The sequence below is a fragment of the Peromyscus eremicus genome, chromosome 8a (genome assembly GCF_949786415.1).
Source record: "Peromyscus eremicus chromosome 8a, PerEre_H2_v1, whole genome shotgun sequence".
Lineage (NCBI taxonomy): Eukaryota > Metazoa > Chordata > Mammalia > Rodentia > Cricetidae > Peromyscus > Peromyscus eremicus.
The window spans coordinates 81,122,580-81,194,391 of record NC_081423.1 but is presented as its reverse complement, the minus strand read 5'-3'; the positions used below and the strand labels follow the sequence as shown (position 1 = coordinate 81,194,391).

Genomic DNA, 71,812 nt, shown 5'->3' with positions numbered 1-71,812 from the left:
AGTGTTCACAACTTGAAAGTGGGCATTAAAAACGTTTGCTGCGTTTTCGCCTTAACGGGTTAAAAAAGGAAGAAATTAAACCCAGAGTCAGTAGAAGAGAGGAGTAATGACGAGCACAGAATCAGAAGAGAAAATTAACCAAGTCAAAAGTTGACTATTGGAGGTCCGTCTCCCCAACAAGGGAAAGAGACTGTAGATCATCAAAACGGAGAGGGAGAAAAGACAGGGATGACGGGAGATAGCAGGAATCTCATCCTGAGAAGTTTGACAACTAGAAAGATTAGGCAAAATCTTTGAAAAGTAAAACTGTTCGAAACAAATGGTATAAAAATCTGAGGGGTTGGGGATTTAGTTCAGTGGTAGAGTGCTTGCCTAGCAAGCGCAAGGCCCTGGGTTCGGTCCTCAGCTCTGAAAAAAACAAAACAAAACAAAACAAAACGAATTGGTCCATATCTGTTTAAAAGATGAGGCTGGTAAGTTCAGATCTAGAGTGTTACTTTAGATGTTACTATAAACATTAAAGAGGAAATACAGGGTAACATGACTCTTTTTAAAAAAATAAGAGGGAATGCTACAAAATAGCAATAAAATCTAATGAAGAAATTAAAGAAAAAAGCTATAGGCCTGAGCCATACACAAGCATAAACTCATGAATGCTTTTTTTAAAAAATAACTTATTTAACTTAATTTTATGTGCATTGGTGTAAAGGTGTTAGATCCCCTGGAACTGGAGTTACAGACAGTTGTGAGCTGCCATGTGGGTGCTGGGAATTGAACCCAGGTCCTCTGGAAGAGCAGCCAGTGCTCCTAAGCCCTGAGCCATCTCTCCAGCCCCATGAACTATTTAGTGCGGGTCCTCGAGCCACACCACAGCAGTTACATCATAACCAGGCAGGGTTTTGTCCCAGGAATTCAAGGAATGTAATCTTAGGAATTTATCTCACTATGAAATCAATGTAGTTCATCCAAATTGATGGATCAGATACAGAAAAATCATAAATTTTCAAAAGGTGCCTTAAAAATATGACAAATATATACCTGCATCCCAGCATTTGGTAGTGAGCTGGACACAGAAGTATCACAAGTTCAAGGCTATTCTGGGCTACATAGTGAGTGCCAGGCCAGCTTCAGCCCTGTAGTGAGACCCAATCTCAAAACAAAGAGAGAAAAAGAGAAGAAAGTCTATCTCTCAGCAAACCAGGAATGGAAGGGAGGTTCTTGGGCTCACTGGAAAACCAGTGGTTAAAATAATTTATGGAACAGGACATAGACACCTTTGTCATCGCTTCTGTTCAGTTGTTCTAGCAATTCTAGCCCATGCAATACAGCAGAGAAGAAACTGAAGACCTAAAGGTTAGAAAGGGGGCTGGAGAGATGGCTCGGCGGTTAAGAGCTATGGCTGTTCTTCCAGAGGACCCAAGTTCAGTTCCCAGCACCTACATGACAGCTCACGAGTGTCTGTAACTCCAGTTCCAGAGGATCCTCTGGGATCCTCACACAGACATACATTCAGATGAGATGCCCATGAACATAAAATAAAAATAAATCTTAAAAAATTAAATAAAATAAATTTAAAAAATAAATATAAAGGTTTGAAAGGAAGACATAAAATGCTTCCAATTTGCCAATGATGATTAGTTATGTTGAAAACCCTAAGGAATATGCTGAACCACTAAAGTTAAGTTACTGTAGTAAGATTTCAATAAACAGTCATTATGAAAACTGGATATGTATTTTAAGATTCTTTTACATTTTACAATTTATTTGTGTGCATGTGCATGTGTGTGTGTGTGTATGTGTGTGTCACAGCCTACATATGGAGGTCAGAAGAAGAATTTCAGAAGCAGATTTTCTCCTTCCAGCATGTGGACTCCAGAGATCAACTTCAGGGACTGACAGCATACCTACTGAGCCACCTTGTCAATCCCTAATTATATCACTTAAAATAAATGCAGAGAGAGCACACAGGACTTGACCAGATACTTTATACAGGAAAATGTGTAGGTAAATACATGAGAAGAGATACTATTGTTAGCTTTTCAGGGAAATATAAAATCAGATCAGAAATACTAATATGCATCTCTCAAGATGGCTCTCATTTAAAATTCTGATGATGGGGCTGGAGAGATGGCTCAGCAGTTAGAGCACTTGTTGTTCTTGTCGGGGAAGAAGCCAGTTTCGATTCTCAGTCCTCACATCTGTTCCAGGGGATCTGAAGCCCTCTTCTGATCCATCCTGGCACCAAGCATGCACGTAGTGCACATGCAGGGAAAACACTAACATGAACAAATCTAACAAAAGAATTTTAAATGGTAACTTGTGGGTTGTCTCAGCTAAAAAACAATCCTGATGATATGCTCGATGTGATGCTGCAAGCATGTAATCCAACCCTGAGGAAACTGAGGCAGGAAACTCCAGTTTGAAACCAGCTTGGACTACATTGTGAGACCCTGTCTCAAAAAGCAAAACCAACCAAAATTCCAACGATATCAAATATGGGCGAGGAGGCAGGGCCGCAGGAAGAATGCATATTTTGCTGGTGGCACAACCACTTTTGAACAAGTTCTGGCAGTTTCTATTAAAGCTAAACATATACCTACTCCATGACCCAGTAATTCAACACCTGGATATTTACTCAAGAGATATGAAAGCATATGGCCACTGAAAGGCTTTTTACAAGGATCATCATACCACAGTCTACTCCTGAGAAAAGCAAACACATCCCAGCTGAGGGACAGTCTCTAAAATACCTGCCTGTCTCTCAAAACCGTCAAGGTCATCCAAACAAATAAAGTCTGAGACACTAACCAACCAGGAAGAGCCTAAGGGGACATGGTAACTAAAGTAATGCAGGCGTTGGATGGAGAGGCAGGAAATCTGAATACTTACTATAATGACTAGATGTCTGTACATGGCTTAAAACAGATGTCCCACACTGACAATAAGATGTTAATTAAGAGAAGAGGCTCAGTATGAAGTGTCTGGCAGGCTTCTGTACTCACCTTCACGATTTTCCTATAAATGTAAAACTATCTTAAAATTTAAGTTTATTATTTAAAATGTTTAAAGATCGATTTTATACTATCTTACGTGTATGAGTGTTTTGCCTGCATACATGTATTTACACCACACATGTGCCTATTGCCCTCAGAGTTCAGAAGAGGGCATCATATTCCCTGGAACTGCAGTTACAGGCAGTTGTCAGCTGCCATGTGGGTGCTGGGATCTGAACCCAGGTCCTCTGCAAGAGCAGCCAGTGCTCTTAACTGCTGAGCAATCTCTCCAGCCTCAAGTTCACTCTTTACAAAAACTAGGGTAGTAGTTTTGTTTAAAATAATCAATACTAGAAATATCTGGGTATGATGGTACACACCTTTAATCCCAGGAGGCAGAAGCAGATGGCTCTCTATGAGTTCAAGGTTAGCCTGGTCTATGTAGTGAGTTCCAAGCCAGCCAAGACTACATAATAAGGCTCAAAAAACAAAAACAAAAGCCCAACAACTACAAAACAGTTTAAATGTTTCTCAAGGGAGGAGCAGATGAGTGGTGGACTCATAGAGTGGGATACTACCTCATTTCAATAATGAACTATTGAGAGGTGCCACTGAATGCATGGGTCCCAAAACATTATGTTAAAAGAAGCCATAGACAAAAGCATTTGTATCATATGTCTGTAAGATTTCATTTTCACACAGTTCTACAATAAGCTAAGCCAGCGACAGTGGAAATGGAGTCTGGAGAGTGAGTGAGGACTGACTAGGAAGAGTCTCCCGGAGAAACCCTTCTGGGATGATGGAAACACTGTCTTTGATTCCTCTTTGTCACCCTCCTCCCCTCCCCTCTCCTCCTCTCCCTCTTCCCTTCTCCCTTCCTATACCTTCCCCATAGAGTCTCATATGTAGCCCAGGCTGGCCTCTAACCATAGACCTCAGATTCCTGAGTCCTGGGATTTATAGACATGAACACCTACATCTGGAATATTGATGGGAATTTGCATTACACAGGGCTATGCATTTTTGAAAAGTCATTAAATGACATTTAAAATATAGGCAATTCCCTGCATATAAATTTTACCTTAGAATCTTACAAAAACGTAGAATTTTAGTGTTGTTTATGATGTTATAGGGATGAGATACACTGATACCTCTAACTTTTTTTGGAGATTTATCTGAACTGATGAATGAATAGAGGAACAAATGGGGAATGGTGTGTGATGAAACAAAAACAGTATCTAGTAGCAAGGAGTCTTTCTCTGTCCCGCCAGCTCCCAAATAATGACATGGAGGCATCTTATTAATTATGAAAGCTCGGCCTTAGCTTAGGCTGGTTTCTACCTAACTCTTATAACTTAAATTAACCCATGTCTATTAATCTATGTGCTGTCACGTGGTTTGTGGCTTTTACTTCTCCTCCTGCGTGTCCTGCTTCCTCTCCACCTCCTCTAGCATCCTCTTCCTCTCTCTCTGCCTGGAAGTCCCGCCTAACCTCTTCCTGTCTAGCTATTTGCCATTCAACTCTTTATTAAACCAACTAGAAGGCGCTTTGGCAAAGACATATCTTCACAGTGTACAAAAAAATTATCCCACAACATCTAGTATCACAAAATTGTAGAATCCAGTCGGTGATTAATGAGCGCTCACTGCATGAGCTCATTGTGGTGTCTGCCTACTGTCCCTTCCTTCTCCCTTCCCTCTCTATCCCCCCATTTTCTTTTATAAACTTTTTATTTTTAGCCATGTATATGTGTGTGTCTATGTGTGGGAATATACAAGTGAGCTCTGATGCCCTCAGAGGCCAGAAGAGGGTGTTGAATGCCCTGGAGTTGGAATCACAGGTAGTCCTGAGCCACCTGATGTGGGTCCTGGGAACTGAACTCAGATCCTCGGCAAGAGGAGTGTGTGCCCTTAACCACTGAGCCATTTCTCTAGTCCCATTGTTAGTTCTGTAGCCCTTTCCAGACTAGAACTCACTATATAAGCCATGCTGGGCTCAAACTCCCAGCATTCCGCTGCATCAGCCTCCTAAATGCTGAGGTTACCGCAGTGCACCGCAGCCCAGGCTGGCCTCGAACTCACAGAGATCTGCCTGGCTCTGCCTCTCGAGTGCTGGGATTAAAGGCGTGTGCCACCGCCGCCTGGTTCTGGGTTCATTTTATATTTGAAAATATTCTGAATAAAATGTTTGGAGGAAATTGGCCATGAGGGCATAGATTTATAATCTAGCTACTTAGGACTCTGAGGCAAGAGAATATTGACTTTGGGGCCAGCCTGAGCAACATAACTCTCCCCCTCCACCTCCCTCTCCCTCCAGATCCCCACCTGTCTCTTTCAGAGAGGTCATACAGATCGCATAGATTCTAGTGTGGATCACTGGGGTTTGGTTAACTTTTTTCAACTGACTGGTTTTGATAAAAACAAATCATGAGTAATATAGCTTGGGTTTGAAGAATATTGCTTCATTCTATAGCAGCAATCCCCAAAATTATGGAAAATGCATGGAAAACAGTACAGGATATCTAAAATTCTTTCTGTGATAACCTACTTTTAAATTTTATTTAACTTAACTTTTTGAATAGGGTCTCATCATATAGCTGTGGCTGCTCTGTAGCCCAGGCTGGCCTCAAACTCACCAAGATCCACTTGCCTCTGCCCTGAGTGCTGGGATTAAAGGCGTGTGCCATCATGCCCCCCATGACCCACTTTTTCTCATTCTTCTTAGTATAAGTGGGTCTCCGACGAACGTGCTTAGATGCTGCCTGGATAATTCCTTCCATTCTCCTTACTGCACCGTTAGGGGGAGCATGGAGAAAGCTCTGCCCTGAAAGAGGAATTCTGCTGCTAGGCTTTACAGAGTGGTGTCCTCACTCAATTCAGAACACTCAGTCCCGTCGAAAGGTGTCCTGTGTAGCTAATGCCTATACCCCTTTCTTTTTAGATATACAACCAAATACGGAGCTGAAAGGCGCCGAGGAGCAGCCTCTGCCCACAGGTAATGCCAGGTCTTTGCCGTAGAAGCACGCTTTTAACCAAAAGCGCCAAAGAAAGAGCAGTGCTCTTATTCTGGTTACAGTAAAAATGCAATGGGAAATGAATACAGTTCCTTTTGCTGATAAAATACCTTCTCCACTAACACCATAAAACAGTTCCTTTTGCTGATAAAATACCTCCTCCACTAACATCATAAAAATGTGCTGGGGGTAGGAGACAGCTCTGTGAGATAGCTCACAAGGGCCTAAATTTGGACTCCCAACACTGTATGAAAGCCAGGTGTGGCAGCATGTACCTGTAATGCCAGCACTGAGGGACAGAGACAGGTAGATCTCAGCGAGCTCTAGGCTCAATGAGAGGTCCTGTCTCAAAAAGTAAAGTGGAGATAATAAAGGAAGGCCTCCGTACACTTAGGCATACACCACACACACACACACACACACACACACACACACACACACACACGCTGTAGCACTAGAGTCAAACTATATTCCAACTAATACTGATCATTGAACTTTTGTTCACTTAATTGATTTTTTTTTAACTAGGTAATTCTGGTAAAGACAATAGCTTGAATTTGAATGGTTTAAGCTTTACTTTAGACCAGTGGCCAGCAACCATTTCAGGAAAGGACCAGAAATTCATCATACAATCTCTTCCCTGCATCCTTTGTTGTTGTTGTTTTTAAAAACCCTTGAAAATGTTGAAACCATCCTTCCCCTGGACCTGTACAAAGCAGGTATGATCAGGCCATAGTTTGCTGACCCCTGCTCGAGCTTAGTCAGGAGGGTCTTGATTGAATTCAGGTCAGCATAGACTATATAGTGAGCTTGAAGCTAGCCTGGGCTACACAGGGAGATCCTGTTTTTAAAGCACCAAGAAATGAAATGAATGAATGAAGGAACTTGAGTTCCATCATGTTTTGCATAGAATTACACTTATGGTATAAACAGAAAGAGAAAATAGATTTGGCATACAGAAGTTTCTAGGTTTCCTTTCAGGAAAGCATTTCTCTCAAATTGGGTTACATCCATGTGTTCAGACTCAGTATCTCTTAATACTACACATTAATACTTGTTGGGCACAAACAGCAATAGCATCCTATCAAATATTGTGAGATACACCAATGAAGAAAGAATTGCTGTCTAGATGGAGCGTGAGTTCGTTATAGCACAGGTGAAGGCAATATTCACAAGAATTGTTAACAGCAGAAGGATGCATGAACCTCATTCACAGTTCTAAATTTGAGAGCTTCCATGTTTCCTCCCTTGGGATAAGCCAAGTGGGTACTGATTATCGGTACTGGAAGCTGAGCCTGAGCATTAGTGGGGGATGCTGGCTATCACTAATGGTGACTTGAACGTCCACCTTAAGGCATAGTTATATAAATCTCTTCAAGTGGACTGCATCCTTAAAACTCCCTTTGTCTTTCAGAAAGCCCAGAGGCCTTGAGTGACTACAATTTAAGCAAACCTCATGAAATAGAAAATGTGGACAGTACCGAAGCCCCAACCAATGAAGATGAAGATGCAGGAGGTAAACCACGTGATGCGGTTAAAACTTCATGGTTACAGATAGAGTTAAGGTTGAGGGTGAAGAAATCGGCTTGCCAGTGGAAACTTCTATTTGTGGGTTCGGATTCACTCATTTAATATATATTTAATAGTTTGTTGCCAGATGAAACCAATTTTGGGGTGGGAAGGTGAATCAGCAGGTAAGAAGTCCTGCTGCCCTTCCAGAGAGTCCTAGGTTGGGTCCCCCCAACCCATGTTGGGTAACTCACTATTACCAGTAACTCCAAGTGACCTTCTGGTCACCATGGGCACTTGCACACACATGGCATATACACATACAGTCACACACACACATGTGCATGTGTGTGCATATTGCACCAATATTTTGAAAATTTAAGATACTCATTCATTGTTTACACTATATTAACTTTGCTTTAAGGCTATTTATTTGCCAGGTTTGGTGAAACATTTCTGTAATTGTAGCTCTTCTGTAACTAAAGCAGGAGGATCATGAATTTAGGGTCATTCTGGGCTGTATAGCCAAAGCAATGTATTGAGACCCTGTCTCAAACAATGCAAAAATGATACATGTTCATTTTTACCATTTTCCATTATAAAAATAACACACGTCCATAGTTTGGAGTATTTTCCAACAGCCAGTTCTCAAGAAAATAACTGGGTGGCCCACAATTCAATTCTTTTAAAATTTTTATTTGTTGTTATTGGGGGTAGAGGTGTATCTGAAGGTCAGAAGACAGCCTGTAGGAGTCGTTTTTCTCTCTATCAAACTCGGGATGTCAGGCTTAGTCTCAGACACCTTTGTCTTTTGAGCCAGCTTGCTGGCCTCTATTTCTATTCTTTCCTCTTTCTTTCTTTTTTCTCTTTGAGACAGGGTCTCTCTACATAGCCCTGGCTGTCCTGGAACTCTCTCTGCAGAGCAGGCCGGCCTCCAACGCGGAGATCCACCTGCTTCTGCCGGGATTAAAGGCATGCCACACCAGGCTGGGCCCCCTACTTTTGCTTCACAATGTGCTCCAAAGTGGCCTTGACCTTGTGATCCTCCTGCCTCAGCCTCCCAAGCATTGGTAGTGTACACATGCTCTCGATACTGAAGTTTATCCCATTTCTTGTTAACTCCAGGGAATGAGTCTCTTGACTCTCAAGCCCCTTTTTCGAAAACTCTTTGCTTTTAATATGTTCGAATTTGTTTCATGTGTTTGTGCTTGAGTGATGTGCCTCACACGTGTTCAGGTGCCTGCAGAGGCCTGCAGAGGGCTTTGGATCCTTTGGAACTAGAGTTACAGGCAGTTGTGAGTCTTCCTGGCGTCGGTGCTAGGAACCGAACCCAGGTCCCCTACAAGCGCAGTAAACACTCTTAACGGCAGAGCCTCCTCTTCAACCCCGGCCGTTTGTTTATTTATTATTGTTATTTATCTTTTTTGTTTTTTGAGGCAGGGTTTCTGTGTAGCCCTGGTTGTTCTGGAACTCTCTCTGTAGACCAGGCTGGTCTTAAACTCACAGAGATCCACCTGCCTCTGCCTCCTGCATGCTGGGATTAAAGGCCAGTTTATTTAATAGTTATTAAAAACTTTAGTGACTAAAAATTATTGAATAGTCATTAAAAACTGTCTACCTGGATGAGATGAATCATTTGACTCTCTCTTCTGTTTTTCCTCGTTTTCTTGTTAATTAATGTAACATTTTTGTTAGCAACTGTGAGACCTGTAGGGGAAAGCTGAAGCAGCGAATCCAATGGATCTTCTTGGACAGCTGCTCAGTTTCACAGCAGTGAAGATACATGAGTGTCCCTGCAAAAGGGTTCTCTGTAGCAGATGCCTTTTCCTAGCCTCTGTGTCTGTCTACTTGATACCCATTCATTACAGGGCCAATTATAGTGCCTGTGCTTTTCTTTCTTTCTTTCTTTCTTTCTCTCTCTCTCTTTTTTTTTTTTTTTTGGTTTTTTGAGACAGGGTTTCTCTGTGTAGTTTTGCGCCTTTCCTGGAACTCACTCTGTAGACCAGGCTGGCCTCGAACTCACAGAGATCCACCTGCCTCTGCCTCCCGAGTGCTGGGATTAAAGGCATGCGCCAACACCGCCCGGCACTTCCTGCATTCTTGATACTCCGGCATTAGGGGTCTTACAGACCCAGGGGGAGACTGCCCCCCTCACAGGTAGGCAATTCTGAGAGATTATAATGGTCTTGACTAGGAAGTATATCAGCTGTTTTATCTGGAATGTTCCCCTTGGCATTTATAAACAGAGTTACGTAGACCACTTCAAGTTAAACAGGCCTTATGGTGGCTCTTAGTCAATGATCCAGGATGGTAGTTCCCTCAAGAATAATCTGTTATTGTTCCATAGTGAGCCATGGGTCCTGCATCAGCCCATATGTGTCTGACCACTATGCATCATCCGGAAAGTAAGATTCATTGCTAGAGGATTTTGCTCAGGGTGGAGTGTGTGCTTATCACATGCAAGGTCCTGGGTTCGATCTCAAGCCCTAGAAAGAAAAAGAAAAGAGATGAGTCAAAATACTCCCCCTAAATATGCCTGTAATCTGCTCTTGTAAGGGTTCTTCAGGAATCTGATGACACTGACTTACAGAATAAGGTCACTCCGTCCACACTCTACCCCTGGTTTCGTTTCTTGGTCTTGTCCTCCCATCCCTGGACTGCCTTCTTGATAGCCCAAGTGTGCAAGTGTTTGCATTTGTGTGGGAATACCGTGTGTGCAGAAGAAGCACACGGGTGAATGGAGGCAGAGGTGCAGCGTGAGCATCATGATCGGTTGCTCTCCCCCATGCGTGTTGGGGCAGGTTCTCCCCCTGAACTCGGAGCTTGCACGTGTGCTAGTCCGGCTGGTCAGTTTGCTGGAGAGATCCCCGTCTCTGCCTCCTGATGCGGGGACTGCAGCTGGGCTACCACACCTGCCTGGCATTTACAGGCGTGCTGGGGATTTGAACTGGGGTCCTTTGCTTGTGCAGCAGATGTTTTAGCCACTGATCATGTCCAGCTGTGTCATAGGCGACATTTTGTTCCCATGTAATTGTTTTCCCTTTAAGGACACTTTTAGGCTTTGTGTGTGTGCACTGAATTTTAGCAGTATGCTTGTTTAAAATGCTCACATATTATGGTGATATTTGTGATGACAAATCTCATCCACTGTTGCTTTATAAATGTCACTCAGATCTCATCTAAAATATCTTTTCTTTAGAGAAGGTTTCCCTGACCCAAGGGTTTCTCTGTGTAACAACCCGGGCTATCCTGAAACTCACTCTGTAGCCCAGGCTGGCCTTGAACTCACAGAGATCCACCTGCCTCTGCCTCCCAGTGCTGGGATTAAAGGCATGCGCCACCACCGCCCAGCGTTCACCAACAACATTTTAACACAATGCTGCATTTTATTCTGTGATGATACCCACCACAGATAACTCTAGACTTTTATTTGTTAATTGTCTTCCGCCGTCCACTCTTTATTGACTGGCATTTAGGACATCTTTTTCACTACTAAATCCCTCGCCCATAGCAGACGGACAATAAACGTTCATTGCATGACTAACTGAAAGTCCTGGGTTAATTCTGTCTTCGTGTGTCTACATAGTTCTCCGAAGAAAAGTAGTTTCTTCTCAGACTCTTTTTCTTTTGCCTGATTGTTCAAGACCAAGAAATTGAGTTCCTCGCCTAATAGTTCTGAGATTCAAATCACAGCGTTAGCTCATATTCCTGATCTGCCGAGCTATACATTAATTTGTGCCAGTTTCTAACCACAGAGTCAGAAAACGCTGCTGCGCAGGATGTGGTCATAAGTGCTGAGGAAAGGCGCATGGTGTCTCTGATTCGGCAGCTTCTTGACGGTGACATCCATCGAGTCATATTCAGGATGAGATAAAGCAGTGGCAGCTGTGCCCACATTTCTAGGTTAGGGCTCAAGAGGTCTGGTAGTCAGCACATTGAGTTTGTGTTTGGGATAATAGCAACCTCTATCCAGCACCTAGTCTGGTAATTGATAATCATGTTAGAATTTCCCCTGGGTTCAGAAGAACCTCTGAGTTAATACTCAAACATAAACATAAAAACAGATACTATCTATGCAACAATAAGAACATGATAACACATGCCTGGAATCCCAGTACTCATAAGGCAGAGGTAGGAGGATGTTTGTGACTTTGAAGCTAACCTGGGATAGTAGAGAGTTCCAGGACAGCCTGGGCTACATAGAGAGTTCCAGGTCAGCCTGGGATAATGGAGAGTTCTAGGCCAGCCTGGGATAGTAGAGAGTTCCAGGTGAGCCTGAGCTACAGAGAGAGTTCCAGGCCAACCTGGGATATAGAGAGAGACTTTGTCTCAAAACATATAAAACAAAATAACCCACCCAAATGCTGTAAGTGCTCAGCTTTCCCAGTTGGTGGCACCTGGAAATGTCATGCAGTTCTTGGTGGAGACTCTAAGATATGATCAGTTACTGTAAATAACTGGGAACAGGGGGGAAACTTGGTGACCACCCTTAAAACTCTTAGGAAGAAGTTAATAGGCTAACATCAGTGTTGAAAGACTATTCCATTTGATCATGATTAACTTTCAAACTGACTAACAGACGAATAATGTCAATACTGTGAGTAATTTGCCTTTGAAAAAAGGTGGTTACCAGGGCATACTGCTTTAAAAAAGAAGATGATCAGTATTTTCAAACTGTATGTGCCAAATTAGAACACAGTCCTATAACCCCAGAATTTAGGAGGTGCAGGTGGGAGGACCAAGACTAACCTGGACCACATAATACTTTATCTCAGATTCATTGGCTTCATCATCATCAACATCATCAACAACAAAAACTGCATGACAAGCCAATGTTGAAGCTAGAGTTAGGACTGTATTTACAAATTTTAATTAGGGAGATGTAGCTGTAATGCCGTAACAACAATAGAAAACGTGCTTAGAGAACCCTGTATGTTTAAATTTAAGGGGAACATCCTTTTTTTTTTTTTTTGAATGTTTGTTTTGTGTAGTTTTGTTTTGATTTGTTTTTCCAGGCAGGGTTTCTCTGTGTAACAGTCCTAGTTGTCCTGGAACTTGCTTTGTAAACCAGGCTGGCCTTGAACTCACAGAGATCCGCCTGCCTCTGTCCCCCGAGTGCTGGGATTAGAGTCATTCACCACCACCGCCTGGCATGGGGACATTCTTTTAAATATTCTTTGAAAGGTTGTAGAAGTGAAGACCTATCTGGTGTGTGTTAAATTCAGACTAATTATAATTGCATTTAATTGAGAGCTTAAAAATGAAGTATTCGTCTTTTCAAGTTTTCAGATCTTAGTGTACAGTCTCACAGACACTTCTTTCTCACTTCACAAACAAGACACCTTTTTTTGTTTGTTTGTTTTTTTGAGACAGGGTTTCACTGTGTAGCCCTGGCTGTCCCGGAACTCACTTTGTAGACCAAGCTGGCCTCGAACTCACAGAGATCTGCCTGCTTTGCCTTCCAAATGTTGGGATTAAGGGCATGCACCACCACCACCTGGCCATTTTTATTTTAACAATATATTCTCAGGAACCCAGTGCAGAGGTTGGCAAAGTTACTATCTGTAAAGGGCCACTAATAAATATCTTAGGCTTTGCGAGCCATATAACCTGTTATAGACTTCTTAACTCTGCTGATACAGTGCAAATCAATCAGAAAAGATATATAAAGGAATAGGCATGGGTGTGCAGCCAATAAAACTGTTTGTAAAGACAGATTGTGGGTGGGATTTGACTTGCAATCATAATCTACCAGAAACTGTTAATGTAAACATTTTAAAGAGACACCAGTAAGGATTATAACTGTTATCATTTCTAAAATTAAAAAATATACATCCCTAATAAATGTAGCTCATACCACTGTAATTTATATAATTAAACAAAAATAAAATCTCATGTAGATTAAATGTTATGTTAACATTTGGTTGCTTCCTCCTTTATTCCTGAAGACATAAGTCTATCAGCTAACGCACTAGTACATTTACGTCATCTCAAGTTACTTCTCCAACGAGGCCGTCTTACATGCCCAGCTCTCCCACAGTGTGGTTTTAAAACTGAGTTTCTTGGAGTATGTCTAATTAGTAATTGTTTACATGCCTAATTTTATTTTATCTGGAATGATTTGCATATACGACAAAGTTTAACCCATTACATCATAAACCTAAAAAAAAAAAAAAAAAAAAAAAAGAGGCCTAGGTACTAGAGAGATGGCTCAGTGGTTAAGATCACTGGCTGCTTTTCCAGAGGACCTGGGTTCCATTCCCAGCACCCACATGGTGGCTCACAACTGTCTGTAACTCTGGTTCCAGAGATCCATGCCTTTCTCTGGCCCCCAAGGGCACCCGAATGTGGGTGATGCACAGATGTACACGCAGGCAAAATACCCATACACAGAAAATATTTTTTTAAAAGAAGTCTAGTTGCCAAACATACATTTTTTTTTGAGATAATGTCTCACTGTGTACCCCTGGCTGGTCTAAAATTCACTGTGTAGACCAGGCTGGCCTTTAACTCACAAAGATCCACCCACCTCTGCCTCCTGAGTGCGGGGATGAAAGGTGTGTGCACCAGACCAGCAATTCACACCCCTGTGAAGTGGTGTGATCCAACTGGATTGAAATGCACAAAGAGTGAGAAGGTTCAGGATTATTTTTGCAGCTTGGTCATTGGTATAAGAATAATTGTTGCCGGGCGGTGGTGGCGCATGCCTTTAATCCCAGCACTCGGGAGGCAGAGGCAGGCGGATCTCTGTGAGTTTGAGGCCAACCTGGTCTACAGAGCGAGATCCAGGACAGGCACCAAAACTACACAGAGAAACCCTGTGTCGAAAAAAAAAAAAAAGAATAATTTTTGGAGCTGGAGAGATGGCTTAGCAGTTGGGAGCACTGGCTGCTCTTCCAGAGGACTGGGGTTCAATTCCCAGCACCCACATGGCAGCTCACAACTGTCTATAACTCCAATATCTGACACCCTCACACAGATATACTTGTAGGCAAAACACCAATGCACATAAAATAAAAATAAATAAATTATTATAAAAGAATAATTGTTATTTATCTCTTCTTAATGTCCAGTTGCAACTGTCGTCAGACTAATCTTGAGCAGTGGAAACAGCCCTGTTCAGTGTCCCATGAATGCATCTCAGCCAACTCTCAACACAAAAGACACTGGGATCCTCCTTGTAGATCTGAAATGCCAGCAAGATATGGTGAGGAGACAGGGTCATGGTGGATGTTCTTAGTTAAGACGAGGTCACACTGGGTTAATGAGGCCCTAACTCCAATGGCTGATGACGTCACAGTGGGTTAGTGTGACCCTCCAATGGCTGGTGAGGTCACAGTGGGTTAGTGTGACCCTCCAATGGCTGGTGAGGTCACAGTGGGTTAGTGTAGACCTAACTCCTATGGCTGGTGAGGTCACAGTGGGTTAGTGTGGCCCTAACTCCTATGGCTGGTGAGGTCACAGTGGGTTAGTGTGACCCTCCAATGGCTGGTGAGGTCACAGTGGGTTAGTGTGACCCTCTCATGGCTGGTGAGGTCACAGTGGGTTAGTGTGACCCTCTCATGGCTGGTGAGGTCACAGTGGGTTAGTGTAGACCTAACTCCTATGGCTGGTGAGGTCACAGTGGGTTAGTGTAGCCCTAACTCCTATGGCTGGAGTTTTTGTAAGAGGAGAGGAAGTAACACAGAGAAGAAAGTCATGTGACAGGAAGTAGAGATCAGAGTTGTGTTGCTACAAGCAAGGAATACCAAGAATTGCTGGAGCCTTTAGAGGGACTATGGTCCTTCCGACACCTTCAGATCTGTGAGGGAGTACATTTCTGCTGTCACTTGGTGTGAGAGCCCTGGGGAGAGGACTGGAAGCACAAATGTGCAAGGCAGGTGGGGTGAACAGCTGATGTGACACATGCTGACTCCACCTGTTTGTGTGGCAGCTGCTCAGAGCACATGACTCGAGTACACGCAGAAGTCGTATTAGTCAGCTTTCCGTTGCTGTAACAAAAATATCCGAGAACAGCAACTTAAAATTAGCCGGGGGGGGGGGGAGTGAGGGGGTGGGGGATTGTGGGGGGTGGTGGTGCACATCTTTAATGCCAGCACTCGGGAGGTAGAGGCAGGCGGATCTGCAGAGCAAGTTCAAGGACAGCCACTACTTTGGGTATATGTCGTGGCTCCCAATTGAGTGTTTTTATGGGATTCCTGGGTGTGCAAATGAGCTGGTCTCTGTTTCTGGTACCTTCTCTCAGGCTCTTTTCTTTCTGTTTGTTTCATCTTATTAGATGATATTATTATCCCTTAAAAGCCTGTTTGTGTTCTCCTGAGAGACAGAAAGGGGGTGGATCTGGATGAGAGGGGGGCGCGGGGAGGAACTGGGAGGAGTAGAGGGAGGGAAAAATGTAATCAGGACATATTACGTGTGATAAAAAAACTATTTTCAATAAAAGGGGGGAAAAGAAAAGAAAACTAAAAATAAAAAGAGGAAAGATAGCACATGCCTATAATCCTACCACATAGGAGGGAGAAGTGGGAGGATTAAGAGTTCAAAGTCAAGCCAGGCAGTGGTGGTAAACACTGTAATCCCAGCACTGGGAGGCAGAGGCAGGCGGATCTCTGTGAGTTCGAGGCCAGCCTGGTCTGCAGAGCGAGATCCAGGCCCAAAGCTACACAAAGAAACCCTGTCTCAAAAAAACAAAAAACCAAAGAGTTCAAGGCCAGTCTTGACAATGAAATAAGTTTGAAGCCGCTCTGGGCTACTTAAGACCCTGGCTCAACCAAACCAAACCAAACCAAACAGTAAGTGGAAGGTCGATTTGGGCTTGCAAGTCCCGAGGTCTCAGACCATGGCTGCTTTGCCCATCACTGTGGGCCCACAGCAAAATAATCATGGTGGAGTCTACAGCAGAGCAAAGCTGTTCACTTCATGGTAGCCAAGAAGCAGAGAGAGAGAGAGAGAGAGAGAGAGAGAGAGAGAGAGAGAGAGAGAGAGACGGGGACCTTTATAAAAACTTCAAGGACTCCTCAGTGACCCACTTCCTTCAACTAGGCCCTCCCCCTGAAGTTTCCACTACCTCCCAGTAATGCTGACAGGTTAGCAACCTAGCTTTAGCACCAAGTCTTTGGGGGACATTTTGGCTCCTAATCATAACAGTGGCTAATAGGGACTGTAAAAAACGAGGGGGTCAGTAAGACAAGCAATGCAGGACATTGGCGGCCTAACTCAGACTCCGTAAATTTCCAAAGATGGACAATCTAGGTAAATGCATCTAGAATCACAGTCTCCTAACGTGCATGCTCATGGCAGACTCCTTCCGTTTCCTGTGGGAAATGGTGGAGACGACCATTCAGTTTCAGATGAGGAAGGACTGGGGCTCTGTCTTGGCTCTTCCACACTCTTTCTACAGGGCCTTTGTTGGGAGGGCTCTCCATCCCCTCAAGGTCTCATCTCTAGCTCCCTGGTATCCCTGGGCACGCTGATGTCCAGTGTGATCCTGTTCCAACCTCAGTTTTCAGAGACTTCTGTTGTTTGCGGGAGTCAGTTCTTTGCTTTCACTATGGGGATCCCAGGAATCAAACTCAGGTCGCCAGGCTTGGCAGCAAGCACCCTTGCCTCCTGAGCCATGTCTCTGGCCCTCAGTGTATTTATTAAGGTCTTGCCTGGTTCCAAGAGAAAATTCGCATTTGATACTTTGTTGGAAGGCCTTAAATGGTCTCCATGGTGACACCTTAAGCAGAATAGTTTAAGATAACTAGAAACTTAGAAAGTTTGCTGAAAAACCAAAATCCTTTCTTCCTCAGAAAACACAGCTCCATGCCTCTGTAGCTTTCCGTAGCATAGTTTCTTGTTTGGAGGTGGGAAGGATTGGAAAAGGGGTCCATTGTAGTTCAGGCTAGCCTATAACTCACTATGTAACGAAAGTTAGCCTTGTACTTATGGCAATCCTCCTGTCTCAGGCTCCTGAGTGCTGAGATTACAGATGACATGCTTCAGTCCTGATCTTTTTGATGTCTACAATCATCCTGTGCTCATAAGAAACATTAACACAGGCGGCTTTGATGCTGCCAAAGGGAGAAAAAACAAGCCGCTTTGCGGTTCATGGATGCTAATTATGCTGCGTGTAGATGTGTGGGAGGGACGGCTGGGGCAGCTGGAGAGACCGAGTCAGCCTCTGTCTCTGTGCGCCAAAGCTCCGCGGTATAGCTCAACGCACGTAAAAACCTGCTTCGAAAGGAAGTGCCACGTTTTATCAAAATATTACATCTCTTGCGCCCAGAGCAAGGCCTACTGCTCATGGGATGCAGGAGTTGCAGGAGTTATTTTTCAACATCAGCAGTGTGCCACTGCAGAAGTTCTCTGTGTGTGTGTGTGTGTTTAGATGGGCAGAGAGTCACAGCTCCCACTGTCCACTTGTGGCTGTGTTGATGATAAGACCAAGATGTCCCTCCTTGAGTCTTCTTGACAGAAAAGAAGCATCACTGGGTTTTCTTTCTTTCTTTCTTTCTTTTTTTTTTTTTGGCCAACCCACGAAGCAGAGTGAGGTTAAAGGAATGTGTAGGCATGCATGTAGTGTCTGCAGGAGAATCGACAGTTGAGATGGTTAGAACAGAGGTCAGCCCGCTGTTCCTGGTGGCTCATTGGAGAGGCTGCTGCCTCCTTTCGCAGTGGTCTCTGAGGTGTGGTGGTGTTGGCGTCTCTTCTTGGTCAGGCTTATGGGCACACGAAACACCCACAGGAGCCTGCATCTCACAGCAGCTGCTCCTGCCAAGTGGATTCTGGGCTCAGATGAAGTTTGGCATTAGCCAGGGCAATGGGGCATGATGGCTCCTGGTGCAGTTGGATACCACATGAAGACATCCTACTGAGGGACAGAGGGAATCCCAGTGGTGTGCCAGAGCCAGCATGTAAGTCACTTGTGAAATTTTCAGGAGTTGCACGAGCTGGCAGGCTTCACTGGTAGCTCGAAACTGGCGGTGTGGAGTATTTATAGCACTGAAATGAACGAGATTTCCCAAAGCCCGTGTTAACTATTAAGCATTCACCAGCTCACCGCTAGACTAGGGACTGAACAAATTCCTACCTGGCTCACAGTGCCATTTGTGTGTGGAGAGGGGAAGTGGCATGCTACTTATTTCTAATTATTGTAAAGGAGAATGATGTGAGAGATGAAATCTCTCTATATATGGAGTAAATAGGATACAGAAATTATAAAATAACTTCACATTATTGTGCAGTTAATGAATATAGTTGGTGTGGGTATGCACTATCACAAAAGGCACAAAGCAGGAACAGAGGCGTTCAGCCTGGGAACAGCTGCCATGACATTAAACTCAAAAATCTCTAAAGCCACCGGTCAGTGGTGGCGCACGCCTTTAATCCCAGCACTCGGGAGGCAGAGCCAGGCGGATCTCTGTGAGTTCGAGGCCAGCCTGGGCTACCAAGTGAGTCCCAGGAAAGGTGCAAAGCTACACAGAGAAACCCTGTCTCGAAAAACCAAAAAAAAAAAAAAAAAAAATTCAATGTATAATTTATTTACATGTGGTACCTCATTGCAACCAAAAAATGAAAAACACATTTTCTTATGTAATTTTAATGAGGAGACATACAACAGGGTGTTTAGAGTGTAGCTACAGAGCAATAGAAGAATACAGCATGTGAGAGCAGCTCATGAGGATAAGGTTTTATGGGGAAAGCACACTGGAATAGAAGTTCATGGAGAAATCCTTTATATATTTTTAAAAAAAGCTTATTTATATATTTGTTAATTTATGGCAGGATAAATCACATGACTAATACTGGTGTCCAATAGATACTTTTTTACATCTATTAATTCATTTATTATGTGTGATGAAAAGGTAACTTGCCAAAGCTGACTCTCTTTCCACCAAGTGGGTTCTGAGGACTGAGCTCTGGTCATCAGCCCTGGTGGCAAACACCTTTACCCACTGCACCATCTCACCAGCCTGAAAGATGTAATAACAGTTCTGGGTGTGTTCCATCTGGGACTGATGGGCCACATACACCCCAGGACAGCTATGAATATAGCCCAACACAGAACTCTTAAGTTTACTTAAAACTCTGAGGCATTTTGTAACTTTTTTTTTGTAACTCAATTGTGTGATTCTTAAATGTGAATTTGTAGGTGACAAAATTACATCACAATATTAAAAGATTAGACACACCCAGATCCATCAGTATTTATAACAAAGAAATATTTGTGGATTTGTTTAAGAGTAAACTATGCTGGGTGGTGGTGGCGCATGCCTTTAATCCCCCGAACTCAGGAGGCAGAGCCAGGCGGATCTCTGTGAGTTCGAGGCCAGCCTGGTTTACAGAGTGAGTTCCAGGACAGCCAAGGCTACACAGAGAAACCCTATCTTGGGTAAAAAAAAAAGTAAACTATGATGAAAAATTATAAATGTCAGTTTAGTACCGTCTTAATGTCTCAGTGTATAAAGGAGAAGCATAATATTTCCAATTTCCTTTAGGGACACTTGTGAGAAGATTTGAATGCCAAACTACTGTTTGTACGAGGCGTAGTGTAGAGGCACCTTTCATTTAAGCCTGAGCTAATTTAAAGGTCTAGGGCAGAATTTCTCAGCCTTCTATCTCAGGGTTTGAGAAAAATCTCTTGGTAGCTTGTTGTTCCACGTTACTCGGCATATATACATTTTAAGAGGTCCACAGCTCAGAAAAGATTAACAGGAGCTAACCAAATGTTTTGAAACATTTTGAAATGTTACTTATTTTATGTGTATGCCTAAGTGCGTATATGTGCAGATGCCCATGGATGACAGATGACAGGATGTCAGATCTCCTGGAACTAGGGCTACAGGCATTTGTGAGCCCCTGATGTGGGTGCTGGGAATGGAACCCCTGTCCTCTGGAAGCCCAGCAAGGGTTCTTAATTACTGAGCCTTCTCTCCAGAGCTCTTGATGATGTTTCCATGTTCCAACATAAAAAAAAAAATCTTGTTTTCTGCTTAGAGAATAACAGGGCCAGGCGGTGGTGGCACACGCCTTTAATCCCAGCACTCGGGAGGCAGAGGCAGGCAGATCTTTGTGAGTTCGAGGCTAGCCTGGTCTACAAAGTGAGTTCCAGGAAAAGGCGCAAAACTACACAGAGAAACCCTGTCTAGAAAAACCAGAGAGAGAGAGAGAGAGAGAGAGAGAGAGAGAGAGAGAGAGAGAGAGAGAGAGAGACAGAGAGACAGAGAGACAGAGAATAACAGATGGACACGCCCCTCCTTCTTTTCCTCCCCTCGGTATCTGGGATTGAACCCAGGTCCTCTTGCATTCTACCCATAAATGACTTCTCCAGCCTGTCCTTCTTTCTTCTGTAGTCTACCCCAGGACAATCTTTTAACTTTATCTCTTACTGATCAAGACTGTTCATTTTTCTTGATTGTGGTGGAAGAATGTTTTGGGTGCTTTATCCATAGGAAAACAATGGATGGAAATTTGGAGAACAGTTTAGAAAGGAAACAGTCATCTTCCCCTGATTGTTTTGTTACGTGGTCTTTTCTAGCATTTAACCAGAGGCCCAGCAACAGGCTGACAGAGTATTCAGGTTCAGAGTTAGCAAACCTGCGTTTAAAAGTGACTGACTAGCTTCCAGGGCTTTGGGTTTTCAGGTGTCTCACCCATGGCAGAATGAATAAAGACATCAGAGGCAGGCCTGAAGGAGGACCCTGGTAATCCAGCCCTTGGCGTATAACCTTCAAACACCAATAAACAAGATTAACGGGGTTTAACATGTGACCTTTCTCGTTTTGACTGGTAAGCACAGATGTTTTCTCATTTAGCTGCCTAGTTGAAGCTGCCCTGGCTGACTGCAGTTGGAGCTAGATTTGAGGTTGCAGGGATGCCAGTCTTGAAGACTATTCTCTTCAGCGAGTGACGCTGTCTAAACAGTAACATATGGAGACCCACGGTTTAATAATTAAAAATAATGTGTGACCTTACCCATAATAAATTTGTTAATTATGTCAAATGAAGAAGTAAAAACGGGATCATGATAGATATTTCGCTATTTTCGTCAGTCTGGTGGCATTAAAGACAGTGACAAGATTTGTTAGAACCAGCCCTTCCGCACCTGCTCCTGCCGAAACAGAAATCCCAGCCAAGCCTTTGTTACCCTTTGGTATTCCTTGAGGAAGTGTGGAGCAGCCCTGGAGGAAATAGAAAAGGCTTTCATTAGCTTCTCCTAAGTCAGTCTAGGCTTGTGGCCACACTTCCTATCCACTGAATTATGGAGACTATTGTGTGATCCTTTATTACCTCTTTATTGATTGAATCCCAGAACCATGTCTGGCTTTTTGTTGTTGTTGTTATTTTTTCAAGACAGGGTTTCTCTGTGTAGTCCTGGCTGTCCTGGAACTCACTCTGTAGACCAGGCTGGCCTCAAACTCACAGAGATCCACCTGCCTCTGCCTCCGGAATGCTGGGATTAAAGGTGTGTGCCACCAACACCTGGCATCTCTGATATTCTTATATGACCTGTTCCTTAGCTGGCCAGCTTGCTCTTCAGGTCCTCCAGGCTCTACTAACCCTCTTTCTGAGGCCTTCCAGAAAAGATCACTCTGTTTGCTTCTTTTGTTTTCTGAGAGCACTAAGCCCACATCCCTGGATGCGCACGTGAAGACTTGCTCACGTGTGTTTATCCTTCTGCTGCCTCGGGAGCCAGGGTTGGACCCATTAATTAACAGCCATAGTCTAGCAAAGTACACTGAACTATTAAGGAAGCAGAGAACAAACAAGTCTAAGAAGCTGTGTGCCTGTGGACTGTGGTATAATTTAGAAAGAGGTTAGACTCCGTCTGTAATTGATAATAACATAACTAACGGAGGTGTCCTATCAACTTCGAATAAATTGTGTTAGTCTATCTTCCTATTGCCAATGAGGGGGTGTGCTTTGTGGTTTTTAACCAGGTATACATTTATTGAAAAGGACAGGGAATCAGTTATATAAAAACAAAAGGAGTTAAGGATAATGTTTTGAGGATCTGTCATATGGGTCTGATCATAGCTCAGAACAAAACAAAAAAAAAACAACTCTCGTCCCAAAGCGTCTCGTAGCGAGTGAGAAGTCGAACTCTCCCCTTCGAAACAGTCATTATCAAGGCAGCTGGCTGTCAATTTAGTTTTCTTTATCCATTAGTTATCTTTACCCATCCAACTTTAGATTTTCTTATTTTAATACATTTATTTATTTGTTGTTGTGGTTATTTATTTATTATTGGGGGGCATGCCACACCGTATGGAGGTCAGAGAACAACTTTATTGAGTTGGTTCCCTACTCCCACCTTTACCTGGACTCTGGGGGTGGAATTCAGGTCACCAAGTTTGTGTCACAAACACCTTTACGGGAGGAGCCATCTTACTGGCCCAAGATTTCTTTATTATTTTTTTAAGCAATCTCAGCTTAGTTACGATATATCTTCCTTTGTGTGTTCAGTGGTTGTTCTTTTGGTGAACTTAGAGTTATGAAACCAACACCATGTTTTAGGCCATCTCTGCCACCCTCCAAGCCTCCCTTGTACCTGTTTGTGGTCATTGGTCATTCTTACCTGCAGCATCTGGGAGCTGCTGATCTGAACTCCATCTCTACAGCGTCCCCATCTCTGGACCTTCCACACAAGTGGAATAACATGAAGTATAGTCTTTCCCTTCTGCCTTCTTTTTCTTAAAATAATGCTTTGGAAGTTCATCTGTGTTGTCTGTATCACTGGTCTTCTTCTTCTTCTTCTTCTTCTTCTTCTTCTTCTTCTTCTTCTTCTTCTTCTTCTTCTTCTTGTTTTCTCAAGGCAGGGTTTCTCTGTGTAACAGTCTTGGCTGTCCTGAAACTCTCTCTGTAGACCAGGCTGGCCTCAAAGATTTGTTTCCAATGAGCGAAGCTGGCAAAGGTGGTTCCAGGTGTCACTTCTGTGATTAGGTTAAAAGATGGTGACTGGTACACAGAGAAACCCTGTCTCGAAAAACAAAAACAAAACAAAACAAAAAAAAAGATGGTGACTGGATCCAAGTGCTGGGATCAAAGGCATGCGACACCACTGCCCGACGATTTGCTTATTTTTAATTTAATATTTTATTTTAGTCAAGCTGGCCTTGAACTTGTGATCTTCCTGCCTCAAACTCCTGAGTGCTGGGATGTGACATCATTCCTGGCTCCATGCTCACTTCTTTTTATATCTGAGTAGGATTCCACTGCTCATACAAAACATTTTGTTCAGTTCCAAATTGGTGAATATAATGTTGCTATGAACACTTTAATATAAGTCTCATGTGAGCATATGTCTTCATTTCAGGTAGATATTTAGGAGTGGAATTCCAGGGTTGTTTGGTATATTTATGTTTAGTTTTATAAGGAGTTTCCTATATTGGTTACCAATTGATGTGTAAGAAATTACCAGCACTCGGAAGACAGAGGCAGGTGGATCTCTGTGAGTTCAAGGCCAGCCTGGTCTATAGAGTGAATTCCAGGACAGGCTCCAAAGCTACACAGAGAAACCCTGTCTCAAAAAACAAACAACAAACAAAAAAATTACCACAAACCTGGGCAATTTGAGGACAATACAAATGGCTGTCTCAGAAATATAGACGGGCATCTCTGGCTCCTCTGCCTCATAGTCTCTCCCAAGATTCCGATGGAGACATTGACCTGGACTGTTGTCTCCTCTGAAGGCTTGACAAGGGAAGAGACAACCTAGAACTCACTAGTGGCCATGGTCAGGAGTTAGTCTTAGCAGTTGTTAGACCAAAGGCTTCATTTTTATCCTGGAGGCTGGCCGGGCGCTGGCTCCAATTCTTTGCCATTTGAGCTATCCGACAGCTTACCTACCTACCACAGAAGCACAACCATCAGGAAAGAGTGGGGCATAGGCAAGATCCAGTCACCAGCTTTTAACCTAATCACAGAAGCCACACCTGCGACCACTTTTGCCGGCTTCGCTCGCTGGAAACAAATCGTCTAGGTCCAGCCCACATTTAAGGGGAGGGTAGACTACCAGGTAGGCACTAAGAAGCGGGACCACTGGGAGCCATGGGGGGAGGCTGCTTGCCATAATGCCAAATGGTCTTCCAAATGGCTACCCCATTTCACATCCCCACCATCCATCCATGTGAGGGTTTTGTTTTCTCTGTGTCTGTCTTTGGGTGTCTTTTCACTTACTCTTCCAGCAGGTGTGAAGAGGCATCTTGTAGTTCTAGTCTGCGTTTCTCCAATGACTGCTGATGACTATCATCATTGGCCCATTGACCATTTGTACAACCTCTTCGGTGAAATGTCAGTGCAAATGTGCTGTGTGCTTTTTAAAAATCTGTTTTGGTAGTGCTAAGAACTGAATCTAGGGTCTTGTTTATGCTAGGCCAGAACTCTACCATTTGAGCTATGTTCCTACCCATTCGTGTGCGCTCAACTGGGCCATTTGTCTCCTTACTAAATGATGAGACACTTCGGTTTATGAATCAGGATTTTAGTATCATATCTAAGAAATCTTTGCCTAAATCGAGGTCATGAATATAACACAAGCTAACAATTACGCTTGGACTGTGCGATATCTTGATTAATTCCGTGACTGTAAAAACCCTGTGAGATGCAGATATTATCTTTGCCCAGATGAGAAAACTCATAGAAGTCAATTTCTCACTAAAGTCATAAGCTGGTTAATGTGAGGCATTTGATCATGTTTCCAGTTGGAAAAAGAGAGTTAGATTCTACATTATCTTTTCCCTGTAGCTATCAGGACCTGTTCTATTCTTTGAATACGATCGGTGGACACCATCTCCATTCGTGACTTTTAGGGATTTCCTTGTGATACAGAAGAGACGTGGACACAGGTTGATGGCTAGCTTCTACTCTGGTTTCATTCGGCTAGACGGCGTTCCCTCCCCAGTTTCTGGCTGAGTTGGAATGTAACTTCGCTCGCAGCCTTCCGGTGTGTGACTGGGCAGCTGTTAAGCGGTTGGCTTCCGCCTCTAGGGATGAGCATGTTCCAGTGACGAGATAGCTTACTCCCCGGAGTGCTTTAATGATGCACATTCACCTAGAAGCCGGCAGTCTCTCCCGGTGACTTATGCTCTCATCCCATTATCTGAATGTCGAAAAGGGAAGGAAGACAGAAACAAGGGCTGGAAGTTCAAATAATGTTACAGATGGTCAACTTGATATTCTTTTTTACATATTTTATTTCAGTTAATTTAATGTTAGAAAGAAAAAAATCTCTGAAATTTTCATCTTTGTTACCCCACCCCACCCCCCCGTAGAGTTCTTTGCATGCTTTGGGTCTCATTGCTGTACCTTTACTTAGAAGCAATTTATTGTTCCCGCTCTCTGCTAATGTGCTAGCTTTAGGCAAAACTACAATCTGTGCAATTTTTAAAAACACCATCAACCCTAATTTTGTACTTCAGGCAAAGAACAGAACAATCGTTCATCCTTCTTCCCTCCTCACCTCCTTTCTTTGCTTCTGTCTGTTGCTTGGTAAGCACTCACAGATCCCCACCGAGCCTGGCATCCAGTGTCCAAGGTGCAAGGAGAACAGCGTCACCGCTGTTGGGAGCTGAATATGGAGGGACACACCTGTAACCCCAGGAGGCTGAGCAGAAGGACCATGAGTTCCAGGACAGCCCGAGCTATGAGGAAAAACCCTGTCAAGGGCCAGGGGTGGAGGGTGACATAGTTCAACTGGTAGAATGTTTGCCCCGCATGCACAAAACTCTAGGTCTGGTCCTCCAGTACTATCGACTGGATGTGGTGTCACTCTCCCATAATCCCAGCACCAAGGAAATGGAAGCAGAAGAATTAGAGGTTCAAGGTTATCCTGGCTACACAGTAAGTCCAAAGCTGGTCTGGGATAAAATCTTTTCAAAAAAAAAAAAAAAAAGGAAGGAGCGAGGAGGGAAGAAAATATATATACACACATTACACATACAAGCATAGGAATCAAGCAATACTATGTAGAGGAGAAAGAGGAAGAGGATGGGATGGGCAGGCTTGGAAGAAGAGGGAAGCTAATGCTCCAGTCCACTGAATGGGAATCAAGTTTGGAAAACCAGGAAGCGATAGACCGTGTCTCCAGGCTCAGCGGGGAGATGCGGTAGCGGCAGGCTTGGTGCTCAGCAGCGGTAACAAGTTGAGTAAGAAGAGAATATAAAATTAAAAAGGGGAAATGTTTGGAAAACAGACTCTTCCTTCTTTGGCCTGGTTGTTGTCAATGAATCGGTTCAGACTACCTGAGGAAATCATTCATTCATCAGTTCCTAGAATAACTGAATTCTGCAGGTTCTGGGACAGCCTTGAAACTATTCCTGGTCTGTAAGGAATGACTGTTATCTGACCCCCCCACCACCACCACCACATAAAACAGGAACTATATGTGCTATGGCCGTGGAAGACATTTTGGTTTGCTTGTGACCCTGAGTTTGATATTGTGATAACCAGAAGTTCTTCAGCAAATTTTTTGATTACATTTGCATAACAACTTTTGAATTTTTCTAAGAATCACTAAGAATTATATTTTAACATGCTTTAAACATTTGAGATGAACGCTGTGTGTGTGTGTGTGTGTGTGTGTGTGTGTGTGTGTGTGTGTATAGATGCTCCTATATGTCTGCATGTATGTGTGAGGGTTCGACACATACTCGTGTCTGTATCAGATGTCTTCCTCTACTGCTCTCCACCTTAGTTTTTGAGACAGGGTCACTCACTGGGACCTGATGCAAACTAATTCATCAAGACTGGCCAGCCTGTGAGCTTTGGGAATCTCCCTCCGTTGCCCCGGTACTAAGACCATAAGTGTTACCACCGCATGCCCCTGACTTTTTACGTGGATGCTGGAGATCCCAACTTAGCCCTCAGGCCTGTGCAGACAGCACTTTACCAACAGAGCCCTCCTCACAGCCTCTAAGTGAAGACTATAATAATAATAATAATAATAATAATAATAATAATAATAATAATAATATGGAAGCCAATCATGGCAATGCACTCTTGTAATTCTGGCACTTGGAAGTTCAAAGTTATTCTGGGCTTTGACACAATACCTTGTCATATATATATATATATATATATATATATATATATATATATTATGTGTGTGTGTGTGTGTGTGTGTGTGTGTGTGTGTGTGTGTGTGTGCCGGGCATGATGGCACACAATTTAATTCCAGCACCTTAATCCAGGAGGCAGAGGCCGATGGATCTCTGTGAGTTCAAGGCCAACCTGATCTACATTGTGAGTTCCAGGATAGACAGAGCTACAGAGTGAGATCCTGTCTCAAAAAGGGATGGGGGACATTCCCTGGAACTGGAGTAATGAATGGTTGAGAGCCACCATGTGGGTGCTGGGGATTGAACCTGGGTCCTCTACAAGAGTAACAAGTGCTCTAAACTACTGAGCCATCCCTCCAGCCTGTGTTTTCATTCATTTTTATTCATTGCAGTTACTGCTCAGAATTACAAATACCAAATAATATATAGATTAAAACAACAGGTAAAGTAATCTTTCTAGATTTATTTATTTTATGTATATGAGTGTTTTGCCTATATGTATTTATATGCACTACATTAGTGCCTGGTGCCCTGAGAGGCCAGAAGAGGGCATTGGAACCCCTGGAAATGGAGTTACATATGGTTGTGAGCCACCATGTGGGTGCTGGGAATGGAACCCAGGTCCTCTGTAAAAGCAATAAGTGCTTGTAACTACTGAGCCAGATGAAGATGGCCTTTATGTTGGGCAGAAATAAAACAATGCTTTAGATTTACAATGCTTTGTGGTTCAGAGAGAACGTTCATGAACTATGTTCTTCACTGCTTACATTTTTTCAGTGAAGAACTACACCTGGTCCCAAGGTATTTAAAAAGCTAACCTGAGTCAAACTGCTGAAACTTCACCTCCTGCTGGGTGCAGTATACCCCTGATGCTGGGTGCAGTATATTCCTGATGCTGGGTGCAGTATATTCCTGATGCTGGGTGCAGTATATTCCCGATGCTGGGTGCAGTATATCCCTGGTGCTGGGTGCAGTATATTCCTGATGCTGGGTGCAGTATATTCCTGATGCTGGGTGCAGTGTATTCCTGATGCTGGGTGCAGTGTATTCCTGATGCTGGGTGCAGTGTATTCCTGATGCTGGGTGCAATATATTCCTCTCTTTTAACTGGGAAGCCAGGAAATGTCCTGAAGCCATTGAACAAAATCATTGTTAATATTATGTGAGTGAACTGTATTGATGGTCAGATAATAAGGCACAGATTGATGTCATTGGTAAAATTGAAGGGGGTCTTTTGTAACTGTTAAATTGGGGGTGCACTAATTCTCTTGCATTTGAAGTGGTGTGATTTACCCCTTATGCACGTAGATTCTTACAGAGAAGTTTAAATGGCCAATGAGAACGAGTTTTAGTGAAAACCTAAAGCAATCAAACATTGCCCAAACCTTTCCATCTTCTCTCCGGCATTTGAGATAGTAGTATCCCATCTCTTTGCAGATTGATTCGCTTTTTCCAGTTTTTTCTTGATCTTAAAATAGCCATTTTAAAAATTAAGAACTGTCTATCATTTTGTCTTTAAAGGCAAGAAAAGAGAGATCGTAACAGATCTTGCAAATCACTGACCCGGAGTTCCATTGGCATTGGACTTTATAGTGTTAGCAGTTAAATACCCAAACTCCTTCTTGTTCTTGAGTTCTCAAAATATCAGAGGTTTTTCTCTCAAATTCCTTTCTACATAAAATTGTGAACTTGAAAATGGAAATGACCCATCATTTCAGTGTTTCCATTCCCGATACAAAGAGGCCATTGTGGGAAAGATGTACAGACATTAACTTTATAAGGGATCTGTTCTAGGTGTCAGTGTGTGTGAACTGAGCGGACTGTGTAGATGAGACACCTACAGAACCTGTATCTCCCATTTTGCTCTCTCCTGCTTCAAGCTTCTAAATCCTATTAACAGCTGTCAAAACCTGGTAAACTATTTAGGTGCGTTCACAATTTGTTTAATTGGATAGTTAGAAAATGGCATGCTAGAAAATCCCACCCCCCTTTCTTTTAGCCTGGCTGAACATCTGTAGCATTAGGGCCTCATTATCTCTGAATTGGCATAGCAAATCAGTGGCATCATTAAAATGCCACATTAAGATGATTAAGTGTCTTTGTTATCCAGTTGACTTCTGCATGTGCCGAAGATTTCATGATTATGACCCTCCATCCTTGTAAAACACTTGAACAACATCACCCTTTCCCGACTTCCCCGTGTAACAGTCTCCGTGTTGTTCTGTCCCTTCTGGCCACATCCCTGGCAAACCTCAGGCTAATTACTCCACCTCTGTCCTTCTTGGAGTTGGGTTCTGAGATCCCATGGTCCAGAGTGGAAATTCAGCACCTCCTTTTAATACTCAGATGTTCCTTCTAGCAACACGCCACTCAAGGAACCCAAGTTGCCTGTTCTGTGTGTCTTTGATGGGGTCTGCTCTCCAGCCGAGCATTTTATGTGCCTGTAAAAACAAACCGAGGCGCAGTTGGCTGGGACTGCTTTTGCCCCTGCAGGATTTCCACGCTGGATCCTTTCCAGGACCCATTGCTTTTGCAGTGTCTCAGGTGAAACCGAAAAACGTCTACTCTGGACTACAAGCCTTCCGTGCGATAACCATCACCCCAGGAAGTGAAATCATGTGCATCAGCCCCAGAGAGCCAAACCTTTGTTCTTTTCAGCCTACAAAATTCTCTCCAGGGGGTGTGCGCGTTAGAGAGTGACATCTTCCTAAGCTGCCTCCAGAACACAGACAGAGATGGGAACAATGGTCCCCCAGAGCAGCTCCTTCAGAAAGTTCAGTTTAATCTAATTTCCTATGGGTTAGATTCAATTTCGACATCTTTTCCTCCCTCTGGGGAGGTATAGCAATTACTTTTATCAGCAATTTGTGGTTTGCTGTGTTCTTTTCTCCACAAGTTCAATTATACAAAATTTACTTAGGAAGCCTTTAATATTTTTTTTATTATGAAATAGATCATACATACAAAAAGGCAGATTATAATTAAATTTACAGTTTAAAGAGTAATAATCAAATGAGCGTCTAGAGACCCACCTCCTGATTTACGAAATGAAATCTTCCTCGTGCCTACGGAGCTTCTGGGTGCTGTTTGAAGAGCCGGTTCAAATTGTGTCTAAGAAACCTGATCTAATTATAATAAGGTTAGAATTTACAAAACCAAGTGGGAGATTGTTCATGCTCCAAACAGCTCATTCCGTTTACAAAACACTTCAGACTTTGGCTGGAAAAGTAACTCAGTAGGTAAAGTGCCTAGCTTGTACCAAGCCCTGGGTTCAATCCCCAGCACCCACAGGGTTGGCTCTCCAGTACCCACGTGTACAGGAAGTGTAGTAGTACTTGCCTCTAAACCTAGCTCAGATGACAGAGGCCCTTCTCCCAGAGGAGCAGATCAAGGCGACACTACCAAAATGTCTAGGTTTTATTCTGTTCTTGGTGGGACACAGGAGGTGAAGGGGCACTCATGCTCCAGTGCTTGTATGGAGGTCAGAGGACAACCTTCAGGAGTCAGCTCTCTCCCTCCACCGAGGGTTCCAGGAACCGATCTTGGGTTGTCAAGCCTGCACAGCAAGTGCCTTTACCCACTGAGCCATCCCACCGGCCCCACAGTTTCTGTTGCAAAACCGTGCAATCCCAGGTCTTTTGAGGTCTCTTTGTTTTGCCATTGCTGTTCCTGTGTTTGCTTTGTTTTGGTTTTGATTCAGGGTGCCACTATGTCATCTCGGTTGATTTTACCATCCCCCTGCCTCCACCTTTAGAGCACAGGCGTTGTTACTGACCTGTAGCACCATGGTTGGCTAGTTTGGTTGTTGTTATTATTTGGTTTGGGGTGTTTTTGAGGGGAATTTGGGAACTGGAGAGATGGTCCAGTAGTTACGAGAATGGGCTGCTCTTCCAGAGGACCTGGGTTTGATTCCCAGCATTCACAACTGTTTGTAACTCCAGTTCCAGGAGATCTGATGCCCTCTTCTGGCCTCTACAGGCACCAGGCACACAAGTAATGCACACACATGCAGACAAAATGAAGTAAAATAATTTGTCTTTTATTTTGTTGTTCTTGTTTTTGAGACAGGGTCTCTCTATAGCCCTGGTTATCCTAGAACTCACTCTGTAGACCAGGCTGGCCTCAGACTCACAGAGATCCGCCTGCCTCTGCCTCCTGAGTGCTGGGATTAAAGGCATGTTCCACTACACCCAGCTACAAAATAAAATAATATTTAGAAGGAGCCAGATAGTGGTGGCACACGCCTTTAATCCCAGCACTTGGGAGGCAGAGACAGGCGGATCTCTGTGAGTTTGAGGCCAGCCTGGTCTACAAAGAAAGTTCCAGGACAGCCAGAGCTGAGACAGAGAAACCCTGTCTCGAAAAAACAAACAAACAAACAAATAAACGGAATGTGTTTTTCTATTTGGTTTTGTTGTTGCTGCTGCTGTTTTTGATATGAGTCTCATTATATTGCCCACAATATTCTCAGGCCCATAAGCTCTTGCCGTCCTTCTACCCCAGCTTTCTGAGTAGCTGGGGCAACAGGCATGTACCGTCGAACCCAGCACCTCAGCTCCTTTTTTTTTTTAAATGTGTGTATGTGTGCAGAGATGTTCCTGTGATTCCCGGTGCCCAGAGAAGCTAGAGGGAGTGTCGGATACCCTGTGTCTGGAGTTACAGGTGGTTGTGAGTTGACCAGTGTGGGTACTGGAAACGGAACTAAGGTCTTCAGCAAGAGCAATATGTGCTTCCATCCACACCACTATTCTCTAGTTCAGCCTTCCTCTGCTTTCGGTAGATACTGGCTAAGTGATGTCATAGAGAATGCTGAGTTAAACACACACACACACACACACACACACACACACACACACACACACAGCCTGTGTGGCTTCTGTCCTCAACTAGCTTAATGGCTGTAGGGAATAAGAGTTTATAAGTAACCTAGAGGAAGAAAGAACAGGCTATTTTCCAGCTGAGGGAATTGGGGAAGACATAGGGAGGAAATGGCATATTAATTTGGCTTTAGAAGATGTGTAGAATTTGGGCTTGTGGCAATGTTGGGGAAAGATCGTCTAGTACATGGAAATAATATGAATAAACCAAGGACACTTAGATGTTTAGCTGGATAAAGATGTCTGTAGTAAAAGCCAACATCCTAAGGATAAGCTTGACCCAGATACAAAAAGCCCTTTTAGTACTGCTTCTGCATTTGGACTTTATCATGTTGTCAGTGGAGAATATTCAAGGGTTTTGGCAGGGCCATGACGTGACCAGAGCTATAGTCTTAGGACAAACAATAGCACATAAGATGAGCTGGAAAGGTGAACAGCATGGAGGCTACAGATCACAGGAGAGGAGAGGGGCTTGGAGTAATGGACATAGGAAACGGGGAGTGGAGATTAGGTAAGGACTAAACTGATGAGCCCTCAAACGTGGGGCCCAAACAAGAAAAAGAAAAGATGATTGTGAAGCTTATATCTTGAGTACTGGGAAGAAATACTTTGACTTTAGAAGATTTGGAAAGAGGACTGAAGAGAAGGGAAGAGTCCCACGTGGAGCTGTATAATCTGGAGATTAATCATGTGAGGCGTTGGTTCGAGCCTTTAAGAATGGATGAAATTGTCATAGAGAAGTATCCAGAGGGTTAGCAACAGTAATTAGGAGGTAAACATGGGGAAAGGAACAAGCAGAAGAGGTACAATTTCATTGAAGACTTAGGAGCAGAGAAGAACGGTGGCTGGTGTCCAGGAGATCTGGGGAGCGACATACAAGAACACACTGTACTTATGAATGAGCAGATTATTGCAGGGGACAGAGTCGATGCGGTTTGGAGGCAGAAGCCAGGTTACAGGTATTTTGAGGCAGTAAGTGTTAATCTGACTAGAAAGAGATTAGGAGAGAGAGTGTGCTTAGGTTCCTTGTGATGAGGGGCCTGCACAGACCGCAAAGAACACGGAGAAAGGAGTTTGCCCTAAAGAATCTGAAGCCTGGAAGACGGGCTGAGTGTGGAGTTTCCATACCAGTGTCCAGAGTGGAAGACTGAAGGAGAGGTCACTTCTTAGGAATCAGTTTGGAGTCAGAGTGCTGGTGTGATAGTGGGCAGGCTTGCTAGGATCTCCTAGGGCTGTTGGTAGAATTCCTTCCTTCCTTTGGCTCCAACAAATCTTCCTCCCAAAGTACGGAGTGAATCTCTTCTTTAGGGGAGTCCAGTGTCTTTCCTGCTTTGGGTTGTAGTGGCCCATGTTTAGAGGCTGGGGGTGAGTCCAGTAGTCTCTCAGGAATCTTATTCATGCCTTTGGCTCTGTGTATTTGAGTTTGCACCTCTGATTGCCTTTCCATGATAAACCATAAAGTTGCCGAACACCAATAACCATGTAAAAGGCTCCCCAGGTCAATTATCTAAAAATAAATAGACAACCATACCAGGAACTTTCCTGGTGTAGCAGTCGAATGCACTTCTCCAATGCCCCACCCACGTGACTTTCAAGCTTTCTTTACCTCCCCCATCTTAAATACTGCCTTCCTTGCTCTACAGCTGAGGACTAAAAAGCCAAGCTCTGATAGTGAGCCTGGCTGGGGTGGTACTGAGTTCCAGGTCAGGCCTCCACAGCCAAAATCATAACGAAAGAAGCAACTGTCCTCAGTCCCCTGTTCAGAGAAAGACCCCACACTCGGGTCTCACTACTTTCTAACGTCAATGAGCGTGCAGTGGCCCGAGAGCAGTCACGTTCATATTTTCTCTTTCTTTCTTCCTCTTTTTTTGTTTATTTTTTCCAGACAGGGTTTCTCTGTGTAGCCCTGGCTGTCCTGGAACTCGCTCTGTAGACCAGGCTGACCTCAAACTCAGAGATCTGCCTGCCTCTGCCTCCTAGGTTCTGGGACTAAAGGCGTGCACCACCACTGCCTGGCACGTTCACATTTTCTAACCCAAATGAAAAGGATTCTTTTCTGCTGGCCCTTTCAATCTACTGGTTTTGGTTCTCGGTAGAAGAACTTTTCCGTTGAGGTTCTTTTAAACGCCTACATGCAAACTGAAGTGCACTCAAGCTTTGGTGGGATGTCACCCACAGCTGGAATGGCAGAGGCAGAGAGGAGGGCACCAGCTTCAGGCCGCTCTTCTCTTAAAAAAGTGAAAAACAACAACAACAACAACAACACTCAGGGAAACAGACTCCATGTGAGAACAGGAAAGATCCATCCAGGGAGAGAGAGGAAATTAACCTCTTCCCCCGCAGGACACCGAAATCAGTTCCTAGCTAACCAAGATGCGTAGGGCGGCAATGGCAGCCTGTGTTGAGCTGGTTCTGCAGCCGACCATCGCTGCAGTAAGGAGGTTGTGAACCATGACCTGTGGTGAGCAGTGGAAGAGTGGCAGCCGTGGACCTTTCGGGTGGTTAGCTTTTGTCTTGCTCTGTTAAGCAAACACAGTTAATACAGATGAAAGGTAGCCTTGGTAGAAGTGAAAATTGAAACTGGGGTGGAAGGTAGCCCACACAGCTGCTGTTCTACTTCCTCCTGTGGCAGCGGGATCAACACTTCTGATGTGTTTTGGAAGGGATGTAGTTTTTAAAAATACCATTTTTTTTTCTCAGACTGTTTTGGGTTTTTACATCCACCCCAGTGAAGGAAGGGTGTGGAATGGAGTTGTGAAACAGCCACCTAGACTTTTTTTTTTATATATGAGTGTACGGGGTCAAATCCAACTAACTGAGAGTTTGAGTTTAGTTTTTTGTTGTTATTGTTTAGACTTTTGTTTTATATGCATGAATGTTTTGACTGGAAGTATGTTTGTGACTACCTGTACTCCTGTGGAAGTTAAAAGGGAGCGTCGGACCCTCTGGAACTGGAGTTACAGATGGTTGTGAGCTGCCATGTGGGTGCTGGGGACCAAACCCGGGTTGTCTGTGAGAGCAGCCAGTGCCCTCAGCTGCTGAGCCAGCCCTCCAGTGCTGGCCTGGAGCCAACTGGCTGGGTAAAATTGGGAAAATGGCTAAAAGCGTCTCTGCTTCCACATTTCCTCTCTGAGAAAAAGGAAGGTTGAAGTAACTGATCTCTATATTCTCTTTTGCTCTTAATTCTATGGATGTGTGTTTCTTTGTGGAGAAGTAAAGCTTCCAATGTCTAAAAACTCCGTATTTGAAAAAATAAACACTTACACTGCATATTTTATATATGGAAATCTCTTACAAACACTGGTCTCATGAGACAAACTTTTTAGGGTTTGGGTTTATTTTTTTTTGTTTTGTTTTGTTTTTTTTTTTTGGTCTTGAGGTGGGGGCCAGGGTGGCCTGGAACTCACTGTGTAGACTAAGCTGGCCTCAGACTCACAGAGATCCGCCTGCCTCGGCATCTCAAGTGCTGGCACTAAAGGTGTGTGTTACTACGTCCAGCGTGGCTTCCACATCTTATGTTATTCTTCTTAAAAGAATTGTAGAGGGTGTAGGCAGTGCCTCAGTTTACCATACATGTGTGTTTGCCACACAGGAAGACCTGAGTTTGGCCTCCAGCACCCAAATGAAATGGCAGATATGATAGCAAGCCCTTGTAATCACGGCACAGAGGAGGTAGAGACAAGATGGTCCCCGGTGCTCACTGGTGCTCACTGGCTGGCTAGTCAGCCTAGCCTGACCACTGAACCTCAAGTCCCTGAGAGAGAGAAAGAGAGAGAGAGAGAGAGAGAGAGAGAGAGAGAGAGAGAGAGAGAGGCTCAAAAACAAGGTGAACAGTTCTTGAGAAGTGACATCTGAGTTGACTTTGGCACACACACACACACACACACACACACACACACAATGTCACATGACTGGAGAGGTCGCTGAGACAGAATGTGTGCCTAGATTCTGAGTTCCATCCTTCTGACTGTCCCCACCTGCAAAAAGAATGCCCAACGGTGCGACAGCCTTTTAAAGAATGATGCTTAGTCATATTAGTCATAACTTACTTGGGCTAGTGCCCCCTCTAATTAACTGGTCTAGGGTCCTGAGTTCAGTCCTACTTGGATTAGGGGTAGCCTTCTCTTCCCTTAACCGGGTTGAACCCAGCTCAGCCAGATCCATGGAAGTGGCTCTTTGCTTTGAATTAAAGCATTACTTCTCCTTTTGTCTTTCTCGACACTATTCATGAGCACCAACACTTCCTCTGCCTTCAGTGCTATCTCTATGGCTTCCGAGAGAGAGAGAGAGAGAGAGAGAGAGAGAGAGAGAGAGAGAGAGAGAGAGAAGAGAGTTTTTCCCACAGTTCACAAGGAAGGAAAGAGGCAAAGCATGGCTTCAGCTCAGAAAAACGGTTTTACTATTCCACTCTCAACCTTAGCGGTCTGCCCGGAGGCCTTTGCAGCATTGAAATGGTATTTTCATCTTGAAACAAAAGAGCATGTCCCACGGCCTGTTTAACTGCAGCCACCAAAAAAGACCTGTGACTCTTCCTTCTCTCCAAGGACTAGGGTCGGGTTGTTCAAAATGTTGGTTTCGTGGTCTCTTTGGATAGTCACAGCTAAAACTTGTTATCTCTAATCTTCTGGATGGCCTAGGACACTGCTCTCTCTCTCTCTCTCTCTCTCTCTCTCTCTCTCTCTCTCTCTCTCTCTCTCTCTCTCTGTTGCTCTAACTGTGGTTCTCTTGCTTTGTATGTAGACAGTGTTCCCTGAGCCTCCTCTGCATTCGACCGTCAGTTAAATGTGGGCCTCTTTGCTGAGCTGCTTCCCAGCCTCAAACACTGTCATCGTTCAATGTCTGGCATTTATGTCCCCTGCAGAAGACACGATGAAAGTGAAAGATGAATACAGCGACAGAGATGAGACCATTCTGAAGCCGGAGCCCGTGGGAAATGCGGAAGGGAGTGACATTCCTTACAGCTACGCGAGAGAGTATAATGAATACGAAAACATCAAGCTGGAGAGACACGTGCCATACGACAGCGGCAGACCGACCAGTGGGAAGATGAACTGCGATGTGTGCGGATTATCCTGCATTAGCTTCAATGTCTTGATGGTTCACAAGCGAAGCCACACTGGTAAATAGTCTCCTCTGTCAGCTCTCAAGACTGTCCTGGGCAGCCATGTGAGGGCTGAAGAGGCGGAGTCTGGGTCTCTCTTTGGATTCCTCCATTGCTTTCTGCGATAACTTTGATATTTCTTTCCCTCCTCTCCATTGCCGTTTTACCCGACTCTTGGTTCCGCTTCACTATGCATTTGGCAAACATGTTGCAAATACTATGAATAAAAAGAGACTAACGAAGGCCTGGTGTGGTGGCCCACGCCTCGAATCCCAGCACTCGAGAGGCAGAGGCAGGTGGATCTCTGAGTTCAAGGCCAGCCTGGTCTTCCAGGGCAGCTAGAGTTGCATTGTGAGACAAGAGACAGAGAGAGATGGAGACAGAGACAGAGACAGACAGAGACAGAGACAGACAGAGACAGAGACAGACAGAGACAGAGACAGACAGAGACAGAGACAGACAGAGACAGAGACAGACAGACAGAGAGACAGAGACAGAGAGACAGAGAGACAGAGACAGAGAGAGACAGAGAGACAGAGACAGAGAGAGAGACCAAGGTTAGCTGAATAGTTTTTCTTTTCCAAGTGTTTTTACATGGCACATTCATGAAAGTGGGTCCCCTTACTGTGTTGGGTTCAGATTTGGTGGATAAAAGGATATGGGTTTTACTGTCGGTTTTAAATACATCTAGTAAACACGGAGTCCGTAGGAAGGCCTCTGAACAAGTCACAAACTGAGTCCGTAGACTTCATCTGGTACAGGGACTCTAAAGTGAAAGGCTGATGCCTTGCTTGACACCTTACATCTTGCATCTAAGCGTGCCTCCATGGCTCAGTTCCATCTCTCAGGAGACTGAAACAGGAGGACCATCATGAGTTCCATGCCATCCTTGGCTACAAAGGAAAATGCCCTGTCAAAAAGAAAAAAAAAAAGAGTAAAACCACCTAACAAAACAAAAACCTTAATCCCAGCATCAGCACTCAGGAGGCAGAGGCAGGAGGATCTCTGTGAGTTTGGGGCCAACCTGGTCTACACAGTGAGTTTCAGGTCAGGGCTACTTAGTGAGGCCCTGTCTCGGAAATACAAGAAGGCTTGAACCTCTGAGTCCTTCTTCAAAGGCGACTGCATTCAGACGCCAAGAAATGGAAAAACCTCTAGACAGCTCCTGAGGCTACTCGTGTCCCTTGGCACTGACTCAGAGTAAGATAACTAGGGTCGCTGTACTGAGCGGGAGTGTTCCTTCTTCAAGGAAGAAGATTCCACAAGTCTCTGAGCCTGACAGTGTAGCTCCCAAGTGATCTCTCACTGAGGGCAAACCCACCCCAGAGACGGGCTTTTGCCATAGGCATCTAATCTGTGCACACGCTTCTCCGCCTGCCTTGTGATCAGCGCTCTCCTTTCTCATCCTCTCTGAAGGTGAACGCCCGTTCCAGTGTAATCAGTGTGGGGCATCTTTTACTCAGAAAGGTAACCTCCTCCGCCACATTAAGCTGCACACAGGGGAAAAACCTTTTAAGTGTCACCTCTGCAACTACGCATGCCAAAGGAGAGATGCGCTCACGGGACACCTTAGGACACATTCTGGTAAGTGAGGGACACAAGCGTTCCACATCTAGTGACTGTGGAAACGAGAAAGAGTTAAGTGTGGCGCCTTCCATCTGTCACTCACCCTCGGAAGGGTGGCATCAGCAGAGACCTCTGGCGCTAACTGCACTTCCATTAAGGCACTAATTGCTCTCCGTCTGCCTCAGTGGAAACCGTCTCCAGCATCCTTGCGTCTGGAGAACCGCAGACAAATGACGATGCCTTTGCAATTTCTGTGAGAAAAATTGTGGCCATCAGTATTATTTTCCTAATGTGCACACACCCATTTTCCAGTTTTCCACTCAGAAAACTACAGGAACAAACTATGTACAGTTTGTAAATTATTCCAAAGTGTAGAGCAGGGATCTGAAGAGGTGGCTCAGAGGTTGAGAGCATGTATTGTTCTTCCAGAGAGTCAGTGTTTCATTCTGGACACCCACAGTCAACTTCAACTCCATCTCCAGGAGGTCCGATGCCTCCGGTCACCATAAGCTCTTGTACACCCATGTACACACTCACACAACAGATATCATATAATTTAAAATCACAATAAAAGTGTAAGTCAGGCATAAATTATTATTTGAGGTTCTTTTTGGATGTGCTGGGATATATTTTTTATTCTTTTGTTTGTTTGTTTGTTTGCTTGGTTTCTGTTGTTATTGTTTTGTTTTGTTTTTTTGAGATAGGGGCCCTGCTTTGTAGTCCTGGTTGAACTGGAATTCACTGTGTATACCAGGCTAGCCTCAAAGTTGTAGCCATCTTCCTGCCTTAGCCTCCTGTGTGCTCTAATTGCAGGCATGCACCGCCTTACCAGCTGCTGGCTAAATTTCCTAACCCCAACTTTCCCCTTCCTCACCCCACTTATTTTTAAGTTCTAAGAGCAGCAACAAGAATTCTTAAAAAGCCACGTGCTGCCTTGATCTTTTTAATCCTTATTTTGAACAAGCAGGATGACACTTTTTTTTAACATTTAGAATTTCCCTCTTAGAAAAAATAAGGCGAGTCTTATTTTCAAAATTGGGACCTCATGTTCTTGATGTTATCTGGCAAATTTTTTAATTTAAAGAGAGAGAGAGGTTTGTTTTTATGTCAGTCCTCATTACTGCTTTGACTAAACCCCAATCTCAAAACTACTCACAATTCAGAGCAAGATTAAACAAGCCGACCTCAGCAAAACCCACGACAGGTCATATGTGGCAAAGAGGGTTTCTCTCTCTCTCTCTCTCTTTCTCTCTCTCTCCTCTCTCTCTCTCTTTCTCTTTCTTTCTTTTTAGCTTATTTGTCAATGTAACAAATTAGGGATGGGTTTGATGGAAGGAAAGAGGAAGAAAAAGATTTCCCTCATGTTACCCTTTTTCAAGCATAGCACCAATAAGTATTTCGAGACAGATTCCAGAGCACCTGAGTTTTACAGAAATACAACCGTTTTAGCCATTGCAAACCTGTGCTTTATTTTGGTATGAGATTTCATATGGATCTTTTTTTTTTTTTTTTTTTTTTTTGGTTTTTCGAGACAGGGTTTCTCTGTGTAGCTTTGTGCCTTTCCTGGAACTCACTTGGTAGTCCAGGCTGGCCTCGAACTCACAGAGATCCGCCTGGCTCTGCCTCCCGAGTGCTAGGATTAAAGGCATGCGCCACCATTGCCCGGTTCATACAGATCTTTTGAGGATGATTTTACTCCCAAAGCAAGAGGAATTGGAAAATAAAACATTTCATGATGGAGCCAGATGACTCACACAAGGCTCCAGGTTTGACCCCCAGCATAACAAAAAAAGGGGGGGGACACATTTCAGTCTCTAAAATGATGACAACTTTTTAGGTTGAGTTTTATCAAGAGATATGGGCAAACGTATGAGGAAACTTTTGATTTGTTTTAGAAAATTAGTTGAAGTCATTTTTGCAATTCATTCTTTTTGTTTGTTTTTTGTTTTTTCCAAACAGGGTCTCACTGTGTAGCCCTGGCTGTCCTGGAACTCACTATATAGACCAGACTGGCCTTGAACTCACAGAGATCTGCCTGCCTCTGCCTCCTGAGTGCTGGGATTAAGTGCATGTGCAATTTCGCCTAGCTACTACATTTCATTCTTAATTCTATTATTAAAATGTTCTTTGTTGGGGCTGGAGAGATGGCTCAGAGGTTAAGAGCACCGGCTGCTCTTCCAGAGGTCCTGAGTTCAATTCCCAGCAACCACATGGTGGCTCACAACCATCTGTAACTAGATCTGGTGCCCTCTTCTGGCCTGCAGGGATACATACAGACAGAACACTGTGTACATAATAAATAAATCTTTTTTAAAAAAATGTTCTTTGTTAATCAGCCCTGTCTTTGGCCACACTTGTGTAAAGCCACTTGACAAGAATGGCACACACACACTCAGGATGGCACACACACACACTCAGGATGGCACACACACTCAGAATGGCACACACACACTCAGGATGGCACACACACACCCAGAACGGCACACACACACTCAGGATGGCACACACACTCAGGACGGCACACACACACTCAGGACGGCACACACACATTCAGGACAGCACACACACACACACTCAGGATGGCACACACACACTCAGGACGGCACACACACACTCAGAATGGCACACACACACTCAGGACGGCACACACTTACTCAGAATGGCACACACACACTCAGGATGGCACACACACACACTCAGGACGGCACACACACACTCAGGATGGCACACACACACACTCAGGATGGCATACACACACTCAGGATGGCACACACACTCAGAACGGCACACACACACACTCAGGATGGCACACACTTACTCAGGATGGCACACACACACTCAGGATGGCACACACACACACTCAGGATGACACACACACTCAGAATGGCACACACACTCAGGATGGCACACACACACTCAGGACGGCGCACACACACTCAGGACGGAACACACACTCAGGACGGCGCACACACACTCAGGAAGGTGCACACACACTCAGGATGACACACACACACTCAGGATGGCACACACTTACTCAGAATGGCACACACACACTCAGAATGGCACACACACACTCAGAATGGCACACACACTCAGAACGGCACACACACTCACTCAGAATGGTACACACACACTCAGAATGGCTCACACACACTCAGAATGGCACACACACTCAGAATGGCACACACACACTCAGGATGGCACACACACTCAGAATGATACACACACACTCAGAATGGCGCACACACACTCAGAATGGCACACACACTCAGAATGGCGCACACACACACTCAGAATGGCACACACACACTCAGGATGGCACACACACACTCAGAATGGCACACACACACTCAGAATGGCGCACACACACTCAGAATGGCACACACACACTCAGGATGGCACACTCACTCCACACTTGTGTTTGCTGAATGAGTTACTGGCCCAGTCCTAATGCCCACAGACTACCTGGTTTCTTACTTACAGTTAGATGGACATCACAAAATAGGAAGAATGCCTTCCCGTTAATTTATGTGAATGAGTGCCTCCCCTGCGTACACAGACCCAAGGATATCAGAGGAGGGCATCAAATCCCCCGGAGCTGGAGTTAGTATGGATGGTGGCAAGCTGCCATGTGGGTGCTGGGAACCAAACCTAGATCCTCTGCAAAAGCAAAAAGTGCTCTAACCATTGGGCAGCCTCTCCAGCCCCAGTAGTTAAGTGATCTTAACTGTTGAACCATTGTTCAACAACAAAAAATAGTAATTTGTTTTGGTTTGGTTTTGAGTTAGAGTCTCGCTCTGTACACCAGGCTGGTCTCAAACTACAAAGAGTCTCCTGTCTGTGCTGGCCCCGTTCACTCTTAACACCACGCTACCCTCCTTGAAGAATAAAGGACCCTGCTCACTCTGTCTCTGTCTCTGTCTCTCTCTCAACCTTTATTTTTAACTCTAGGTCCCCTGGGACTGGAGTTGCAGCCAGTGTGAACCACTCCATGTGGGTGCTGGGACCCACAGCTCAGTCCTCTGCAAGAGCAGCCAGTACTCTTAACTGCTTAGCCACCTCTCCAGCCCTGGGACCCGCTTATTGTTAATCGAAAAGAAACAAGATTTAAGCTGGAGCCAAACCCTAAGTAAAACAGCAGTCACCCACTGCAGACCCTTCCATTTTTGACAGGTGGCCATCCTTTTCGATACACTGGTGTGATAGACTTGGAGGGCTGCCTGGGCCAGCAGCCTCATTCCTAGAGACCAGTCTGCTCAGAGCCGCCCGGGGTCTCGGTGTGTGGGGTCCCTGAGCGCTCTGTGTCTTCCTTCTAGTGGAGAAGCCGTACAAGTGTGAGTTCTGCGGCAGGAGCTACAAGCAGAGGAGTTCCCTGGAGGAACACAAGGAACGATGCCGCACGTTTCTTCAGAATTCTGACCTGGGGGACGCCGGTAAGCTCCACGGGGCTCGTTCCCCCACTCGTCAATTTACCCACCTAGGTGGTGGAGACAGATAGACTATAGACAGAGTGAATAAGCAAGGAGAAAGAGTGGAGAAAAGTAGAGCAGAGAGTATAGGGTAAGGGGGACCTGGGGAAGGCATCAACCAGGTAATGTTCTGATGAGCTGGGTGTTGCAGCGAGCCCCACAGATCACTGGGGAAATTACTACATGAAAACGTTCTGATGCTTCGACTTCTATGTAAATAGAGTCCTGTGTGCCTAGGATAGAATGAGCAATGGGACGTGAAGCCAGAGGGGAAGGGGCGGGGGGACACGACTAGACCTTATCAGGCCTTGTAGGCCATCGTAAAGACCTTTGAGTGAAACTGAAAATCTTTGCGCACAGACAGGTGACATCATCGGACTGCTCATTTGGAAGTCATCACCCTACTTTGTTCCTGAGAATAGATTTCATTGAGGACAAGGCTAGAAAGGTCTTGGGGAATCCAGTTAGCAATCCGTGGCAAGCATTCAAGCCAAAGGAAACTGTGTCTTGGCCGTGATGGGAGTTAGAGCCCACGGGGTTTCCTAACCGTGATGGAATGGCAATGTCGGGGGCGGTGGCGGGGGGGGGGGGGGGGGCGCCGGGGTGGAGGGTGGTGGTGCAGGCTGGGGAGTGGTTAGGGAAGAATCAGTTACAACATGCAAGGATGTCCTTTGCATGGGGCCCAGTGCTGATGTCCTCGTCTGCACATGTGACTTACTGTGATGCTTGTACTTGGCTTTGAGGGGTTTCCTGTTTTCCCCAGGGATTTGAATTATCTACCTCCTGGCCACAGATTGAAACCCTACGTGTATCCTCCTCCGTGTCCAGCGTGGTTTTATTTCCTTCTCATCCTTAGTTGAGTTAGCCTGATGCTTTTCTCGTATGGCATCTCTGGCAGTCATCCTTCATCCTGTGTGACCCTCAACCTGGCCCTTCAGCTTGGGGTGGGGACTTGGTTAATCAGTTATGAGAACCAAGTGCTTATTTCGAATGGGAAGCAGTCCTCGTGATTGACAGCCGTAACTAACTGCACTGGAATGTTTTGAGTGGCCTAAAGCAGAATGATTACAGGGTGGGACAGAGCAATGAGTATCGTGAAAAGCAGAGTGGAAACCCCGAGTGTTCACCCTGTGGAGTGGAAGGAAACTTGGGCTTTAGATTAAGCCTGCTTCCTGGTTTAGGAACCGGCCAACTGAAGCCCGTGGGTCTTGGTTTGCTTCGGCCTTTCATTCTGATGGCATCTTGAGTTTTATCAAGGAATCCCATTCCTCCTTGTTTCTGAAGAGGGCTGCTTGCTACCTCAAGAAAAACAAAAGAAGCTTGGTGTTTACCCTCTTAAGTGGCATGCTTAGTGGTGAGTTAGTGTTTGCCCATAAAAGAAACATCTAATCCTACCTTCTTGATTTAGAGATGGGAAAACAAAGACTTGTCAAAATCCAGTGACTAACTTAAAAATCACCAGCACTTTAGTTTGCTTGTTTGGTTTGGTGTGTGTGTGTGCATGCTGGCACACACATGTGCACACATGCATAAGTCTGGCAGTATTTTTTATTTTTAAAGTACAACTTAAGATCAATATTCCATAACAGCCAGGTGTGGTGACACATCCTTTAATCTCAGCAATGGGAGGCAGAGGCAGGTGGATCACTGAGTTCAAGACCAGCCTGGTCTACACAGAGAGTTCCAGGACAGCCAGGACTACGTAGAGAGACTCTTTCTCAAAAAACAACAATGAAGAATAAATTAACAAATAAATAAAGCTGTACAAGCCGGGCGGTGGTGGCGCATGCCTTTAATCCCAACACTTGGGAGGCAGAGGCCGGAGGATCTCTGTGAGTTCGAGGCCAGCCTGGTCTACAGAGCAAGATCCAGGACAGGCTACAAAGATACAAAGAAACCCTGTCTTGAAAAATATAAAAATAAATAAATAAATAAATAAATAAATAAATAAATAAATAAAGCTAGCTGTACAATCATTATTATCTAATTTTAGGACATTTCATCACTCCCAGGAGAGACTGCTTGCCTACTCGTAATCATTCTCCCCCTCCAATGCCTGGCAACAACTCGCCTACTTTGGTCTCCCGTTGATTTCCCTGTACCAGATATTTCACATAAGTGCAATCACATCACGTGACGCCTTCTAAGTCTTACTTCTTCTAATAAATGTAATGCTAATGTTTTTGGTTTCACCTATGTTGAAACATGTATTGGTGCTTCATTCTTTTTTTGTTGCTGAATAATAGTCCATTGTATGGAATTATCACATTGTGCTTTTTTTTTTTTTTTTTTTTTTTTTGGTTTTTTTGTTTTTTTTGAGACAGGGTTTCTCTGTGTAGTTTTGTGCCTTTCCTGGATCTCACTCTGTAGACCAGGCTGGCCTCGAACGCACAAAGATCCGCCTGCCTCTGCCTCCCGAGTGCTGGGATTAAAGGCGTGCGCCACCACCGCCCGGCACATTGTACTTTTCTATTCATCAGCTAATAGGGGATTTATTTTCTACTTTGGGCAATAATAAACTATAGTTTTGGTAATCATATATCATCTGGACAGCAAAAGAAATAGAACAACATATATTGAATAGACACATACATATACTAGTGTGTGTGTGTGTGTGTGTGTGTGTGTGTGTGTGTGTGTGACTTGATTCTCCTTGAAATGGGAGAGGGAATCAGTAAGTTCTATCCCATATACAATATTGAAATGATTATTTTTGAAGTAACTTTTACTTCACATCCCATGCCACTTTAGGAATTTGAAGTTTAAAAAGTTATCAAAAGAAGTATTTGGGCTGCTCAGAGTCCTGGAGCAGGAGGTGCTGAGCAGCCGACCAAGCCGATTTGCATCTGTAGGGCTATTTGATGGATGTGTGCAACATATTGCAAGTCTCAGCAAAAAGCCAGGGGTTAACCAAGTCAGCAAGTTTTGATCTATCTTTCTTTCTTTCTTTCTTTCTTTCTTTCTTTCTTTCTTTCTTTCTTCCTTCCTTCCTTCCTTCCTTCCTTCTTTCCTTCCTTCCTTCCTGTCTGTCTGTCTGTCTTTCTTTCTTTCTTTCTTCCTTTCTTTTGTTGAGATAGTGCCTCTCTGAGTAGCCCTGGCTGACCTGAACCTCCAGAGATCCACCTGTCCCTATTGTGTGCCCACCATGCCTGGCTTTGATTTTTTTTTAACGAATATGCCATAATGGATAAAATCACAGCTTAATTAAGTCTAAATAACACATGCCAGTACTATATTACTGGGTCTCTTATGTTTTAAATAGTGCCTACACATTTTTTCCAAGTTCCAAATGTAAAGACTTTTTTTTTGGTTTTGTTTTTCGAGACAAGGTTTCTCTGTGTAGTTTTGGTACCTGTCCTGGAACTCTCTCTCTGTAGACCAGGCTGGCCTCAAACTCACAGGGATCCGCCTGCCTCTGCCTCCCGAGTGCTGGGATTAAAGGCGTGCGCCACCACTGCCCAACAAGACTTTTTGATCTAACACAAGCACGTCCCTCACAGGCACCATTCCTCCTGTGGTCTCTGTTTCTAGTTCCTTCCTGGAACTAGGAGTCCAGTTCAGACACAGTGTTCTATTCCAAGCCTGACCAATGCAGAATTTTCTCCCCTAAACTTGAACTTCTAATTTCTGCCTCCACTTCTCTCTGTCCTGGGATTACAAGCATGTGCCACCATGCCCAGTTTGCTGTGGTACTGGGATTAGAACTCAGGACTTTTTGTGTAGACTAGGCACTCAAGCAGCTATACTTATCCCCAGCCCCAGGGCGGTACATCCTAAATCTTTATTCCTCATGTCACTGCTAAAATGCTATTTCAGGGCTCCTGTGCATGGAGCACTCATGCAGCAGGCACATGTTTAAACCAAAGTGCAGGTGAGTGTGGCAACAGGAGGCTGAGGTGGAGGGTTCTGAGGTGGAGGGTAGGATAGCAAGACCTGTCTCAAAAGAGAGAAAAGTAAGTTCAGTTGTGGTGCAGTGTGAGAGCCAAGCAGGGACAGAGCTATCTCTCCTGGAAAGCAGGCCTCCCTGGAAGGCCACCGATGAAAAGGCCTCGGAGTAAAGACCAGCCTCCGAAATGCCAATGCGAAGCAACAGGATTTCTCCTGTCTTGCTGGTCCTTTCTTTTATTCAGACACTGCTGGTGCATTTCTGTGTGTGCCATGACCTGTTTGCAAAGATGAGGAAAAGCTAAGCCCTTCCCCCTGAAGAATGCACAGTGCATTGAGTCACTGGTATAATCATGGGGACACATGAGTTATCACAAGATCAGCCCAAGTCTCCACAGCAGATGCCATGAGTGACACTGTCGCAATATTCCTGCTGCCTAGTGGAGTACGGATGGCCAGAAGGAACAACGGATGACCGTGGACTTCATCTCCTTTATCTCTATGACGTTAACATAGCCTCATTTCACACAAATTATACTTGTAGCCAGATTTTTTGTGAATAATCACAAGTTCTAGCAATAATAAGACTTTTTGTTTGCATTGCTAAAGCTAAAACCCAGGGCCTTGCGCATTCTTCAAAAGTACTCTACCGCTGATAATAGCATTTATAAAGTAAGTGACTAAAATCACATGTGATGGCACACACTTTTAATCCCAGCACTCGGGAGGCAGAGGCAGGAGGATCTCTGTGAGTTCAAAGCCAGCTGGATCTACAATGTAGACTTTACATAGACAGTTCCAGGGCTACATAGAGAGACTCTGTCCAAAAGAAAAAACCCTAAGGGAATAATTGATTGTGTTTATTTGTGAGTCTAGGAGTTAAATCTTTTTTCTCATTGCTTCACAATGCAAGCCCAAGGGTTTCAGGATGAAACTGTATTTTTTATTTTTTAACAGTGTAACACACTTTTTCTTCTGAAAGTTAAAAAGCAAACAAACAACCCACCCCGTCTGTATTCCTAACAGTTTCATCTTGCACTCCACAGGGCAACAGTTTCACATAACTTTTTGTTTGAACCTGCCTTGTCTTTGATAGCGATCTGTTGTTAGACAGTCTTGTTGCACAATGACTCCGCTCTGTTCCTGCCTTCATTAGCTGCTGACCACACCATAGAGGAGACCGGATGCAATGGCTGCTTGAAGCTCCATTTAACACTTCGAGCCCTAAAGAAGGATTTTGCAAAAACAAAAACAAAACACCATCACGTAGTCGAAGCTACAATTACTCTAAGATTAAAACCTGCATCATGGAAGCAGTTCATAGTGAAGGCGTGCACAGGGATTAAAGGCAGTAGATTATTCTTGTAATTGTGGTTTTCAATGATGCTTTATTATTTTTCCAATACTAGAGAATAGCTGTTGCTAATGAAAATTGACACTCACCTACTACATGGTAGACAAATGATGTAAGGGGAAAGTGATCCAGAACTGCAGCCCTGCCCCTGTGCCTGCTCAGGCGCCAAATGTGTCAGTGTCCACCATCCCGGATCCCCCACCCCCCGCCCTGGCGATATTAAACTGCCAAACACCACCTAGGAACGGATTTCCTATTGTGTCATCTAACCCGTTATCATCTCCCCCTGACATCTTGCCCAACTTGTTTTCCTCCACTTACTTTTCTGAGACTCCATTAGCAAGATAACAAGTCTAGACTGTGTGAAAAGACAGTTGAGTCCTCAATGCGGAGGGAGGACCAAAGTCAGAAGGTCCTCCTCCTCCTGTGTCTTTTCAGCGGACTCTCTGAACAACCTCAAGCTCAGCTACCCCTGACAACTGACTTGGTGCCCATCCAGTGGTTTTGTACGTTAGCTCTCTGACAGTTAAAAAGACATGAAGTCTAGGCAAGAAAATAAGAGTGTACCCCATTTTGCTGCTGATTAGCCTTTGTCCGCCCTCTCCAGTTGGAGAGCAGTTAAATCTGTGAAGGTGAACTCAGTTCCCGGGGTGTGTCCCCGTGGTTGGGAGAGTCGGGGTCTGAGAGTCAGTGCTCTGAATCACAGGTCTGGGAAGGGAGCAGTGGACGAGGGGCCTGTCGAGCTCTTGCGGGAGGCATTTCCCTCTTAGCAGAGCTGTGGGAATAGGAGAGCCTTCCCTTGTGCCTCAGACTATCTTTCCACCCATGAACACTCCAGCGTGTTACTTTCTTAAATGTCAGCCATTTGGTCGCTGATTGACATGGTGAGAGTTCTCTGGAAATGACAAGACCAGCCTGGTGGGTAACCAGGAATGAAAAAGGTGATGTTATCTCAGAAGGCTGCCATTTGGTGACATGCCCTAATTACAGTTATTTAGGTCAATGTGTCCATGCCTCAGCATCCTCCCAAACACGGAGGATGTCGATTGCGTGTGCCCACGAAACTGTCGCTGTGATGGAGACTTTGGTAAAACATGAGCAGGGACTCCTAAGAGATAAGTGGGAAACAGAGGCGTCAAGCTTAGGGCAGGTCCTAGGTCATGATTTGGCCATGCGGGGAGGGACTAAAAGGGATAAAACACAGTGATAAAGTGGGACCAAAAGTAAAAACTCCCCAAGTGTTTTTTATCCTCATTTCAGCCTAAATCATTTCAACAACAGATACAGGAGTGGTGGCCCTAACCTTCTCAGACACTCCTAGAGGACACACATGGCTGCCTTTACCCATCCATCCCTTGTGTTGGAAACTGACTTCAAATCCCAGGCTGTCTTTCATCTCTCTGCTCAAGGGGCTTTGGGCAGCGCCACATCTGGCGGTGGTTTGTGTGCAAGGATCATTTCCTGTTTGGTCATTTTACCCTGTCTCTGGACTGAACAGAATTCGACCCACTTCACTCAGTAGCAGGGGCCTGTCACCAAGTGCCCGAGTCCAAGGACGTTACCGAGTCTGAAAGCTGCCTAGGCCCCTGGTCCTAAACATAGTGTTTTCATTTACATATGTCGCTGTCAACAGCTGGACCAGAAGTAAGGATGTGTTTCTTTAGAGCCAAGAATTATTTTTGACAAGTCAAGCAATGTTAGTGTTGTCACAATACTTGTTTTTTCACTTCTGGAGACAGATTTCCTTTATGACTGATTTTAAAAACCACACAAAGCTTTACATTGTTTAACACCTGAAACAGAGTTCTTTGGATGATGGTAATAAAGTGGAAAACAATTAATACTTGGAATGATCATTTTCTAATCTGGCATTGACTCTGGCCCAGCCTGACTGTCTTGCCCTGGAGATCTTTCTGGGCCATTCATTTCTTGCAAAGGTAGCCAGCGTCCTTTTCTCTTGACATGTGTCTGACAGACCATGGAATGTGTGATGGCCCTGTATATTGGAATCTCTTCACATGACAAATACCTCAGACTCTTCAACTACAGGACAAGTGCAGACAGTTCCCAAAACTGTGTGTGCACCGGGCCGGGGATATATCATTCTGTAGCTATCATTTACTTTAAACTAATTACATTTTCTTCTTCTTTAGATGCATTAGAAATGTATGGATTTTCAGTTTAGACTCTCTGAAGTTCTCAGACAAAACAGAGACATGTTCATAGTATCACAATATGTTTGCTAGGGCAGGGGTGTATACACCATGGCCCTCAGGCCAAGTGCAGATAGTAATCTGTTTGTTTTGTTTTGTTTTCTGAGACAGGTTTTCTTTGTGTAGTCTTGGTTGTCCTGGAACTCACTCTGTAGACCAGGCTGGCCTTGAACTCACAGAGATCTGCCTGTCTCTGCCTCCTGAGTGCTGGGATTAAAGGTGTGCGCCGCCGCCGCCGCCGCCGCCGCCGCCGCCGCCGCCGCCGCCGCCGCCACCACCACCACCACCACCTAGCAATAATCTGTTTGTATATAGGACTTTTACTATTTATTTATTGTGTTTGTGTGTGTGTGTATGTGTGGTATATGAATGTGTCCACATTTGTGTGTGTACAAGTGTGCCTGGAGGCCAGAAGTTGACTTTGAATGTTTTCCTCAATCACTGTCCACCTCATTTCTTGAAACAGAGTCTCACATTGAACCTGGGGCTTGCTGATTCAGCTAGATTGCCTGGCCAGCCAGCCTCTTGGATTCTGCTGTCCCTGCTTCCCCAGGGGTGGGATCACAGGCTTGGGCTTTTTAGGTGGGTCCTAGGGATCCAAATTCGGGTTCTCATGCTTATATAGCAAGTATGTCACTGGCTGAGACATCTCTCTGGTCCAATTTTTACATTTTAAAAGAAATATAGAGCAGAAAACACTAATATAGAAAGGGACTGTGATCCCACAAATTTAAAAATAGTTACTACCAACATGAACATAGTAATGCGAATGTGTACTCCCAGTACTTGAGAGGTTGAAGCAAGAGATCCATGCATTTGAGACCAACCTTGGGGCTATGGAACAGAAAGATCCTGCCAAAAAGAATAATGCTTACAAATAATCATACACAGTATTTACTCTTTGGCCTTTTACCGAAATAATTTACTGATCCTTGACTCCAGCATTATGAAGTTTTAGGCCTTGTATTTATAGCAGCTAGTGGGTTTCCACTCTTTAGGCATGATGTCTCATTGGGTGCTGCTGGCTATACCAAAGTAAATTATATGTGTTCTACTTTACCATTTAAGTGTATTGGCAGTATTTTTATATTCATCTAGTGCACTGAAATGATGTCTGCTCCCCCTTCCCAGAGATTCGCATGGTAGCCTAGGATGGCCTGCAACTCACTGTGTAGCCCAGGCTAGTCTCAAACCCATGGCAGTCTTCTTGCCTCAGTCTCCCCAGTACTGGGATTACAGACATGAGCTGCCTTGTCCTGTTGTAGCTGCCTTCTAGCATCATCCAGTGAGCTTTGAAAGCCCTGCTGTCCTGGCCCCTCTGCAGAGTGAAGGGAACCTGCCTATAGATATTTCTTATGTGTGTACTAGGCAATTAGGCAATACTAATTTGCAGCCAGGTCTGAGAACTCCAGCCCGTGACGCTCAGATGTTTTTCTGTGGGTTGATAACCAATCCCCACTCTCAGGCAGTTCCTATTCTCACTTTTTCATTAGAAACATGATAGAAATGCAGTGTACAAATTGCCCTTTAACTTCAAAACAACAGTGTGTCTCAGGGACACTTTAATGGAAACGATTTTGAGATGTGGAGGACATATGAAGCCACACACAGAACCCAGAGAAACGGAATTTGAAAGCTAAGAACTGAGAGAAACGTAGTGAAGAAAAAAATGACTCAGTATTTCAATACCCAAATCACTGAGTAGATTTCTTGCTATCTGGGTGAGTGTATCTATTTTCAAAAGTGCCATTAACATAAACAGAGCAGTAAATCTGGGGCACTGTGCCTTTTTTTTTTTTTCAAAGTTGTTAAGAAGAATTATATCAGGGTGCAGGTGTCACATGCAGTTACTCAGAATCAGAAAGACGGCTGCTGGGGGCCAAAGGCCTCCATCTATCTATCTTTCTGCAACCAACCACGTCCAAGCTGTTTCTTCAACACTTCCTCTTGCTAATGAAGGCACTAGCTGGGGATGGGTCGGGCTTTCCCATCTCAGCACAAGATTGCAAGATCTGAATGTGCCCCAGAATCGGTCTCACTGACCACAGCAGGTACCCAGGGCAGGAAACCCAGCAGGAACAACAGGTAGAAACAGCCCTATGCGTCAGCCCCCGATGCTTCTCCCAGATGATTTCCCTTTCCCAGTCGCTCCATTTACCAATGTGTTCTTCTCCCTCTTCTTTCAAAGCAGCGAACGTGGAGGCAAGACACATCAAAGCGGAGATGGGAAGTGAAAGAGCGCTCGTTCTGGACAGACTAGCAAGCAATGTGGCAAAACGAAAAAGCTCAATGCCTCAGAAATTCATTGGTAAGGATGCACGGCCCTTTCTTGCTGCTGCTAGCAGATAACTTGACTGAGATAACATGTAGATGTTTACGGCACACGCCTTTCCTAGTGCAGTCTGCTAAAATAAGATTTCCATTGTGTTCTTATTCTCTGTGGTCGGTTCATTTTGATGGCTCTGGGATATAGAATTAAAAATATTAACAGGGGAGCGTTTGGTATTGTTTCTTAAATGGAGTTAGTGTTAAAGATGCTGTTCCTTCCTCTTCGCTCTGAATGACATCTGTTGCATAGATTTATGCAACTTACACCAGTAAAATGTTCAAGATAGCATCTTGGTAAAATTTTGCAATGATATGTTACAAGTTGGTTCTGTTAGCATGCTCTAACTTTTTTTTTATGTTCTAAAACATATCGCCATATTTTCTTGAATTTGATTGAGAGCTCACTTTTACAGAAAGTAGTTGGAGAAAAACGTGGATTTAAATAACTCAGTTTGACTTGATCCACTTGTCTTACTGAAGTTAGTTTTTATGTCTTTGGTTGTCACATTGTCAGAAGCCACTGTAGAATGAGATGACTAAGAGACACTGTGTTCATTAAGTGTTGGGGACTTACAAATGGTGGGGCCATTTCATGATTCGCCCAGATGTTTACACACTTGAGACCATAGTATTTAAAATAGACTTGTAGTTGTAAGCAGTTTAGTTTAATGTGTCAGTTTTATTATAAATTTAAAGTTGGTGGTTCTGAACAAAAATGGTTTTATCACATGAATAAAAACCTTCCTAGGCACCAATAATATTCTAAAATTTGTCAATATCTTTTTGTAAAGCTGCTTGCTGCTTCCAAATTCTGACTTAAGTCTTCTTGTGTTCATTCTTTCCAGTAGCTTTGATACATACCAAGTGCCTGTCTGCTTTTAACTCTAAGATTATTCTGATATAAGTAACAGTTTATAAGTGACATTCAATTGAATTATATATTGAAAGAACTCGTAGATCTTGAAATTACTGAAATTGGTATTTCTGCTTATTTATTTTACTGTTATTAGCTGGATATCTTTGGAATGCTTTTAGTCACTTCAAGAATGAATTGTAGCACATATCTTTAATCCTAGAACTCACAAGGCAGGGACAGGTGGATCTCTGGGAGTTTGAGACCACCCTGGTCTACATAGTGAGTTCCAGGCTAGCTGGGGCTATAGAGAGAGACTCTGTCTCCAAGAGACAAGGGTGTGGTAATACATGAATGAGTTGTAATCCAAGGGTATGGTGCATTATTCCTACATCCCCAGAACTTGGGAGGTAGAGACCAGAGGATCGGGAGTTTGAGGCTATGCTCAGCACATAGTTAGTTTGGGGCCAGGCTGGGCTATATGAGACACCCTATCTTGAAAAAGAAAAATCTGTTAGTCAGTCAATGAACCCACCAATGTATCATGTCAGATTGAAGTTGCTGTGTTTCTGGTTAGGAAAATTTCCCCCTCCTAATCATTTTACCTCCCCTTGTGGAGACATGTCAAGGGGGCCTGTGGTGACTTCTACAGACAGATTAAGCCCAGTGAATCAATCAGGACGCCGAAGCATTCCCTGTGTGTCTTTGGACGTTACTTGTGTGCATAGACTCCGGTGAATACAAAAGAAAGCATGGATCATCAGTCTCTCCACGTGAATCTTAACTGGAGGGCTGTTTTGACTCTAGAAATGGCTGAAGTTGGTGTGGGAGGAGCATGGGATGAGAGGGACGAAGAAATCCAAGCAATGAGTCTTAGTTTCAGTCAGTCCAGTTTTAGTCAGTGCACTTGGGATTGAAGAGAACTAAAATTTGAGAGAGGGTACCTAGTCCTCACGGTTGGCTTAAAGCCATGGCTGAGGCAAAGCCCTCCTTACTGTGGTAGGTTCTTGTTTGTCTGTTTTCATGTGTCCTACGTCCAGATCCTCTTGGCTCTGCTGTTGCCTCGGAGAACCATGCAGTGGTTTTGACTATAGGTTTTCAGAGCACCTCCAGACCCTCTGCAGATGTGGACTTTGGGAGGTCTAGGTTCTCCCTTCTCTGGCCATCGCATCTTCCGGGCACTAGGATGGGGACTTAGCAGAGTCAGCTCTTTCTGTTCGTTAGTAAAGCTTGTCCTTTGACAGTTTCTTATTCATATATGTACCTGGCTACTCTCCCCCTCCCTCTCTCTTATCCTCCCTCCTCCCCCTTACAGACCCCCTTCCCATATTCATTAGTTTGGTTAGTTTAACATCCCATAGAGTTCATCTGAGACTGTCTGTGTGACCCTAAGCTTGGAACTAACTGTAGAGCCCAGTGGGCTCACCAGGGGGTATCAGCCGGGCAGAGCTGCTCTGGATTTTAGCTGAACAGCAGCTTCAGGGCCCAGGATAAGTGAGGGCTTTCTTTTTTCCTTTTTCTTTTTCTTTTTCTTTTTGGTATATGGTAACATAGAACCATCAGGAGAACACTTACTTGTGTTTCTTAGCTGTTTAGGTGAATCACAGAATGCTTTCTGGGCCTCTGTTTACTCATTCATGAATGAGAAAGCTGAATAGATGATGAACTGACCAGAAGGCCCCTCCCATCTACGGGAGATGAATTAGAAATGTCAGGCAGAACCAGCGTGTGTTTAGCACAGCCTGACTGTGTAAACCTCTTCTCAAGGCTCTAAAGATAGAGTATTTGTGCCGTACACCAGTGTCGAGTTTTGAGATGGGTTGTTTGTTTGTTTGGAGGACGGCTCCCAGGGGCCTCAATGTTGTGAAGTAAATGTTCTAGTAGGGAGTGGCATTCCCAGTCCTTAAAGGCTTGTGCTGGTTGGGTTGAGTTCTGTTTTACATTTTATTTTTCTTGAGGAAAAAAAAATTATTAAAGCTCAGACTCTAAAGAAAATAGTTACAGTTTTTCACATCCATATGTTTACTTAGGATAGCCTGTCCAGCCTGCTCATTGATCTTGTGTCCATTCCTTCATCATTCAAATAGTAACCTGGGGTGGGGCATCACTTATGCCTGCAACCTTTGGAGGTCAAGGACAGCCTACATGAGATCCTGCCTCAGAAAGCAAAGAAATGACGCTTCTCGGCCTTTTGTCTAAGATCAAGTGTAGCATCTGTTCTTATCAGTTTAATATCTGATACGTCCTCTATCCGAGGACAATATATTAAATGGATTTTTGGAACTAGGAGTTGGAATAGGAGCTTGCTCTGCGCATTCCACCCATTGATCTGGTATTGCTGTACCTCCAGGAACGGTGCAGGGAAGAAAATAAAGAGAGAACTTTCTTATCAGACACCCAGCACTCTTGTTCTGGGGCACGCTCCTAATCTTCTAGCATCAACTCCTATCCTAAACCTTTCTTAGGAAATTTTGTAAGACCCCCTGGAATCAGACAGATCTCTGTGAGTTCCAGGCCAACCTGTTCTGCACAAAGAGTTCTGGGCCAAGTAGAGCTTAATAGTGAGACCCTTTCTTGGAGAGGGAGGCGGAGCTGGACAAGCGTGAGGACCCATTCATCATTCACCCCGCTTCCCAGAACCCACATAAAAGCTTTTGTAATACCATCAGGAGACAGGCAGGGCTAGTTGACCAGCCTGTGGAGCCAAACAGGAAGCTCTAGGTTCACAGAGAGACTCTGTCTCAAACAATAAGAGGGAAAATGACTGAGGAAGACACCCAAGGTGGACATCAGGCCTCACTTGCATATGGGTACACACACACACACACACACACACCAAAAACAGAAAGAAAAGTCATTTAGAAGGGAAACTCCTTGGATCATTTAGCTGAGCCGGCCTTCGTGCTAGACGGCAGTAGCGTCAGGGGAAGGAAAACAGGGCACCCCTGTGGCATGGCATCACATGGGATGCAGCACCCTAAGCCCAGGCTAGCGTCCGCTCCTCTCTTCTCTCTCCTCCCTCTCCTCTCCAAGGCACCATTTTCTAAAAAGCTCCTGCCGCCAGGGAAATGGCACTGAGTGGGCTGTGACGAATGAGTCACTCCCTCTAATCCTTGCTAAGAGTGAACACACAGCTCTCACACCAGCCCTTGCTGCCCTAGCCTCTTGAACTGTAAGGGCAAAGGGCAAACAGAACCCTCGGGTTAGCTGCCCCCTCCCCTGGCAGGGGGCAGCAGGGCTCATCTACATCAAGATGGTTTCTTTCCAAACAACAAGACGGACTTGCTTCTAGCATCCTAACCTAAATCTTGTCCTGTCATAAATAATGTTCGGCCATCCTCTGGGTCAGGCTAGCCTCAAACAGTTGGCCCAAAATAGAAGGAGGAAAAATGCAACTTGTTTCTGAGTCTTATTTTTTCCTGGTTTTCATTTTTCTTGGGAATGGGACTCACCACATCTCCTTTTGAAAAAAAAAAAAAAATGCATGTGTTACTTTTTTAATGAAAGTTCCCCTGTTGAAAAGAACATGAAGGAAAAAAAAAAAGACTTTTTGTGTCACTGGTGGTAAAAACATGTGAGTGAGGTTTTGACGCTTCTGCAAGCACCATCAGCTTTCTCTGTGAGGGGAGGGAAGGAAAAGTCACCTACTTTGGTTAACAGAGCAGCAGGAAGCACTTTTAACACCCGGTAAAGAGTAGCAGGCGTCTTTCCTGCTAAGGCTTCCCAAAGTCTCGGTGCCCCTGCTTCCATACGCACAACGGTGTTGACACATTTTTAAGGATGTTGGGAGCCTATAAAGAAGCCCTTTGACTCAGGAAGGAGAGAAAACCAAGGCACTGGGAAGACACAGCTAGACAGAGCAGGACCAAACCCTGGTCTGCGTGCTGCTGCAGTCTGCTGCAGCCCTCCTTCCCCAGGAAGTCACTAGAGCAGCTCATGGTGCCTGTGCTGAGGGAGCTCTGGGTAGCCAGAAGTCTGGTCCCTGAGAGCTGGTGGCAGGGAAGCCCTGAAGACGGTTGTTGTATGTCCAGAGTATGTCTCCTTGAGCAAAGAGCTGTCTTGGCCTGTAATTCCTGTAATTCCTTGGATGACATCCAAGCAGCACACACATGGGCAGCATGTCGCAGACGGCAAAGACCTCTGCAGCAACACAATGTGGTCTCCAGCTCAGGCTTCCTCCCTGTCACCTCAGAGTGTTTACTCTCTCCCGTTCCGGCTGCCGTCTGACCATCTCCTGAAGGGAATGTTAGTCATTCCAGTTTCCCTCAGGTTGAGATCAGAAACACCGCAAACACTGGGCACCCCACTTTCCTTGCTTATCTGCCTGCCTTCCTTCCTTTCTTCCTTCCTTCCTTTCTTCCTTCCTTCCTTCCTTCCTGTCCTTCCTTCCTTCCTTCTGTGCTTACAGTAAAGTGAGTAAAAATACTTGTGGAATATAATAGGAGGCAGCAAGAAACACTTAAAGTCGGATGATGGTGGTACACGCCTTTAATCCCAGCACTTAGAAGGCAAGAGGCAGATGAATCTCTGTGAGTTCAAGACTAGCCTGGTCTACAAAGCGAGTTCCAGGACATCCAGGACTGTTACACAGAGAAACCCTGTGTAAAAACAAAAACAAAAACAAAAAAAAAAAGAAAGAAAGAAAGAAAGAAAGAAAGAAAGAAAGAAAGAAAGAAAGAAAAGAAACATACTTAAGTGATCTGAGAAACTTCAAGACTCAAAATCCATGTATTTGCTGGGCGGTGGCGGCACACACCTTTAATCCCAGCACTCGGGAGGCAGAGACAGGCGAATCTCTGTGAGTTCCAGGCCAGCCTGGTCTACAGAGAGAGTTCCAGGACAGGCTCCAAAGCTACACAGAGAAACCCTGTCTCAAATCCATGTATTTCCATTACCCAGCATTGACTGTAATACTGGGTTTGTATTGTTTTTTCTGGAGGTCAAATCATTTTTGCCTTCTTCTTTAGATGATAAAACCCCTTTAAGTTGTTCCCAGTAGAGTGAGATCCAAGGCACTTGCCTCTCCTGCTCTAACAGTGCAGCGCACTAAGCCTCACCTAAGCCTCCGTGAGCTGTGTCTTCTCCACACTTCTTTGGGCTCTTTCCCCACTTCTGTACAGCTCTTCCCAGGTTCTGGGTCTGGATGCCCTCCCTCCCACATCCCTGTCCCCGGTCCTCCCTGTGCCCGTTCCCACTCTGCACTTCAAACCTGTGCAGTACTCTGCCTCTCGCTGTGGCTGTGACTGCGACTGCCTCCCCCTCCCCTCCCACCCCCACCCCCGATTCCAAAGACCCTGGAAGAAGAGCTGCATGTGTACCCATGCTGTATGTATGTCACACACCTCTAAAGTGTCTCACAGTTTCCTCTCCCACTCTCTCTTCTACGACAAGCTTGGTTCCCCCATGAAGTCAGTGAGGAGGATGCTGTCTCGTAGTGAAGGGATACAAACGCTGCATCTTGTCTGTGGGACTGCCGTGACGTCTGCATTTCTCAGGGCATCAGTAACAACATTAGGCCATCACTTCATGAGTGCTTGTGTGTGTCGGGTGCTCTGTGAAGCACGCACGGTGCAGACGTCTCAACTCTGCATTGTAGATGCTTCTCAAATGCATATGCCGATGATTGCAAGAAGAAAGGATAAAATGCCACAGTGGCCCCTGAATGCCCTCTGCCATGGCTAGGGTACCTATCCCAGCAGGGTATCTGAAGTCGCTGCCTGTGGGGGGCTGAGCCACCATGGGCAAGAAAGCCTCTAGCGTGTGCTGAGACTTGCCTCTTGGAGTGGCCCTGGTTCTCCATTCACCATGGACAGCCTTGGAAAAGTGAAGCCACTTGTTTGGGCCTCATCCATCAGAGATGACAGTCCACCTTAAAAGCTATCAACCTTGAAGGGCTGATAAAGTGCGGCAGTGAACTAAGTCTCTAACACAACACCCGGTACCAGTACCGTAGGACCTCAGTAAAAGCCGCTTTATCATTAGGATCTTATACAAGGCGCTGTGGGAAGTGTAAGGACCAGAAATGAATGGATTCTATAGTGGATCTTGACCCTAGACCCTGAGGACAGAGTTCTAAGTCTGCATGCCCAGTCTGTGATTCTAGGCTTCCAAGTTGGCAGTCAAAACCAACAACCACACCCCGCCCCCCATCCATCAGTGCGGGTGGGCAGTTGTTCATTGAGAATTACCAAAATACAGGTCGAGCACCTTTAAGAAGGTTCCTAAGGAAGGAGTGGCCCAACCAGGCAGGCTCGGCTTCTGATTTAGGCCACACTGATGCCATCTGTGTTTTCGTCAGAAGAAAACCTCTATTCTGCCTGAATCTGGCATCATGAATCACTCAAAGGTGTGGTTCGAGCTGACTAGATCTGGACCCGAGACTCTGAGCTGCCTTGGAAGCAGTTATATTCTTGTGGTTTGACTAACCTTTTTTATGAGTGTGTTACTAGAGAAACGTGAGCTATTGGCTTTTCAATTACTGTAGCCTCCCCTTCTGAGTTTCATACACACTGAGTCATCGGGTCTACAGGTGACTGATAATCATCGGCAGCCATCAGGTTACGGTAACTGGGAGATGAGGGGATCTGATCAGGGTGAGCTGTGTGCGCAGGAAGATCTGAGGCGCTCTCCTCTCCTCCTTGAACAATGGTCTGCGCTAACCACACAGCTCAGTCACCTGTTTCCATTCTTCCAGTGGTCCCCCCATCCCCCTGGCCGCTTTGCACTCATGCATCCCACCTGTTTGCTGAGAGGTGCTGCGGGTGGTGTGGAGTGTGAATTCACAAGCTTGGGTAAGGAAAGCACACTCCTGGGGGAAAGGAGAAACAGAAAGAGGTGGTGATAGGCCTCCCCAGCCCTGGAAACTTCCCAGAGCCTCTCTGTCACAGGAAAAGAGAAAGAGATTGGACATCTCCTGGTATGTAGGACGTTTGGCAGGGCCAGCCACACTGAGAAACCGTGGATGACCTTGACAAGTCTAAGGAACGAGATTTCATTCATCTTGCTTGTTTCCAGGGGAATGGGTGTGTGTGAGAACTCAGTGTCGCCCGCTCTTCATGTCACTGCTACAGTCAGCTGTCATCCAGGGAGCTGGAAATGACATCGCCGCCATTGGTTGCTTTGGCAAACGCATCCATTTCTGTTGCTTCCTAGTGAGGGGCCAAGTTAGGGCATTTTTCTTTTCTTTGTTTTCTTTTTTCTCTTAGATATTAGTTTAGAAAGCAACATGTCTGTAAGGTAATGGGGATGCAAGGTAAATGCATCTGATGGACCGGCTCTCCTGGCTGGCCTTTCTGCCTCCAGCCTGTGTCTGGCACATCTTCCACGTCGCTGTGACATTCACCACGGCCTCTTTTACTCAGAGGCATTTGGCATTTACTGGGTGGTTGGCCGTTCAGAATGTCTATCATTTGGCCTACTGTGGGTTTTCAAGGGTAGTCTGTTTGATTGTGATACTCGGATTGGACCCAGGCCTCACACATGCTAGACAAGCACCCAACCACTGAGCTCTGTCCCCAGACCTGTGACTTCTGGCAACAAAGATTCACAAAGTTGCCCAGGCTGACCTTGAACTTCCTCTGTAGCCCAAGCAGGTCTTCAACCTGATCCTCCTCCCTCGGCCTCAGGGGTAGCTGAGATCATAGGCCTGGCTCTTTCTTTTTGCGCCCCACCCCACCCCCGCAGATCTTTCTTTTCCACCATATGGGATACAACCTGCCTGGAAGCGCACAGGACATTTGTAAACTTTGATCCGCGTGAAGGAGAGCCAGGGCCGGTGAGATGGCTCAGCAGATGAGGGTGGTTGGTATCAAGCTTGGCAACCCGAGTTCAAAACTGAGGTCCTGGGGGCTAGAGAGATGGGCTCAGAGGTTAAGAACACTGGCTGCTCTTCCAGAGGACCCGAGTTCAGTTCCCAGCAACCACATGGCAGCTCACAGCTGTCTGTAATTCCACACCCTCATACAGACATACGTTAAATAAATAAATCATATATATATATATATATATATATATATATATATATATATATATATATATATATAAAACCCTGAGGTCCCACGTGGCAGAATGAGAGAACCGACATCTATAAGTTGTCCTTTGACATTAACAAGCGTGCCGTGGCACACATATGTACCCCTATACACAAAGCAACTAAATAATGTTAGGGAGGGAGGAAGGAGGGAAGGAAGGAAGGAAGAGAATACCAGCGTGTGCCAGGTGCTGTGTGTGTCTGGCGCCGTCCTGAGTGCTTCCCAGTGACCCTGTGAGGAGTTATCATGCTCATTTCAGGCAGGGTCACACAAGCTGACGGAACCAGAGTTAAACCAGTCCAAACTAGCCCATGTGACTAAAGCCGGTCTCAACCACCGAAGCTACCCCAGGGTATGGCCATTACAGTGTGAGGCTGTGTGAAGTCTGAGAAGCCCCTTACCCATCATTCTCTTCCTGCCCACGTCCTCTCAGCCTTCATCCTCTCTCCTCCCTCAGACAGAACAATCCAGATCCTGCCAGTTCATCAAGACCCTCCTCAAAAGTTAGATTTTTCCAAGAATTCATTTCTTCCCCAGAGTACTTCTGTAATAGTTGCATTCCCTTAATGTTGAAATATACAGTTGATACCAAAAGGACTCATTTTGCCTATATGAGATCTTATAATGCCCCCCCCCGTTTTAAATTTTTTTTTCATATCCCAACTGCAGTTTCCCCTCCTTCCTGTCCTCCCAGTCTGTCTTCCCCACCTCCCCCCACATCCACTCCTCCTCCGTTTCCCTTCAGAAAAGGGCAGGTCTCCATGTATGTTATCCAGCCACGGCATATCAAGTTGCAGTAAGACTAGGCACCTCCTCTCCTATAAAGACTGGACATGGTAGGAAAAACCGGATAGAAGGAAAGAGCCCCAAACGCAGGCAACAGTGCCTCCCTCACCACCACCACCCTTTTTAAACAGAATATGAGGTCCTCCCCCGGTTCAAACCTCAAATGGGGCACTTAGAGTAAAATCACATATCTCCATAGCTGAGCAGCACTTCCATGACATCCACACCATAGTTTAGCTCCAGTTTTGTGCCTAAACATCTTGTTTCTGCCTTGCTGGAGTGGAGACCGCTTGAGAATAGACCCCAAGTCCCCAGGTCCCTGTGTTTTCTTACGGTGTTGTTAGGGTTAGGGTTAGGGTTTTTTCTTTTTTAAAGATTTATTTATTATGTATACAGAAGAAGGCACCAGATCTCATTACAGATGGTTGTGAGCCACCATGTGGGTGCTGGGAATTGAACTCAGGACCTCTGGAAGAGCAGTCGGTGCTCCTAACCTCTGAGCCATCTCTCCAGCTCACCGTTTTCTTTCTTTTATTTCTGAACCCTTTTCTGTGAGGCAGTGACAATTCTGGAACTCTGGGATGCCTAGGGAATGTCCTTCAAAAGAGAAGGACACAGCACAGCAAACCTCTCCAGGATCCAAAGTCAACACAGTGACTTAGGAGCCACACCCAGCACCATCCCATCTCCCACACTCTCTCCTCTCTCGTTGGCCTCAGTGCCACGAAGCCCCCACTGCTGACGGCTCCCTGCCTGCTCCAGGGCCAGAGAGCCTCCTTCTCTTTCCTGACACACAGCACTCGGTGTGCTGCTGGTGATTAACTGTTTTCAGAAGTTCTCAGCAGTTTGACATGGGAAATGGAGAGGACAACCACAAGGAAATCTCTTCAGTTAGGTGTGCAATGGGTCCTAAGGATCCAGATGTATCTAGGATACATCTGCCAAGTGAAAATCAGTTCCAAGTGGAGGCATGGTGGCCGACACTCATCTCCTCATCTCAGCACTTGGGAGGCCGAGGCAAGAAGATAATGAGTTAAAGGCAGACTGGGCTGCATAGAGAGACCCTGTCTTAAAACAATAACAAACAAGCCTCCGCCCACACCCCAAAAGCAACACATATTAAGAAATGGGCAGAAGTTGTTTAAAAAAAAAGAAATCTTTCCTCGGGCCAGGGATGTAACTCGATTGGTGGAGTGCGTGCCTAGAATGCACAAAGCCCAGGGTTCCATACAGGTACATGCCTGTAGTCTCAGCATTTGAGAAGTGGAGGCAAAAGGATCAAGGGTTCCAGGTCATCCTCAGCTATATATTAAGTTCAAGGCTAGCCTGGGATACTTGAAACCCTGTCTGTCTTTAAAAAAGAAAGAAAGAAAGAAAGAAAGAAAGAAAGAAAGAAAGAAAGAAAGAGAGAGAGAGAGAGAGAGACAGAGAGAGAGAGAGAGAGAGAGAGAGAGAGAGACAGAGAGAGAGAGAGAGAGAGAGGGAGGGAGGGAGGGAGGGAAGAAGGAAGGAAGGAAGGAAGAAAATAAATTAGGAGAGAGCCAAGCTGCAAGCTGCTATAGCTAATCACGGAGACCCCTGCTTTTTACAGTACCTAATATTATAGGCTGATTACCACACAGTGAAAGTGTGGAGGCCCCAGACCCCTGCTCAGTGGCAGCCCACCCAGCCCCGCTTGTCCTGATGTCTTTACTTCCTTGCCCCTTCCCCTTTCTCCAGTGGACACACCTCACAACACGGCCTCACTGGATGACGTCTCTCTGCCCCTCTCTTCTATCCACTGACTTAACTTGGACAGTTCAAACATGTGGCTGGCGGATAGCACCCCCTGAGATCATCTCCCTGTGGAATGGAGCGTCCCCACCGTGGCTGGGTGCCAGTGAGCAGCAGCCACAGCTTACCCTTCCTCACTGGGAGGACTCTGGAAAAGAACTTTGCCCACTTTCTGCTTCCTGCTACTTCTTCACTAACTTCTCTTCTCACTTGCTCCAGGTGAGAAGCGTCACTGCTTTGACGTCAACTACAATCCCAGCTACATGTATGAGAAGGAGAGTGAGATGATGCAGACCCGAATGATGGACCAAGCCATCAATAACGCCATCAGCTATCTTGGGGCTGAAGCCCTGCGCCCCTTAGTCCAGACTCCACCTGCTCCCACCTCTGAGATGGTCCCAGTTATCAGCAGCATGTATCCTATAGCACTCACCCGGGCTGATATGCCCAACGGGGCCCCACAGGAGCTGGAAAAGAAAAGGATCCTCCTGCCAGAGAAGAACTTGCCTTCTGAGCGAGGTCTGTCCCCCAATAACAGTGCCCACGACTCCACAGACACCGACAGCAACCATGAGGATCGCCAGAATCATGTCTACCAGCAAAGCCACACGGTCCTTCCCCAGGCCCGCAATGGGATGCCACTTCTGAAGGAGGTCCCGCGCTCATTTGAACTCTTGAAGCCCCCTCCCATCTGCCTGAGAGACTCCATCAAAGTGATAAACAAAGAAGGAGAGGTGATGGATGTGTTCCGGTGTGACCACTGCCATGTCCTCTTCCTAGATTATGTGATGTTTACCATCCACATGGGGTGCCACGGTTTCCGTGACCCTTTTGAGTGTAACATGTGTGGATATCGAAGCCATGATCGCTACGAATTCTCCTCTCACATCGCTAGAGGAGAACACAGGGCCATGTTGAAGTGAGCATCAGTCTCCAAGCTCACAATCTAAGGGTCAACATTGTTTCTTAAAACTGATGATAGCCTTACCCAATAGACTGAACTCACATCCACAGTCCTGCCCAGTTATGTTAGCACTCAGCCGTATTTACAGGAACAGTCAGGGAAACACTGTCTTCATCCAGAAACTGTTTGCAGAGCCATCATGTTACTTTGTGAAACCTTCCTTTCCTGTCAGTTGAATTTGATGGGATTTAAAAGCCAAAGAAGTATCTGGTTCATTATCTTTTGTAGCGAGAGCCAGCCATCCGCTGGAGCTTGTTGCCAACTGGAACAGTCCTGGGTGGGCTGCAGGAGACACTCGCTGGGATACAGCAGCCATATGTGGAAAAGTCTTTTGATCCTATGCCCAGATCCACACAGTGGAAGAGCTGACCAGCTGCCCTTGCCCTTTGGGCACTAGCACAAGGCAGAAGGGTTAGAACCCAATCTCCTCTCCCTTCCCAGTCTAACAGTAAGAAAGAGACAGCCTACAGTAAGTACCCGCGGCCAGTAATGGAAGAGCCTATCTTCCGAGCTTCAGTTCACTTCCTATCCCAAACAGAAGCCATCTGAGGACCCTTCTGCTTTGCCTGCCTGCCATCAGGGGAAACTTGAGGTGATCTGGCCTAAGCCAGCTGTCTGGAAGAAAATTTTACTCCAGAGGAACCAACGCTTTTAAATACAGAGTATCACCGACACCCAGGAGTCATCCACTGAGGGGAGGTGGTGTTTGTGTCTTTGATTGAGACTGGCAGAGCAGGCTGGGGACATAGCTTAGTGGTACAGTGTTTGCCAAGTTCAACCCCCAGCACCAGGGGACAAAAAGGAAAGAAAGAAAAAGGGGAGGGGAGATTGGCAGAGCAGAGTGTGTAGGGCACATGGGTTGGCAGTTCTTGTCACCTTCGTGGAGTACTGGTTGGAAACCCAAAGAACATTTGACAGTGATTTTACACTTGCACATACACAGAGGACCCGGAATGTGCCACTTAGCCTCCCCCGCCACAGGAGTGAGATCCAGGGACGGGAACCACAGATGTTCTGATCAGGATGCTCCGAGGTCAGGTTAGACATGTGTGGCTTTTATTTCATTTTTAAAACGGTCCTCCTGCTGCCTAGATGGGCCTCGAGCTCACTACTAGCTGAGGGTGGCCAGAACTCTGATCCTCCTGCCTCAGCCTACAGAGTGCTGGGGTTCGAGATGTTCACCATCAGGGTTCTGGGTTTTTGCTCTCTGAAATTGGAGCTGCCACAGTCCACTAAGGGTCTTGAAAGTCTGTCTCATTCTGTAGATGGACCAATCAGCTTTGTCACTACACACACAGGCACCAAGACATCAAGAAGACCTGGAATAGAGGTCACAAAATGCATGGGCCAAGCTCCTATCTGCTACTAATTAGTGTGTGCTTTTGTACAAATCATTTAGCTCTAAAAGCTAAATTTCCTCAACCATAAAGTAAGAGTTGGGTTTAGACCTTCTTGATGGTCCCTCCTGGCTCTGATACACGATTATTCAGTAACCACAGGTTATTTTTAAACCTCCTGACGTGTGGGCCTTAGGCAGAAGGGTCCACACATGAAAATGTGTTTCATGTCTCTTTGGTGTGAAAATGTAAGTGCGTTAAGTTTTTCCTTCAGCCACTGAGTCACGAACCTGAGGAGACCCTGAGGAGGAACAAGGAACAGGAAGGTGATTTGGTCTTGCCAAAGTGTGCACACGAATTGGCATCTGCAGCTGCTTGCCAGGCCCTTTTCTTTGTTTCCGTTTTAAGAACCGTGTGAGGGAAAATAAGTTCTGCTTACAGGGACAGCTCATGGCACCTATTTACAAATTAAGAGCTAGCTTTATGAACATTTCTGCCGGAGCCAAGAATCCCGAGTTCCTGGTTGATTAGCATTTTCCTTCTAAAGGGCTTATGGAGTCGGCTCTCACTCAACTCATTTATGCAATGCCAGTAATTAAAACGTTCCACCTCAGACACACAAATGGCTTAGCCTGCTTTGGCATGGTGTCTGTCTCAGGGAAAGCGGGTGGGGCGGGGCATGGAATTCCATGGCAACAGTTCCGTGTGTCTGAGGCTTCAGCTACCAGACTGGGCATCTTTAGCGCACCACCGTTTATCAGCGAAGTTGAATCTGAGCTGTGCCACATTATTTATGACCATCGTGAAAGAGGACCTGCCTATTCTGTGCTTGAGATAGTTCACATCCTGTGGACTCGGGGAGGGGAGACATGATGGTAGGGAGAGAGTGAGCTGGAAAGCAGGGACTAGAAGGGACAGATGCAGAGATGGGCATTTCCTCCAGAGTGCTGTTGAAGTCTGCTACACACACACACACACACACACACACACACACACACACACACACGCACGCACGCGTGCTTTGTCATCTCAAGATGGTGAACTACCATTCTTCTAGCCCAGAAACCTCCACAGATGGGACTCTATCCTGTGACTGTGGACTTGCTGAGTGACTTCCATCCCCTGAGGCTACTTTCTGAATGACGTGTGCACTCCCAGAGCCTTGACCTTCAAAGAATCCTTCTGAGCCCCAGCAGAGGCCCTCAGCTCCAGGCTCCTGCTCTGGCTTGAAGCTCTTGAGGGTAGCAGTTGAGCCTGGTGAGGTGCGGTGGTTAGCACCGACAGTGCATGTGTTCCTTGGGCTACCTGTGGGCCCCCCTTGATGTGGAGGTGGGGGCTGAAGTGAGAAGGGGTAGGGATTTGCATCCTCCACGGGGCTGTGAAGCCCTGAGGAGGATTTAGCTTTCTCACACAGGGGCCCCCGCCATGAGCCCTGTGGGCCTTTCCTTCCTTTCCCACCAGCCCTCTCAGAAGCAAGCTCCAACCACACACCCAAGGGGGCTGCAAAGTGGGGGCCAACCAAACCCACAAGAAGTTCCATTGCAGCCAAGGTGACAGAGTTGGGGTGAGGGTGGAAAGAAGAGCAGACCTAGCCCTCCAAACGCTCCTCGCCATGATCTGAAGTGCTGCACAGAACGTGATAGAAGAATCCTTCCATTCAGCATTCCAGCATTACCACCCATCTTCATACGCCTTAAATCATTGCCCCCAAAGAAACAGCGCCGGGCACTGAGAAGCCGGCTAGCCTCGTCTCTCCTGCTCATTCTCAGCCCTTCCTGACTTTGCTTCTGGATTCACCCAGGACAAAAATTTCTCCCTTTTCTGTGCTCACCACTTTGGGTGGACCATCCACATTCTCAGCGCCCCCTGAAGAAAATGGCCCCAGGTGTCTTCTGCAAAGGGGAACGTTTAAAGCACAAAAATCTCACTTAACTGAAGAATTATGTGACTAACAGATGTCACATTGGCGTAGAAGTTTTCTAAGTAGATACACATCTTTGTTCTCAGCTTCCTTCTCCCCCTTACTAAGTGTGAAGGTTAGTGTGCTGTAAGGGGACAGACCTTACACCCGGGCTAAGGGGTAGCTCAGTGCAAGAATGCCTCTTTGCCTAGTGCATGAGAGAGGCCCTGGTTTCCAAGCCCAGCTGGAAGAGAGATAGAGAGATAGAGATAGAGAGATAAGTAGGTAGGTAGGCAGGCAGATACAAACAGAGAAATCAAACTTTTGAAACATACCCCAGGGCAGGCAAGAAGACCATAAGGATAAAGTTGGTCCATGGTCCTCACTGTAAGGTGCACCCCACTGAAAGATATGCTGGTCTCTAGTAAGGCTTGGGAAACTGAGACAGTTCGGATTTGTAGAAGAGCTTGGGCATCTCTGAGGATGCAGGAACCTTGAATTGAGACTTCGGCGCTCAGGAAGGAAAAGAAAGAGAGGCGAAAATTATTTTTTAACCTGAAAATCAGCAGCAAGAGCCTCAACAGAAGATGAACGATATACACTGTCGTGTCTCGAAGGATAAAGACGCTATTTTATACAGAGGGCTGTCCAGGAAACCTCAGCAGACAGCGTTCTGCCTAACATGATTGGGTATCTACATTCTTTCTCTGAAACCAAAGGCTGAATCCAGGCTACCCTAGGACTGTTTCCTAAGAAGGCAGGACTGATCCGCCAGGGGAATGATCAGTGAACCACTGGTTCTCAAGACAATGGACTTGGAAGGGCCTAGAAGACAGGTGTGGGCTTTGACCTAGGGTGAGCTCAGAATGTAAGGCTGCATCTGTCTTACCCCGGCTGTAACCTCCGTGACCCACCAAGCCATCAATAGACTAAACAGGCTTTTGCACTTTGAAGAAGGTGGATGTGCTGTCCCCTCTAAACATTCCAACTGTGGACTGTCTTATCCATTGCTGTCATATGAACTATTATCTGAAATTGGAACATTAATGTTTTGATTAAAAATGTAAAGTCATAGCGATATCTACCTTCCAGGGTGTTGTGAGGTTTGCTGTGGTCTTGTCTATAGAGTAAAGTTGCTTTGGGTTAAGGGTATTACGCTGTCTAGTTATAAATTTTCTGCTGTAAATCCTGTGTCTGGTTAGAAGGGCATGAAAAAAAAAAAGGAGTCCAAGATCACACTGAGGCCAGTGCCGCTGTGGAGGGAGGCCACTAATGTCTAACAGTTTCTTTATCATTGTGTTGCATAAAGCCAGCGAATGTGCTGGACCTTGGAGCCAAATGAGTGAGCCACAGAGAACCAGAACAGTAGCTTAGCTTTGTCCCCTCCCTGTCTGTGAGACCACAGCCATTAGCCCTCCTAGACTTCAGAGCTTTCCCAGATGATCCTCACCTCCATCTGTCTTCCAGTGAGCCCAGAGAGTAGCCCCGCTGGACTTCCCACCTTGTCTCAAACACAGCTTTGTTTCTTTGCCTCCCCCCAAAGACATACACATTTTAACATGTTAGGGAAATGGAGCAGCCTTTTAAAATGACTGGTGTGGCTGCCCGTGACTCATCAATATGAGGACCTTTTCCAAGCTGGCAGGCAAAGCTCTTCCTGGTGGGCCTGCCTCTGTGGATTCACGGAAACCAAATTACTGTGGGTTGCAAAGAATTAGCAGGTCATTTTAAAAGCAGACATGCCTTCACCCAGACTGTGGTTTTGTATGCTCAGGTTCTCAGTCTGTGAGCACAGGGGAAGGATCATTTTGGCTACTGGAAAAAACCATAGCTTATTTTTAATTTCTGGTTGTCAAAGCCACCACACGTGTGGTCTGTGGATGACCCTTGTCTGCAGAGTGATGAGAAGGGAACAAAAGGTGGTTTGGGGCTCAGGGAACCCTCACCTAGAGGTTACCACAAGGCCTGTGCCACTGGCCTTCTCCCCTTGCCTGTGTTTCTCAGAAACACCCCCCACCAGCGGTATCTCTCTGCCCTCCTCTGGAGTTCTCCCTGAATCCCACCCTTGGGAGACTGTACCACCCCATAAAGTTTGTCCAAAGTTCACTTTGAGTGAAGCCATACTAACCTTGCCAGAACATAAGGAACGCATCTCCTGTACAAAACAGCTTGCTGATATTGTCAAGTTTTCTTTACTGTGTTTGATTTTTTACACTGATAATAAATAAATAAAATCCTGGTGTGTTTAAAATTAGTCCCGTTGTACGCTCATCATTTGTCACGGTTGCTGTCAAAAAAACGGAGGGAGTTCAATCTGCCTTAGGGAATATTTTCATAATTTTGTCTTGGCTTTTTCTTAAAGCCAAAATATCAAAATCAGTGGACTTACCACAGAAGTCAGGAAATTCGCTCCCCAGACGCACTGCTGAGCCTGCCTATGGAGCCCCACTGGTCCCTGCGGCCATAGCAGAGTTCTGGATGCTCACATCCTAAAGCTCACTAGGGATTCCGGCAGACAGGGATCTGGACACAGCAGGATCAGTAAGTACCCTCAGAAGAGTCTCCTTACTCCACATCACTTCATCACCCTCCTCTCCAACACAAGGTCTTGAGAGATAGGCAGGTAAGGAAGCCTTGGCTTTTTTCAACTGTGGATCTCTGAAACAGTGAGAAGCCTGAGTTGTAGTTCATTAAACTCAGACAAGTTACAGGCAGTCTGTAGACACTTGGGGACTCAAACCTAAGGTGAAGTGGGGCGTGGAGGACTCCCAACAGGGTGACACAGCCTGGTCTTGTTTGCCTGGTATTTACTCCAAGA

At 45.3% G+C, this 71,812-nt stretch overlaps 1 protein-coding gene and 1 non-coding gene across 7 annotated transcripts; both read left to right on the top strand.

Moving 5' to 3' along the window:
• The first annotated feature begins 15,137 nt into the window (after nt 1-15,137).
• Nucleotides 15,138-65,963, top strand: Ikzf3 (IKAROS family zinc finger 3). 6 transcript variants are annotated; one of them, XM_059271693.1, is made up of 6 exons: nt 15,138-15,319; nt 37,297-37,554; nt 38,953-39,120; nt 43,419-43,535; nt 53,212-53,331; nt 65,013-65,963. In XM_059271693.1, exons 2-6 carry the CDS (start codon nt 37,305-37,307, stop codon nt 65,714-65,716), a joined length of 1,359 nt encoding a protein of 452 aa, XP_059127676.1. In that variant the 5' UTR covers nt 15,138-15,319; nt 37,297-37,304; the 3' UTR covers nt 65,717-65,963. The 6 variants fall into 6 exon arrangements, with proteins under 6 accessions (XP_059127676.1, XP_059127675.1, XP_059127674.1 ...); XM_059271692.1 differs by having other exon boundaries at nt 15,138-15,392; XM_059271691.1 differs by having other exon boundaries at nt 15,138-15,396; nt 53,215-53,331.
• On the top strand, nt 56,380-56,570 carry LOC131918183 (U2 spliceosomal RNA). Its single transcript, XR_009380916.1, has one exon. It is a non-coding gene; the product is annotated as a U2 spliceosomal RNA (small nuclear RNA).
• Nucleotides 65,964-71,812: the final 5,849 nt, after the last annotated feature.

Excerpts from the sequence above, each read along its gene's own strand:
- Ikzf3 (XM_059271690.1), top strand. Across the intron at positions 37,555-38,952 it reads TCACAAGCGAAGCCACACTG|GTGAACGCCCGTTCCAGTGT; the intron begins GTAAATAGTCTC and ends TCCTCTCTGAAG. Across the intron at positions 43,536-53,211 it reads TTCTGACCTGGGGGACGCCG|CAGCGAACGTGGAGGCAAGA; the intron begins GTAAGCTCCACG and ends CTTCTTTCAAAG.